The sequence below is a fragment of the Amblyraja radiata genome, chromosome 13 (assembly GCF_010909765.2).
Source record: "Amblyraja radiata isolate CabotCenter1 chromosome 13, sAmbRad1.1.pri, whole genome shotgun sequence".
In the NCBI taxonomy this organism is placed as follows: domain Eukaryota; kingdom Metazoa; phylum Chordata; class Chondrichthyes; order Rajiformes; family Rajidae; genus Amblyraja; species Amblyraja radiata.
Genome location: NC_045968.1, coordinates 36,021,615 through 36,093,703, shown reverse-complemented (window position 1 = coordinate 36,093,703; position 72,089 = coordinate 36,021,615). Strand labels below are relative to the sequence as shown.

The window sequence follows — 72,089 nt, the reverse complement described above, 5'->3', positions numbered from 1 at the left end:
AGGGAGTGCAGCGTAAGTTCACCAGGTCAATATCCGGGGTGACGGGACTTACGTATGATGAAAGAATGGGTCGACTGGGATTGAATTAGCTGGAAATGAGAAGGATGAGAGGGCATCTTATGAAAACATACATTCTGAAAGGAGTTAAGGCTAGATGCAGGAACAATGTTCCCGATGTTGGGGGAGTCCAGAACCAGGGGTCACAGTTTAATAATAACGGGTTAGGCCATTTAGGACTCAGAAGAGGGAAAACATTTTCACGCAGAAAATCTGTAGAATTCTCTGCCACAGAAGGCAGTGGTGGCCTATTCACTGGATATTTTCAAGTGAGTGTTGGATGTGGCTCTTTGGGCTAACAGAATCAAGGGATATGGGGAGATAGCAGGATTGGGGTATTGATTTTGGATGATTAGCCAAAATCATATTGAAAGGTGGTGCTGGCTCAAAGGGCCAAATGGCCTACTCCTGCACCTATTTTCCATGTTTCCACGTCATGGTGAGTCCAGCACGCGTTGACGTCTGGTCCTGAAGACGGGTCCTGAACCAAAACGTCACCCACTCATGTTCTCCAGAGATGCTGCTCAACCCGCTGAGTTACTCCAGCACAAACAATATTAAATCTCAAGTGTTTTATTTAGAGATACAGTGTGGCAACGGGCCCTTTGGCCCACCGAGTCCCCGCCGACCAGTATTCACCTCTACACCCGCACTATCCTACACACTGGGGACTTTTTACCAAAGCCAATTAACCTACAAACCTGCACGTCTTTCGAGTGTGGGAGGAAACGGAGCACCCATAGAAAACCCACGCGGGTCACGAGGAGAACATACAAACTCTGTACAGACAGCACCTGGGTCTCCGGCGCTGTGAGGCAGCAACTCTACCACTGAGCCACACTGCCATGTTGGGGAAAAATACTTAAAAAGCAGCAGAATATTTTTGACATTTGCCAAATGAGAGTTGTCTATAGTCAAAGTGTGTGTAGTTTGTTCCTGGCACGAAAATACTTCTGCATTATCAATTTCACGCTTAACTCTATAAACCTAAAGACTCCATTGTTGGAATGCAATTAAATATTTGACAAATCTGAACACCTTAGCAGACAGATATAAAGCACACAGAGGGATTACTGGAGTACATTTTTCCTTTGTAGTCCCTGAGAAATCAATGGCAGTGGCAGAGGGTTGTTCTGATGTTCTAAGCCATGCCAATCCAGATATGATTGAATGACGGAGAGGACTTGATGTGCCAAATGGAGAAGGAACATCTCATTGGGTTTTAGTCTGCAGAGGGCTGACATACAACTTCCTTAGCATCAAGTGAATTGATCAGCATGGTGGCGCAGCGATAGACTAAGATTTGCTGCCTTACACTGCCTCTCTCCCTCTCCCTCTCTCCCTCTCTCACTCTCTCCCTCTCTCTCCCTCTCTCCCTCTCTCCCTCTCTCCCTCTCTCCCTTCGCCTCTCTCTCTCCATCCCTCTCTCTCCCTCTCTCTCTCTCTCTCTCTCTCCCTCTCTCTCTCTCTCTCTCTCTCTCTCTCTCCCTCTCCCTCCCTTCCTCCCTACCTCCCTGCAGCCCCAGCTCCGCGATGTTGGGAGTCGGCGGCCACAGCGCTCTGGAGCTTACTGCACGGCGACCCGGTAAGGCATTGCCCGCTCCCCGCCTCTCCGACCAGGTAGGGGACTAAGAATTAAAGTTTCCCCTTTCGACCCCCCCCCCCCCCCTCTCCTTCACATAAAAGCCCTCCAAACTAACTGACTAACATTTAAGCAATGATTTACAAATGTTTAAGTGTCTCCCCGGTCTCCAGGGAGGAGGTAGCCGCTACAGTAGTACAGACCTGGGTTGACCGTGGGTCGTTTCGGGTCTAGTTTGCCACCAAATGCGAGCTTTGGTGTGCAGACGACATCCTGGAAAAAATGTCCGGTTTTCGGAGCTTTTCGGTTTCCGGAACGCCGGATAAAAGGTTGTGCACCTGTATTTCAGGCAGAGTGCAGGCAACCAAACTCAGTTGCATAGCATTTCAGGCAGAGTGCAGGCCACCAAACACAGTTTCGTAGTATTTCAGGCAGAGTGCAGGCCACCAAACTCAATTTCATAGCATTTCGGGCGAAGTGCAGGCCACCAAACTCGATTTCATAGCATTTCAGGCAGTGCAGGCCACCAAACTCTATTTCATAGTATTTCAAGCAGAGTGCAGGCCACCAAATTCAATTTCATAGCATTTCAAGCAGAGTGCAGGCCACCAAATTGCCAAACTGCTCACTGCATTGTCATTAAGGGCTAACAAATTATTTATTGCAAGTACATTGCAGATTCACAGTTCAGTTGATTCACAGAATCACAGTTGTGGACTCTCCCTCACTATCTTCCAGAGTGACTGACTCACGTCCAGGCATCTGGAGTTTTACAGTCCTTCCCCTCCCCCGGAATGGGGTGTTACATTCATCATGGTGATTGACAGGCGAGAGGACCAATCAGCTGATCTCAAGATTTTTTAAACACTCATAACTTTTTTATTTTATCGATCGAATCCTCCGGGCTGCCTCAGCGGATGAGGACTGTGATATTCTCTCCATATCCGCTATCTTTAAGAGCCCTATCTAGTTTGTTCTTGAAAGTAACCAGAGAACTGGCCTCCACCGCCCTCTGAGGCAGAGAATTCCACATACTCACAATTCTCTGTGTGAAAAAGTGTTTCCTCATCTCCGTTCTAAATGGCTTACCCCTTATTCTTAAACTGTGGCCCCTGGTTCTCGACTCCCTCAACATCAGGAACACGTTTCCTGCCTCTAGTGTGTCCAAACCCTTAAAAATTTGTGCCATCTGCAAATTTGCTAATGTTACTTGTAATCCCTTCATCCAAATCATTAATAATATATTGTAAATAGCTGTGGTCCCAGCACCGAGCCTCGCAGTACCTCACTAGTCACTACCTGCCATTCTGAAAGGGACCCGTTATTCCCTATTCTTTGTTATATTATATATATATATATATATATATTGCGGATATATATTGCGGATGACACTAAGCTGGGGGGCAGTGTTAGCTGTGAGGAGGATGCTAGGAGACTGCAAGGTGACTTGGATAGGCTGGGTGAGTGGGAAAATGTTTGGCAGATGCAGTATAATGTGGATAAATGTGAGGTTATCCATTTTGGTGGCAAAAACAGGAAAGCAGACGATTATCTAAATGGTGGCCGACTAAGAAAAGGGGAGATGCAGCGAGACCTGGGTGTCATGGTACACCAGTCATTGAAAGTAGGCATGCAGGTGCAGCAGGCAGTGAAGAAAGCGAATGGTATGTTAGCTTTCATAGCAAAAGGATTTGAGTATAGGAGCAGGGAGGTTCTACTGCAGTTGTGCAGGGTCTTGGTGAGACCACACCTGGAGTATTGCGTACAGTTTTGGTCTCCAAATCTGAGGAAGGACATTATTGCCATAGAGGGAGTGCAGAGAAGGTTCACCAGACTGATCCCTGGGATGTCAGGACTGTCTTATGAAGAAAGACTGGATAGACTTGGTTTATACTCTCTAGAATTTAGGAGATTGAGAGGGGATCTTATAGAAACTTATAAAATTCTTAAGGGGTTGGACAGGCTAGATGCAGGAAGATTGCTCCCGATGTTGGGGAAGTCCAGGACAAGGGGTCACAGCTTAAGGATACGGGGGAAATCCTTTAAAACCGAGTTGAGAAGAACTTTTTTCACACAGAGAGTGGTGAATCTCTGGAACTCTCTGCCACAGAGGGTAGTCGAGGCCAGTTCATTGGCTATATTTAAGAGGGAGTTAGATGTGGCCCTTGTGGCTAAGGGGATCAGAGGGTATGGAGAGAAGGCAGGTACGGGATACTGAGTTGGATGATCAGCCATGATCATATTGAATGGCGGTGCAGGCTCGAAGGGCCGAATGGCCTACTCCTGCACCTAATTTCTATGTTTCTATGTTTCTATATATATATACACACACACAGACCTTTGGTAACCAGTTGATGTAGTCATGCACTCTTAACACATGCAATATTTTCCTCATTGTCAGAGTTGTATATTTTAGCTTTTTATTTCCACTGCACTCACAAAAAGTGTGACCCAATTGTGAATAACTCTTGATTGAATTTCAGGAGCCAGAGACGAGACAGCTGAATACTTGGTTGCCGAAGGCAAAACAATGTAAATCAGGAATACTCAAACGAACCAGAGGCAGAGAGAGTTACATGAGGTGGGGTGAGGCCCCGCAATGGTATGAAATTGAAAAGACAAATATGAAGTTGCAGGTTGGCGCTGGGGCTATTCTGATGGTTACAATTACCTAAAATAAGAATTTAAAATCCTGTTGATACTCATTCCTCTCGATGTAACCTTTATTAGAACATTATCTCTTTTTCTCTCTCCACAGATACTGTTTGACATGCTGACTGTCGCCGGCATTTTTTATTTCTTCTTCACATGCAACCCATGGCTGCTTTATACATCACGGCCACAGGATGTCCCTATTTTTGCAGAAAGATCTCTTCACGGAGCTGGGTTCCTTTGGAGGGCAATGTGGAAAAAGAATGCCATCTTCATGGAAAATGCTTTATTGTCAAAAACAAGCCAGTCTGGAATCCCGTGTTTGATGAATACATCACTAACATGGTACAAGCACACATGACAGCCATCAGCACATATTACCCAACTCAGGAAACTCCACATGAGACCAAGAAGAACTTTGCTCCATCCCAACCTTATAACCGATTCTCTTGGTCTGATGTGACTGATTCTCTTGGCCTATTTCAGAAATGACACAATTCCTGGATAGGCTTGATTGATAATAAGGGAATGGAATGTAAGAACATAGGTAATAGGAGTTTCCTGAGTTGTTTGGTTGACCCCTCAGGCGTGCTTTGCAATTCAATAAGACTATGATTGATCCTAATAGCCAGGCCCTATCAGGTGCCATTCAGAAGCCTCATTCCTGTCTGCTTCTAAGGGATCTTGATTTGGGGGCCTCTAAAATTGAAATTGACCAGGGCCTCAGTTCATCCATGAGAGGGTCTGCTAATAACCAATGTCTACTTCATCAGAGAGATGTGCACAAGACCTCAGGGCAGCAGCCGTAATGCAAGCATCCAATTGAGAAGACATAAGGATGTTCATATCAGCCAGGTGATGACAGGTAATGATGGCAGATGGGCTGATCTACCCTGTTGTCGCTGGGTCTCAACTAAATGTTGAAACACCAATGTTATCATTTGAAAACCAAGCCTGGTTTAACAAGAATGATCTGCAAATGCGATAGCTAATAGGTCACACACATAGGGAAGTTCGACCGCTCTTCATGGAAAAATGAGGCGCTGTAAGATATTTACAGACTGAGGTGCAAAAGAAAATCTGCAACCTAAAGAATAGATGGTGGGGGAAAGAGTTTGGAGATTTAAGAATTTACTGATATACTCATACGCAGGACTTCAGGTCAGACTGAAGCGCAGGGGACTTCGGCCCCCTCTCCCTACTATCTTACTGGCCAATGTACAGTCCCTTGAAAACAAAGTGGAGGACAAGTGCAAGGCTGCTTTATCAAAGGGAGCTGAGGGAGTGCTCTGTGTTCTGTTTCACAGAGACATGGCTCACCCCCAGTTCCCCAGACTCAGCGGTCCAGCCTGAAGGGTTCTCCATCCACCGTATGGACCGTACCCTGGCATCTGGGAAAGGGAGAGGAGGGGGCGTCTGCCTCATGGTCAACTCTGCGTGGTGCTCAGACGTGGCAGTCCTGTCCAACTCCTGCTCTCCACACCTCGAACATCTGGCGATGAAGTGCCGTCCCTTCTACCTCCATCATCCTGACCGCGGTCTACATCCCACCCCAGCACTGAAGGAGCTGCAGGCCATGGTCAACAAACACCAGACATCTTACCCCGAGGCATTTACCATCATTGCTGGGGACTTCAATAAGGCAAACCTAAAGAAATCACTCCCTAACTTCCACCAACATGTCTCCTGCTGCACCAGAGGACCAAACACCCACGACCACTGCTACACCACCATCAAGAATGCCTATTGCTCTATCCCTCGCCCTCACTTCGGTAAATCCGACCATACCGCGGTGCTGCTTCTTCCTGCCTACAGGCAGCAATTAAAGAGCGCACCCCCAGAAGTGAGGACAGCTGGTTGGGGGGGGGGAGGGGTTTGAGGAACAACCCCAGGATTGTTTGGAGTCTGTAGACTGGGCAATGTTTAAGGACTCGGCAACGGACTTGAACGAATATGCCACAGTCGTTACAGACTTCATAAAGAAAAGTGTGGAGGACTGCATCCCTACAAAATCCTTCCGAGTGTTTCCCAATCAGAAACCTTGGATGAACTTTGAGATCCGCACTCTTCTGAAGACCAGACACCGGGCATTCATGTCTGATGATACAGTGGTCCACAAGAAGTCCAGATATGACCTTGGTAATGCCATCAAAAATACCAAAAGGGACCTCTGCTCCAAACTGGTGGATGAGACAGATGTGTGGCAGCTGTGGCGGGGCCTGAATGCAATCCAGGAGGCAGCTTGAATGTCGGCGTAGCATCACTCCCTGACGAGCTCAATGCGTTTTACGCACGCTTTGATAGGGAGAACACCGATGTGCCTACCCGAGCCTCCATTCGCTGGGATGGTATTCTATACTGTACTCACTCTATACTCATGACTGCGTAGCTGGTCATAGTGCAAACACTATCATCAAGTTCGTTGACGACACCACTGTTGTGGGACGTATCACTGATGGGGATGAGTCAGAGTATAGAAGAGAGATCGAGCAACTGTCCTTATGGTGCCAGCACAATAACCTGGCCCTCAACACCAGCAAAACCAAGGAACTGATTGTGGACTTTGGAAGGAGTAGGATGGGGACCCACAGCCCCGTTTATATCAATGGGTCGATGGTTAAAAGGGTCAAGAGCTTCAAATTCCATGGCGTGCACATCTCTGAAGATCTTTCCTGGTCCTAGAACACTGATGCAATTATTAAGAAAGCACATCAGCGCCTCTACTTCTTGAGAAGATTATGGAGAGTCGGTTTGTCAAGGAGGACTCTCTCTAACTTCTACAGGTGCACAGTAGAGAGCATGCTGACCGGTTGCTTGGTTCAGCAATTTGAACGCCCTGGAGTGGAAAAGACTACAAAAAATAGTAAACACAGCCCTGTCCATCATCGACTCTGACCTCCCTTCCATCGAGGGGATCTATCGCAGTCGCTGCCTCAAAAAGGCTAACAGTATCATCCTGGCCACACACTCATCTCCCTGCTACCTTCAGCTAGAAGGTACAGGAGCCTGAAGACTGCAACGACCAGGGCTCGGACAAACTCTGAACATTATTAGCACATTATCTCATTATCTGTTATTTGCACTTAATCAGTTTATTTATTCATGCGTGTATATATTTATATAATGGTATATGGACTCACCGATTTGTTTTGTAGTCAATGCCTACTATGTTCTGTTGTGCTGAAGCAAATCAAGAATTTCATTGTCCTATCAGGGACACATGACAATAAACTCTCTTGAATATTGAATCACAATTCTGTTTCTACCTGACCTTCAGTGACCCAGTCATCCAAGGGTCTGGCCCACAGAGCCAAGAGCAGAGGAAGAAACAATCGGTGGGAGGAACTCATCAGGGCAGGCAGCTTCTGTGGCGGGAAATGGACAGTTAACATTTTTGGTCGAGACCCTTCCTTTGCATTGAAAGAATGGATGGTAGCATTATGGAAGGCAAAGTCACTTCTCTCCCCTGCTCTCCATTTTTCTCCCGATGTTGAAGCCCCAGGGGGGCGATGGTAAGTCCCACGACCATTTTAGGCCGCGCCGGGCGATGCACCACCCCGCACCGGGTCGTTCCAACCCCGCGATATGGGCTGGAGAAGTTGCGTTGCGGGAGCTCTGGAAAGCGCTCTCTCACCCGGACCCGCGAGCGCTCGATGTCCCAGTCCACCGGCCCTGCGGCTGCAGCTGGAGCCTCTGAGCTCCGGGGTCGGGCAGCAGCAGCGAGCCACCACTGCTCCCCACGCTCCGAGGTCGGCCAGCCCCATGATGGTAAGTCCGCAGGCTCCGCGACTGGAACCCCCAGGTCATTCCGGCTGGAGGCCGCTCCACGGTGCTAGGCCCCAACGACAATGGAGACCCGACAGGGAAAAGCAAAAATGGAGCTGCGGGATACCGAGGAGACACATGTGAGGGCCTCATCTATGATAGAAGAGGGAAACCCCCGTGCCCTAACGAATGAGGACATCTCGGATGACCTGGTGTGGAACACCTCATCTTGGGCGCAGATGCGGCGTAGACGGAGGAATTGGGAGTAGAGGATTGAATCTTTGCAGGAGGCAGGATGGGATGAATTGTAGTGTAGATAGTTGTGGGAGTCAGTAGGTTAATAATAGACGTTAGTCGATAATCCTATCTCCTGTGATGGAGATGGTGAGATCAAGTCCAAGTACATAATAGAATATAGATGGGCGGAGAAATGGTAGATGGAGTTTAATCTGAACAAGTGGTGTTTCATTTTTGGAGGTTGAATGTCAGGGTTGATGGTATTAATTACAAGGAACAGCTAGACAACCTTGGATTGTTTACTCTGGAATGCAGGAGATTGAGAGGAGATCTGATAAAAGAATATAAAATGATGAAAGGCAGGGTTGAAAGGCAGAACCATAAGGCAGCAAGATATAGGAGCAGAGTTAGGCCGTCTCACACAACTTGTCTACTCTGCCATTCAACCACGAATGTTCCATTTTCCCCTCTCAACCTCATTCTCCTGCCTTCTCCCCATAACCTGTGGCGTCCTTACCTATCAATCTCAATAGGTGCAGGAGCAGGCCATTTGGCCCTTCGAGCCAGCACCGCCATTCAATGTGATCATGGCTGATCATCCCCAATCAGTACCCCATTCCTGCCTTCTCCCCATATTCCCTGACTCCACTATTTTTAGGAGCCCTATCTAGCTCTCTCTTGAAAGCATCCAGAGAACCTGCCTCCACCGCCCTCTGAGGCAGAGAATTCCACAGACTCGCCACTCTCTGTGAGAAAAAGTGTTTCCTCGTCTCCATTCTAAATGGCTTACTCCTTATTCTTAAACTGTGGCCCCTGGTTCTGGACTCCCCCAACATCGGGAACATGTTTCCTGCCTTTAGTGTGTCCAAGCAATGTTACAAATACCCAATGTCTTGGCCTCCTCAGCTGTCTGTGGCAATGAATTCCACAGATTTACCACCATTCTAAAGGTATGTGTGACCTTTTATTGTGAGGCTGTGCCCTCTGGTTCTGGACTCTCCCATTACTGAAAGCATCGTTTTCACGTCCACTCTACCTCGGCCTTTCATTATCTGGTGGGTTTCAATGATATCCGCCCCCTCATCCTAAACTTGAGCTAGTGTCGGCCCAGAACCTTCGAACTCTCCTTATACATTAATCCAATCATCCTCGGGACCATTCTGGTAAACCTGTGGACCTCTCCAATGCCAGCACATCCTTCCTCATTACCCTCGGCTTGATTGTATTCATGTATAGTCTTTTCTTTGACTGGATAGCACACAAACAAAAGTTTTTCATTGTACCTTGCTACATGTGACAGTAATAAACTAAAGTAAACTAAATGTGTGGCCCAAAACTGCTCACAATATTCCAAAGGTGGCCTCACCAGCGCCTTATAAATCCCCAGCATTACATCACTGGTATTATATTTTCGTCCCCTCAACATGAATGTTAGCATTGCATTTGCCTTCCTCACTGCGGACTCAACCTACAGATTAACCTTTTGGGGATCCTGCACCAGCACTCCCACGTCCCTATGCATGACTGACTTCTGAATCCACTCCCCATTTAGAAAGTAGTCTGCACCTTTATTCCTTCTGTTTTCCCAGGATGGAAATGTCAAAGGCTAGAGGACCTAGCTTTAACATGATGTGTAGGAAGGAACTGCAGATGCTGGTTTAAAGAGAAGATAGACACAAAAAGCTGGAGAGAAGGAATGGGTGACGTTTTGGGTCGAGTCTGAAGAAGGGTCTCGGCCGAAACGTCACCCATTCCTTCTCTCCAGCGATGCAGCCTGTCCCGCTGAGTTACTCCAGTTTTTTTGTGTCTATCTTAGCTTCAATAAAAAATGGGCAAAGTTTAAAGGAGATCTGCAAGGCAAGTGTTTTACTCAGAGGGTGATGAGTGCCTGGACATGCTGCCAGGAGTGGTAGTAGAGGCAAATAGGATAGTGGCATTGATGAGGCTTTTAGACAGGCACATGGACGTGCAGGGAATGGAGGGATATGGATCATCTGAAGGCAGAGGAGATTAATTTAGCTTGGCATCATGTTCAGCACAGAAGTTGTGGGACAAAGGGTCCATTCCTGCCCAGTACTTTTCTATGTTTAATGTAGATGGTGCTGAAAAATATGAAAAAAAGGAACGTTATTGAAACTAGACCACATATACATCATAATCAAATTGAATAGCAGAATAGATTCACAAGGTTGAAAAGCCTATACCCTTGTTTCCTTGTCACGGACTCCATCATGTTCTATCACGTATCTGCACACTAATCTAGCTCTGCCTCCAATGGATCTCTTGTCATCTATTCAATTTCACATATTTCTTTTCCATTTTCAGTGTTCTAAATTTCCTGACACATTGTTTTTCTCTTCACCAATGCCACATTTTAAATCCTTGACTTTGTTGTTAGATCCCTCAATATCTTCTTCTATGCTATTTTCCCACCTGCTTTCAACCTACAGGCCCATCTGCAAACATCAGTCTTTGTTTCAACTCATGTTTTTAGTCTATGTCCCCTTCCTCTGCCCAACATCATGGGCCGAGGTGCCAAAAGGGCTCCAGATTTTAACTTTCGTGACCCATGTCTGGTATCTACTTGAAATTTGGCACAGATTTAGATAAAACATAATTGATAAGGAATTCATAACCCGTCAGTGCAAAATGTTGCACACTAATAATTCAAGCTAATTATAAAAAGTAACAGCGCCCCCTTGTGCTCTATAATATTTGGCTGTATATGGGGACATTGAATACGGGACTGCCGCAGAGGTCCTGGGTTTCACCGGCTCCTGAACCTGCCTAATTAATGGGTGAGGGCAGTTCCTGTGCATTCCCCAGTTTATTGAACCTCACCGACAGCCAATGTGTAGAGTTGGGGTCACGGCCATAGTGGGACTGACCAGTGCCAGGCTGGAGGTAGTGGCAGTGCCAGGCTAGAGGAATGCTAAGGCATCTTCCACTGAGAGGAAAATGCCTGACCCTAACCCTAATCCTAACCCTAGCCCGACATTTATATTTATCATTTTTATTTCACCGTTCATAACATCATAACTTTACAAAGATAAATCAGTTGCAAAACAAAATTATCAGCAAGGTTAGCATTACCTTTCTTCCTTCGAAACCTTGTGATTGTTGTGATGTTATTAGGAGGCAGCTATGATCCGAGTGTGCTCGCTGCCTAGCTAGCATGAAACAAAGGCCGTGATTGGTCAATTGGCATCCGACTCAATGTCAAACGTGCTTTGATTGGACAATTACTACTTGGAAAATTGGAGGTTTTTCCTCATCTTTTAAAAATATGTGCAGGTTTTATTCTTGATGAGTTTCAGGTATGATTTCTATAATATTTTTACACAATATGTCATAAATACAGGTAGATACGTGATTTGGGTCACAAAATGAAACGAAAAAGCACCTCAGTCCACTGTCTATTCCTATTAGAGCCTCAGCTACTCCAATCCTTCTGAACTATTTGTTAAACTCTTTGCATTCTTCACTTATGTTTCCAACAACGAAAGTTATTTAAAAAAGTCAACCTATTGACTTTTGGTCACCCCTTCCAATCCTGCTAATAAGCCTTGTATTTGTATCTTTAATGTTACCATTTTTTGGGAACTTATTCCTGTGGATTGGAAGGTAGCTAGTGAGACCACACCTGGAGTATTGTGTGCCGTTTTGGTCCCCTAATTTGAGGAAGGACATTCTTGCTATTGAGGGAGTGTAGCGTAGGTTTACAAGGTTAATTCCCGGGATTGCGGGACTGTCATATGCGAATAGAGCAGCTGGGCTTGTACACTCTGGAGTTTCGAAGGATGAGAGGGAATCTCATTGAAACATATAAGATTGTTAAGGGCTTGGACACATTAGAGGCAGGAAACATGTTCCCGATGTTGTGGGAGCCCAGAACCAGGGGCCACACATGGTAACTTTAAACCTGGCATTAAATTCACCCACAATCGTAACAGATGTCAAAGATTGAAAGGTCAAGTTGTCATTAGGCTTAAGTTGTCATTCTTAAGTCTCTTTACAGAGGATGTTTGTTCTACTGAGTGTTTCTAGAACGTTTTGTTTTTAGTTTCAGCTCTCCAAAGTCGGCTGTTTATGTATTTTGCTCCTGTGACCGATGACACAATGAGTTACGCTGGAACAAGAGAATATTTGACTCGTGGAGTTTTACTCCCAGCAACTGTGAACATTTGTGAGAAAGGGTTAGAAAATTGGCCATAATATTCCCCTAACAAGAATGGAAGTGAGTAGTGATTGGTGATGGAATGATTCCACGTGTAGCTATTGTGACCAACTGATAGTTTCATCTTTGGTTTGTTTCATTGCACCAGTTTTCTTCCACGTCACCTGGTAACATAACAGAGGATATCAAATTCCCAGCCAATATTTCACTCTTGGATTCAGTAACTCCTCCTACTTATTTCCCCAGGTGTGTTTTATATTTATCTATGTGGTTCTTACGTGGATGACCTTGAACACACAAAAGAAGGATTATCGACCATTGACACACAAGCTCAGTTTTGGATGCCTTAAATTCACACACAGTTGGGAAGGATTGCTGCAAGAAAGTTTCAATGGAGGATCTAAGAAGCTGGCAGAGATGTGTAATTTGTAATGTGACCTAACCCATGAGATTTGGGTACAGTAACGGTTTTATCTTTTCACATTGTATTGAACTGTAAATTTAAAGGTGAGAAATCTTTCCCCTGTTTTTAATTCTTAAATTAGTTTTATGTTTAGAGAGAAGGGGAGAGAAGGGGAGAGAAGGAGTGGAGACACTTTTAAGAAGTTTAATAAAGTTTACAGGGCATTTAACGTACCAGTCAGTTTTCCTTGGTCCTGAAAACTCCAATCAGCCAATTAAAATGCCCGGACAGCGAAGGAGATTGCCTATGACTGCCCTCGACTGCCTGTAACTAAATAGCGACCCCACTCCACTGCACTACAAGTTCCTAAGAGCCATGCCGACCAAATTTACTTGCGGAAAAATTTTCAACATGCTGAAAATGTTTCCGCGACCTAGCTGAGTCCGCGAGTATACGGGAACTTCCCTCGAGCATGAAGGAGAGTTTCAGTGACCTCATAGGACCTCCTTGGACCACGTGTCGACCATGCTACGAGTTTGAATGAGGACAAACTCTTCTAAACTCACAGATTACGTCGCCGCAGTGGTGAAGAAGGCATATGGCATGTTATGAGAATAGACACTAGACAATTGGTGCAGGAGTAGCCCCTTTAGTGTCTCATCATAGGGTAAGTACAGATATATTGATATTGACTTATTATTGTCACACATACTGAGATACAGTGAAAAATTTTGCTTTGCATGCTATGCAGGCAAATCATATAATACATGAATACACCAGGCAGTGGTAAAAGAGAAAATTAACAGAGATCCAAATATAGTGACAGCGACAGAGAAAATGCAGATTAAAAAGTGCAAGTTCTGCAGGGAGGTAGATTGGAAGATTGGGAATTCCTCCCCAGCATATTCAATTTTTTATCTTTTAACTTTTATCGACATTGCAAATTGGCAGGTGTATTTTGGGTCAAGGCTGCCACTAGTTATACACCGTATACAACAAGGAAAGACTGGATTTTACATTGGTCTTTTCATGTCCTCAGTAAGTTTGGGAAAAACATAAAAATTGGCAGTGTTATGAATAGTGAGGGCAGTTGTCTAAGGCTACGACAGGATATAGATCAGTTGGAAAATTGAATAGAGGTTTTACAGATGGAGTTTGATCCTGACAAATGTGAAGTGATGCATTTTGATGCATTTTGAGAAGTCATACAGAAAATGCCAACACACTAAGCAATGTTGAGATCCTGGGGTTCAAGTCCATTGTTCCCTGAAAATGGCAACACAGGTGGATAAAGTGGTGAAGAAGGCATATGGCATGTTATAGAGAATAGACACTAGACAATAGGTGCAGTAGTAGGCCATTTGGCCCTTCGAGTCAGCACCACCATTCAATGTGATCGTGGCTGATCAGCCAAAATCAGTACCCCGTTCCTGCCTTCTCCCCAAATCCCCTGACTCCGCTATCTTTAAGAGCCCTATCCAGCTCTCTCTTGAAAGCATCCAGAGAACCGGCCTCCATCGCACTCTGAGGCAGAGAATTCCACAGACTCACAACTCTCTGTGAAATGGTGTTTCCTCGTCTCCATTATAAATGGCTTGCCCCTTATTCTTAAACTGCGGGCCCTGGTTCTGGACTCCCCCAACATCGGGAACATCGAAAAAATTCTGTTTCATATTTACAAAACTCTGGTTAGGTCACATTTAGATTATTGCACACAGTTCAGATTGCCATACTCTTGGAGGGATATGATTGTATTGGAGGGAGTGCAGAGGAGATTCACTGGGATGTTGCTTGGAATGGAGGACTTTAGTTGTAGGGAGAGATTTTGATCGGCTGGACTTGTTTTCCCCAGAGCAATGGATGTTGACCGTTGACTTAATTGAGGTACATACAATTATGAGAGAAATATGGAGGATAGATTTTATTTCATGGCGGGTGTATCATAAGCCAGAGGGCATTGGTTTAAAGTGAGAAGGAGATTTTGAGGGGATCTGTGGAAAGATGTGTATTACACAGAGAGGCTGTTATCTGGAACATGCTGCCAGAGGAGGTGGTGGAATGACATACAATCAACATGTTTTGGGAGGCATTTATAAAGGCACCTAATTAGGCAACGAATGGAAGAATATGGTCCTAATCGTGGCAATGGGATTAGTTGCGTAAAAAATGATTGTCCAAGACATGGTGGGATATAGGTCCATTTCTGCGTTCCATGACTGACCACTCAAAGGCTGTAGTGAAGTACTTTTACGGTTATTGTTATAATGTGGGGGAAAACAACTACCTACATACACAGAACAATTAAACATTGATTGAGGTATAAGTACTTGCAAGTATATATATGCAAGTATATATAAGCAGTGACAGGATCGGTCAGTCAGCATGGATTTATGATGGGTAAATCATGCTTGACGAACCTTCTGGAATTTTTTGAGGGTGTAACAAGTAGAATGGGTAAGGGAGAGCCAGTGGATGTGGTGTATCTGGACTTTCAAAAAGCCTTTCACAAGGTCTCACACAAGAGATTAGTGTGCAAAATTAGAGCACATGGTATTGGGGGTAGGGTATTGATAGGGATAGAGAACAGGTTGACAGACAGGAAGAAAAGAGTAGGAATTAACAGATCCTTTTCAGAATGACAGGCAGTGACTAGTGGGGTGCCGTAAGGCTCAGTGTTGGGATCCCAGTTATTTACAATATATATTAACAATTTAGACAAAGGAATTAAATGTAACATCTCCAAGTTTGTGGATGACACAGAGATGGGTGGCAGTGTGAGCTGCGAGGAGGATGCTATGAGGCTGCAGGGTGACTTGGATAGGTTGGGTGAGTGGGCAGATGCATGGCAGATGCAGTATAATGTGGATAAATGTGAGGTTATCCATTTTGGTGGCAAGAACAAGAAGGCAAATTATTATCTGAATGGTGTGTAGGAAAGAACTGCAGATGCTGGTTTAAATCGAAGGTAGACGCTGGAGTAACTCAGCAGGACAGGCAGCATCAATGGAGAGAAGGAATGGGTGATGTTTCGGGTTGAGACCATTCTTCAGACTGATGTAGGCCAGTCTGAAGAAGGGTCTCGACCCGAAACATCACCCACTTACGTCTCCCCAGAGAATATCTGAATGGCGTCAGATTAGGAAAAATGGAGGTGTAACAAGACCTATGTGTCCTTGTACAATGGGGACCCGGTGTGTGTGTGGGGAGGGGGGGGGGGGGTGAGGGCACTCTAGTTTAGAATCCTCTGCCCAGGGGATAAGCCTACATTTGTTAGTTTGTTTGTTCATTTGTTCCAGTGAAGGCGCCGTGCACATGGCAGCCAGACAACAGTCGCTTGTCTTTTCTTTTTGTTTTCGCTTTTAATTTCAAGTTTCTGGTGTACCTTTTGTGTTGTGACCGTCGGCAGACCAACTTCCCTCCGGGGATGTTGTTTTATAAAGTTTTATCGCATCGTATCGTACATCAGTCACTGAAAGTAAGCATGCAGATACAGCAGGCAGTGAAGAAAGCAAATGGCATGTTGGCCTTCATAGCGACAGGATTTGAGTTTAGGAGCAAGGAGATCCGACTGCAGTTGTACAGAGCCCTGGTGAGACCACACCTGGAGTATTGTGTGTCGTTTCGGTCTCCTAATTTGAGGAAGGACATTCTTGCTATTGAGGGAGTGCAGCGTAGCTTCACCAGGTTAATTCCCGGGATGGCGGGATTGACATATGATGAAAGAAAGGGTCAACTGGGTTTGTATTCACTGGAATTTAGAAGGATGAGAGGCAAACTTATAGAAACATATAAAATTCTTAAGGGATTGGACAGGCTAGATGCAGGAAAAATGGTCCCGATGTTGGAGGAGTCCAGAACCAGGGGTCACGGTTTAAGAATAAGGGTTTTGTCATTTAGGACTGAGTTGAAGAAAAACATTTTCACCCGGAGAGATGTGAATTTGTGGAATTCTCTGCCACAGAAGGCAGAGGAAGCCGATTCACTGGATGTTTTCAAGAGAGAGTTAGATTTAGCTCTTAGGGCTTGTAGAATTAAGCGATATGGGGGAAAAACCTGGAACGGAGTACGGATGATCAGCCATGATCACATTGGATTGGATTGGATTGGATTCAATGTTATTGTCATTGCCCTTTTCAGTGCAATGAAATGGTTTAGCCTGCAGTCATAACAGAATAAATAACAAAACAAACACTCAACACAGTTTAAAGTCCCAAAGTCATTGTCTCTTCCCTCCTTGCTCTCCCTCTGAGCCGAGGCAATTCAGGCCTCGATGTTGCGTCCCCGCCGGGTGATGGTGTGCAAGTCCCGTGGCTGAATCCGAGCTCCGCAAACGGGCCGGTTCAAACTCTGCGGCCCGGGGTGGTTGAAGCTGCCGAAGCTGCCGTCCTCCAGTCCAGCGGACGCAGCTGTTGTTGCGGGAGCTCCGGAAAAACAGGTCACCAACCTGTGAGCTCCCGACGATGTCGTCCACCTGCCCGCGGCCGAGCCTCCAAGGCTCTACAGTCGGGTCGGAAGTTGGGTCGCACCGCAACCACAGCCCCGAAGTCGGCCAGCCTCGCGTTGGTAAGTCCTCGCTCTGCCACCGGAGCCGCGAGGGTGGTCGCAGTTGGAGGCCGCCAGCTCAACGATAGGCCTCTGCGCAGACGGACACGGAGGCGGGGGATACGGCAAGAAAGGTCGCATCCCCCCAGAAGGAAGAGTCAAAAAATATGTTACACCCACCCCCCACACATACACAACTAAATAAATCGAAATAAACTGTAACAATGGGACAAAAGAAAACAAAAAAAGAAAAGACAAACGGACTGCAGGCGAGCCGCAGCTGCAAGGCAGCGCCACCACTTGAATGGTGGTGCTGGCTCGATGGGCCGAATGGCCTACTCCTGCACCTATTTTCTATGTTTCTATGTTTCAATCATGCCCCCTGTCCTCATCACTAAAACTCTACATCCCAGTCAACATCCTGGTGAACCTCCGTGTCCATATTGTACATCATTCGAGTTCACAACAGACTTGCAGAACAGCAACTTTCTCCCATGGTTGGATTTGACTTGCCAACTGACCTAATTGATCATGCCATACAAAGCAGTAAACCCACTATTTCACATTGAAGAATCATTTTGATATCAGGCACAGGAGAGGAAAGAGATAACTCTTTGTTTTGTCAGAAATGCATACCTAATAATGCAAGCAGGTTAAGGTGGCTCCACCCAAAAATAATCTTCTGTTCCTTTCTCACAACTTTTATGCGTCATTGAAGGTTTCATAGCCTGTAGCAAAAGGGAGTTTCACACGGTTGGAATATCATAGAATATATTAATTTCATTTGTTTGAAAGAAAATGCCAAGCAACTTGGTGGGGCTGCTTTGTTGGAACCAGACGTGGCACAAGACTCCTGTGTGCCAAGAAAGAAAAGGTCAAGAAATAAATGTTTACCTGCATTGTTTTCCTACCACACTCTGGGACTTTGAACTCAGAATACTGGCAAAGGCTTCCTTGGTTAGCTGGGAATGTACTGCTGCTGCTTTCCTGTTCCTGGAGGAGTGTTGAAAGAGTCACTTAAAGCAGAGAGAATGTTTAAGAAAGAACTGCAGATGCTGGACAAATCGAAGGTAGACAAAAATGCTGGAGGAATTCAGCAGGTGAGGCAGCGTCTATGGAGAGGCGACGTCTCGGGTCGAGACCCTTCTTCAGACTGATGACGGGGGGGGGGGGGGGCAGAGACAAAGAAAGGAAGAGGCGGAGATAGTAGGCTTGTGGGATAGCTGGGAAGGGGAAGGGAAGGAGGGAGAAAACATGGACTATCTGAAATTAGAGAAGTCAATGTTCATACCACTGGAGTGTAAACTATCTAAGCGAAATATGAGGTGCTGTTCCTCCAATTTGCGCCGGGCCTCTCTCTGGCAATGGAGGAGGCCCAGGACAGAAAGGTCGGATTCGGAATGGGAGGGGGAGTTGAAGTGAACTGAGCCACCGGGAGATCAGGTTGGTTAGTGCGAACCGCTGTTCCAGGTGTCAACTTCTCTACATCGGCGAGACCAAGGGCAGGCTCGCCGTTCGTTTCGCTGAACACCTCCGCTCAGTCTGTCGTAAGCAACCTGATATGAGAGGTTGGTTATGGCGCATATCAACAAGAACCTCAACCCATTTCAGTTTGCCTACCGCCATAACAGGTCAGGGGAGGATGCAATCTCACTGGCTGTCCACTTTGCACTGGACCACTTGGACAATAAAAGCACATACATCAGGCTGCTTTTTATTCATTACTGCTCAATACCATCTGGTTACCAAGCTCACAGAACTGGGTCTCTGCGCATTTCTCTGCAACTGAATCCTTGACTTCCTCATCAACAGACCATAGTTTATTCGAATTGGCAGACACTTCTTCCTCAATAACAGTCAGTATGGGAGCACATCAAGGCCGCGTGCTCAGCCCCCTGCCTCGACTCACTCTATACTCATGACTGTGTAGCCGGACACAGTGCGAACTCCATCCTCAAGTTCTCAGACGACACCACCGTTGTTGGACGAATTACAGATGGTGATGAGTCAGAGTATAGAAGTGAGATCGTTCGATTGACTAAATTGTGCCAGCACGACAACCTTGCCCTCTATGTCAGTAAGACCAAGGAACTGATTGTGGACATTAGAAGAGGAAGGATGAGGACCTATAAACCTGTCAATATCGACGGGATGATGTTGGAGAGAGCCAAAAGCTTGAAAAGCTTGCATGTTTCTGAAGATCTTTCCTGAACCCAGTACACTGATTCAATTATAAAGAAAGCCCAGCAGTGTCTCTATTTCATGAGAAGATTGTGGAGATTCGCTATGTCAGAGAGGATTCTCCTGAACTTCTACAGGTGTACAGTGGTGAACATACTGACTGGTTGGATCATGGTCTGGTTCAGCAACTTGAATGTGCAGGAGCGAAGGAGACAGCAAAAAATTGTGAACACTGCCCAGTCCATCAGCAGACCTGACCTCCCCACTATCGAAGGGATTTACCGGAGTCGCTGCCTCAAAAAGGCAGCCAACATCCTCAGAGGCTCACACCATCCTGGCCACACACTCATTTCACACCTGTCATTGGGAAGAAGGTACAGGAGCCTGAAAACTATAACGTCCAGGTTCAGGAACAGCTTCTTCCCTACAGCCATTAGGCTATTAAACATTACAACCTCAAATAAGCTCTGAACTACATAGACTATTATTGTTATTATTGCACTATTATTGTTCGTTTTTTATGTGTATGTAAGCCTGTGTGTATACACACATACAACTTTTTTTTTCATTTATTATATTGTTTACAGTGTACTATGTTTACATATTCTGTTGTGCTTCTGCAAGTTAGAATTATATTGTTCACATAAGACAATAAAACACTCTTGACACTTGAGATAAAATAATGGCATTTAAGAGATTTTTGGATAGGCATGTGGATATTCAGAGAATGGAGTGATATCAATCAATCAATCAATATTTATTACATGTCATTTGAACCTCAGTGAGGCTCAAATGAAATTCCGTTTCCACAGCCATACAAACAAAGACAATTTCCTACAGACATACACACAATTCAATTTACAAAAACATCCATCACAATGAACCCACATATGGATGTGTGTGATTACATGGGTTTGCTCCAGTTTCATCCCACATCCCAAATTGTCCCTAGTGTGCAAGATAGTGCGGGGGTCATTGCCGGAAGTGGCGGCGCTGGTGAACAGCCGTGGCTCGCCTGCAGTCCGTTTGTTTTTACATTTTTGTGTTGTTTTTTTCATCTTATTTAGTTAAGTTTTTGGTTTTTAGGTTTGTGTTATGTGTGTTGGGGGGGGGGTGGTTGAAACAGGGCTTTCTGTCTCTCCCTTCGGGGGAATGCGACTTTCTTGTCGTATCCCCCTTCTCTGCCTCCGTCTGCACTGAGGCCTAATGGCGGAGCTGGCGACCTCGAGGCTCCGGAGGCAGAGCCTGTCAGGACTCGCCCTGGGTTCGCTCCCGTGAGGGCGCCCGGCTCGGGGCTGGAACGGTGTTCCCGTGAGGGGCTGAGACGCTCCCGTGAGGACGGCCCGGCTCGAGGGTAATGGCGCTCCCGTGAGGGTGGCCTGGCTCGAGGATAACGGCGCTCCCGTGAGGGCGGCCTGGTTCGAGGGTAACGGCATCCCGTGAGGGGCTGAGACGCTCCCGTGAGGGCAGCCTGGCTCGAGGGTAATGGCGCTCCCGTGAGGGCGGCCTGGCGCGGGGCTGAGACGCTCCCGTGAGGGCGGCCTGGCTCGAGGGTGGAACGGCGCTCACGTGAGGGCGACCCGGCTCGGGGTTGGAACGGTGCTCCGGTGGCTGAGACGGCGTTCTGGCGGCGGCGGCCTGAGTCCGGGGTTCGGCCGCAGGCCAGTGGACGACATCATCAACAGCTGCGTCCGCTGGACTGGAGGGCGGCAGCTTCGACCACCCCCGGGCCGCGATGTTTGAACCGGCCCGTTTGCGGAGCTCGGTGAGCCGCGGGACTGACTTACCATCGCCTGGTGGGGTATCGCCTCAGCGCAGAGGGAGAAGAGGAGGGAAGAGACAGCAGCACTAAGATTTTTGCCACCATCACAGTGAGGAGGTGTTTGGTGGACTCACTGTGGTGGATGTTAATTTGTGTTTACTGTCTGTTCTGTTGTTTATTATTGTATGTATGGCTGCAGGTAACTACATTTCGTTCAGACCGAAAGGTCTGAATGACAAATAAAGGATCTAATTCATTCTAATTGGTCGGTGCGGACTCGGTGGGCTGTTTTCATATTCTAACTCTAAACATAACTAAAGGAAACTAGTACATCCCTGCTGACTAAGGAAGCCTTTGGCCCCCAGTAATCCTGATCTCCGGCCAATATTGCTGACACCCAGCACCTTGCCCCAATCTTCACTGTCCACCAAAGTTTCCTTATCAGTGTAGGCCTACTCCTGGGCTTCTCAGATGGTGTTCATCCAAATCTCATCAGCATCTTTTCCAATTCCCCATAAATACCAATGACAATATTGGATTATTCAATACGGCTGTTTAATACAAAAAGGAAGGCAGAAAGTAAATCTGAACAAAAATTCAAAAAATAAGGAATCACTTCAAAAAATAGGGTATTTCTTCATTACATTTTGGATGAGAAATTACAAATAAACACAAAGCAAAAACAAGATATTTTAGACTTTGGATATTTGTTTTGAAAATTGCTCATTGACCTAAAACATTAAGTTTGTCTTTCTCTCTCCACAGTAGCTGCCCGACCCATTTATAACCAGCATTTAAGATCATTGCTTTTCCATTCTCCAATGGGCTCATAGGTAAGTGTGCTGAACAATGCACATATACAGTGTAAGTTACCTGGTTCACAATCAGAGAGACCGAGATCCCTGCCGCGAGCCAGCTCATTGGTGCTCAGACTGTTAACCCCAGTTCTCCTATCATGAACACGATAATAACTAGTTCTCAATACAGAAAAAAACATTCCAAGGTGCTTCACAAGAACATTATCATACAAACCTTGATGCCAATTCATCAGGAAGTAACTCAGTGGATCAAGCAACGTCTCTGGAGAACTGAAGAAGGGTCCCAATCTAAAACATCACATATTCATGTCCTCCAGAGATGCTGCCTGGCCTGCTGAGTTACTAGAGCACTTTGTGTTCTACACAAGATTTCAGCATCTGCAGTTCCATGTGTCTCCACTTTATATCTATATTCTGGTTATTGTTCACTTTATGAAGGAAAATCAATCATCTCTATTTAATTCTTCGAGGCCCCTTATATACACTTCAATTCATTCTTTCTAGGGACTCCTCTCTTTTCTCAAAGTATGATTCATCAGTCCCACCAACATTGTTGTAAGTCTCCTTTGTATCCTCTAGGATGGTACATCTTTCCTGTAGTATATGTGTCAAAGAGTGTTTTATATGATTCTACCATTGGGGAGCTTCAGGTTCTTTGGCGTTAATATTAGAAATTATATGTCATGGACACACCACATTGACACAACAGCCAAGAAGGCACAGCAAAGCCTCTACTTCCTTCAGAGACTGAGAAAACTTGGCATGTCCAGTGACTCTTACAAACCTCTACAGATGTATCATAGAAACCTTACTGTAGAGTTACATCACATCTTGGTTTGGGAACAGCTCGGCTCAAGGCGCAAAAAATTGCAGAGAGTTATAGATGTAGCCCAATCCATCACACAGCCTAGACTTCCCATCATTGACAACAACTACCCTTCACACTGCCTCAGAGAAGCAGCCAACATAATCAAAAACATCCCATCCTGGTCAGTCTTTCTTCTCCCTGCTCCTGTCGGCAGAAGGTACAGAAGCTTGAAAGTGCACAGCACCAGACTCAGGAACAGCTTCATTCCCTCTGTTACCATGTTTCTAAGCAGTCCTATCATGAACTAGGGTACAATCCAATTTACCTCTACCCAATTGAGGATATTGGACTTTATCGATGGAACTGATATACTACAATATGTTATAATGCTGAGAACTATATTGGAGTTATAGAGTCATACAATGTGAAAACAGGCCCTTCAGCTCAACTTGCCCACACCGACCAACATGTCCAATCTACACTAGTCCCATCTGCGTGTGTTTGGCCCATGTGCCTCCAAATCTGTTCTATCCATGTACCTGTCTTGGGTCAAGGAAAGAGCGTTCACGTCGCGGCCCTGTTTCAACCAATCTTTCCACCACCACGCACAAGACGCACAAGAAGCGCAAGACAGACACCATTATGCAGATGCCGAGAAGTGTGTTCAGCTCTGGCTGAACAACTTCTAATCTTGTGTGTGGACTCGATAAGAAGAAGACCTGTCTAATTGAGTTTTTTAAGTGCTGCAATAATCCCTGCCTCAACTACCTCCTCTGGCAGCTTGTTACATACACCCACCACCCTTTGTGTGAAAAAGTTACCCCTCGCATTCTTATTAAATCTTTCCTCCTTCACTTTAAACCTATGTCCTCTGGTTCTTGATTCACCGCTCTGGGCAAGAGACTCTGTGCGTCTACCTCTATTCCTCTAATGATTTTATACACCTCTCTAAGATCACCCCTGATCCTCCTGCATTCTAAGGAATAGAGACCCAGCCTACTTAACCTCTCTCTATAGTTCAGACGCTCGAGTCTTTGCAACACCCTCGTAAATCTTCTCTGTACCCTTTGCAACTTGACAACATCTTTCCTGTAACATGGTGCCCAAAACTGAGCACAATACTCTAAAGGTGGCCTCACCAACATCTTATTTCAGTGCAACATGACCTCCCAACTTCAATACTCAATACTCCAACTGATGGAGGCCAATGTGCCAAAAGCCTTTTTGACCACCTTTCTACATGTGACGCGACCTTCAAGGGACCATGTACATGCACTCCTAGATCACCTCTGCTCTACAGCACTTCCCAGAGCCCTGCCACTCACTGTGTAGGTCCTGCCCATGTTAGTGCTCCCAAAATCCAACACCTCACATTTCTTTGTATTAAATTCCTTCAACCATTCCTCAGACCACCTGGCCTACCCATCAAAATACCTGCTGCAACTTTTGACAACCATCTTCACTATCTGCAATAGTGAAATCAAATTTCACTGTACCTTAATCGGTGCATATGACAATCAACACAAACTTGAACTTGAACCTGATATGCAGGCAGAGGACATTGGTTTTACTTGTAGCATCATGTGTGCCCCAGGTATTGTGGGCCCAAAAGTCTGGTCCTGTGTTGTACTGTTTTATATTTTATCTGCTAGATGTGGTAGGACTGTAGAATTTTGAACTATTCCATTGATTATGTGTTTGCTTAGCTTGATCAATTACAAACTGTTTCTGCTTTTGAGCCTGTGTGTGTTTTGATCTTGTAAGAATTTGCAATTGACACCTTGTCATTGTTTAGGTGTCACCTGGCGCTGCTTCCAGTAGGCCCTTCTGCACTCTTTATTTAACGTGGATTGATCCTCTGGGCAAATGCCTAGGGAATCTAAATCCCGTCGTCTACCGTCTCAAGAAATTGAATTTGATTGAGGTTTTGATGAAGTAACTAAGGTTGACAAAGGCAAGGCAATAGACATAGGCCATGATGGACTTCAGCAAGGCCTTTGATGAGGTTTCTTGGCAGGCTGCTCTGGGAAGTTAATCAAATGCATCCAGAGAATGTTAAGTAACTGGTTATAGAATTGGCCTAATGAAAGGAAACGGGGATTGTGGAAGGTTGTTTTTCGGACATAATAAATCTCGGAAATTAAGGATTGCAGACCTGAAACACTTAAGAAAGAACTGCAGATGGATCTGCAGGTGCATAATGACTCACGCTGCATCTCCAAAGTCTAAATAAATTGGTTACAGCAGAAAATTCTTAAATTAATGTTGGGTAGGGAATTGAATTTAAAATATGGCATCACTCACCAATTAATAAATTTAAAGTTTTTCATCAAAATATCCTCTATTCAAGTGCCTCAGTCCAGTGGCGTAGCGTGGGGGGGGGGGGCAGAGGGGCGGTTGCCCCGGGCGCTAAATTTTTAGGGGCGCAAAAAAATTGTTGGATAAAAAAATTAAAATAATTTGAGAGGCCCGGGGATCCGTTGGAGCGAGGAGTATAAACCACAGCTGTCCCAGCTCCGAGGCCGCCAGCTCTGCCATTAGGCCTCGGCGCAGGCGGAGACGGGGGATACGACAAAAGAAGTCGCATCTCCCCGAAGGAAGAGACCAAAAACGTGTTCCTTCCCCTTCCCTTCCCGCCGCCCCCGCCCTCGCTCCGCCCCCGCCCTCGCTCCGCCCCCGCCCCCGCCCTCGCTCCGCCCCTGCCCCCCCCCTCGCTCCGCCCCCGCCCCCGCCCCCGCCCCCGCCACCGCCCCCCGCCCTCGCTCCGCCCCCGCCCCCGCCCTCGCTCCGCCCCCGCCCCCCTCCCCCGCCCTCGCTCCGCCCCCGCCCCCACCCTCGCTGATTAGACAAAATTGGCGACGATGGAATTAATTGTACATCTGACGTATGATGAGCGTTTGACGGCTCTGGATCTGTACTCGCTGGAGTTTAGAAATATGAGGGAAGACCTCATTACCGAATAGTGAAAGGCATGCACTGAGTGGAAGTGGAGAAGATGTTTCCACCGGAGTCGTAGAGTCATAGAGCGATACAGTGTGGAAATAGCACCTTCGGCCCAACTTGTCCACACCGGCCATCATGTCCCAGCCACACTCGTCCCATCTGCCAGTGTTTGGTCCATATCCCTCCAAACCTGTCCTATCCATGTACCTATCAAACTGTTTCTTAAATGATGGAATAGTCCCTACCTCAACAACTTCCTCTGGGAACCTGTTGCATACACCCACCACTCTTTGTGTGAAGAAGTTATCCCTCAGATTTATATTAAATCCTTTCCCCTTCACCTTAAACTGGTGCCCTCTGGTTCGCGATTCACCTACTCTGGGCAAGAGAATCTACCCGATCTATTCCTCTCGTGATTTTATCCACCTCAATAAGATCACCCCTCACCCTCCTGCGCTCCAAGGTATAGACTCCCAGTCTACTCAACCTCTCCCTATAGCTCTGACCCTCTAGCCCTGGCAAATCTCTGTACACTTTCCAGCTTGACAACATCTTTCCTGTAACATGGTGCCCAGAACTGAACATAATACTCTAAATGCGGCCTCACCAATGTCTTATACAACTGACCTCCCAACTACAGTGGCTTGCAAAAGTATTCATACCCCTTGAACTTTTCCACATTTTGTCATGTTACAACCACAAACGTAAATGTATTTTATTGGGATTTTATGTGATAGACCAACACAAAGTGGCGCATAATTGTGAAGTGGAAGGAAAATTATACCTGGTTTTCAAATTTTTTTACAAATAAATGCGTGGCGTGCAAAAGTATTCAGCCCCCTTTACTCTGATACCCCTAAATAAAATCCAGTGCAACCAATTGCCTTCAAAAGTCACCTAATTAGTAAATAGAGTCCACTTGTGTGTAATCTAATCTCAGTATAAATACAGCTGTTCTGTGAAGGCTTCAGAGGTTTGTTAGAGAACATTAGTAAACAAACAGCATCATGAAGCCCAAGGAACACACCAAACAGGTCAGGGACAAAGTTGTGGAGAAGTTTAAAGCAGGGTTAGGTTATAAAAAAATATCCCAAGCTTTGAACATCTCACGGAGCACTGTTCAATCCATCATCCGAAAATGGAAAGCGTATGGCACAACTGCAAACCTACCAAGACGTAGCCGTCCACCTAAACTGACAGGCCGGGCAAGGAGAGCATTGATCAGAGAAGCAGCCCATGGTAACTCTGGAGGAGCTGCAGAGATCCACAGCTCAGGTGGGAGAATCTGTCCACAGGACAACTATTAGTCGTGCACTCCACAAATCGGGCCTTTATGGAGGAGTGGCAAGAAGAAAGCCATTGTTGAAAAAAAGCCATAAGAAGTCCCGTTTGCAGATTGCCACAAGCCATGTGGAGGACACAGCAAACATGTGGAGGAAGGTGCTCTGGTCAGATGAGACCAAAATTGAAGTTTTTGGCCTAAATGCAAAACGCTATGTGTGGCGGAAAACTAGCACTGCACATCACCCTGAACACACCATCCCCACTGTGAAACATGGTGGTGGCAGCATCATGCAGTGGGGATGCTTTTCTTCAGCAGGGACAGGGAAGCTGGTCAGAGTTGATGGGAAGATGGATGGAGCCAAATACAGGGCAATCTTGGAAGAAAACCTGTTAGAGTCTGCAAAAGACTTGAGACTGGGGCGGAGGTTCACCTTCCAGCAGGACAACGACCCTAAATATACAGCCAGAGCTACAATAGAATGGTTTAGATCAAAGCATATTCATGTGTTAGAATAGCCCAGTCAAAGTCCAGACCTAAATCCAATTGAGAACCTCTGGCAAGACTTGAAAATTGCTGTTCACAGACGCTCTCCATCCAATCTGACTGAGCTTGAGCTATTTTGCAAAGAAGAATAGGCAAAAATTTCAGTCTCTAGATGTGCAAAGCTGGTAGAGACATACCCCAAAAGACTTGCAGCTGTAATTGCAGCGAAAGGTGGTTCTACAAGTATTGACTCGGGGGCTGAATACTTTTGCACGCCACACTTTTCAGTTTTTTATTTGTAAAAAAATTTGAAAACCATGTCTCATTTTCCTTCCACTTCACAATTATGCACCACTTTGTGTTGGTCTATCACATAAAATCCCAATAAAATACATTTACGTTTGTGGTTGTAACGTGACAAAATATGGAAAAGTTCAAGGGGTATGAAAACTTTTGCAAGCCATTGTATACTCAATACTCTGACTGGTGAAGGCTAATGTGCCGACTGCCTTTATGACCACCCTATCTACTTGCGACTCCACCTTCAAGGAACCACGCGCCTGCACTCCTAGATCCCTCTGCTCTACAACACTTCCCATTCACTGAGTAGGTTCGGCCATGGTAAACTTGCCGAAATGCAACGCCTCACATTTCTCTGTATTACATTCCATCAACTATTCATCAGCCCACCTGGCCAATCGTCAAGATCCTGTTGTAAATTTTCACAACCATCTCAATTCTCTGCAAAACCACCCACTTTTGTATCATCTGCAAGTGGGAGAGTCTAGGACCAGAGGGCGCCACCTCAGAATAAAAGGACGAATCTTTTGAAAGGAGATGAGGAGGGAAAAAAATCAGCAGAGGTTAGTGAATCTGTGGAATTCATTGCTTTATATATGGCTGTGGAGGCCAAGTCATTGGGAATATTTAAAACAGAGAATGTCAGATTCTTGATTAGTAAGGGGGAGAAGATTAATAAGGGGCCGGGAGGAGCAGGGGCCAGGCTCGGTGGCTTCCCGCTCCCTGTCAGGATATGGCCGCGGCTCGCTGGGCAATCTGGGCTTGCCCACCCAACCCCTCCCTGTAGCCCAGGCCCTCGAGTCCTGGCCACTTGTGGCTGGCGAGTATTGAAACTTTTCAGCATACATTTGGGATAAATTATCTGTGGCCGAAGTGTCAAATCAAACCGAGTTTTGTTGTCATATGGACAAGTGCGGCGAGATACAGGTACAAGTATAACAGTAGTTACAGGGCTTCCGCAACAGAGAATGCCTCCGTTTATGCTTCTGGACATTACCATCATTGGCGGAATAATTAACTGTGCATTTGGACCAGATTCACGACTTCTATTCATTTACCTTCACTCTGAAATGCACTGGGTGCCAAAGGCGAGTCCGACTCTTCTACGCTGGCATTTGTTTGTTTTTTTGGTAGTGTAGACATATTTGACACGCATTGAGTATACATTTGAATTAGATATTACCAACTCTTAGTGTTAGTGTTAAAGGGCAGTAACCGCTTCACAGCGCCAGAGACTGGGAGCTCGATCCTGATCTCGTGTGCTGGTTTAATGTGTGGAGTTTGCACGTTTTCCCCGTGACCGCGCGGATTTCCTCCCACATCCCAAAGACGTGCGGGTCTGTAGGTTAATTGGTCCTCTGTTGGTTGTCCCTAGTGTGTAGGGAGTTTAAGAGAAAATTGAATAAATTTGAACTAGCGTGGACCGGTGATTGGCGATCGGCGTGGACTCGGTGGGCCGAAGGGACTTGTTTCCATGCTGTATCTCTGAATTATAATTAAGTGCATTTAACATTGTACTTAATGCAAAATAAAATGAATAATTGTTCAGCATTTTTATTGACATTCTTCGATAAAAACGCGCGACACAACGATTGCAAGTTTGAACAGATACGTTATCTTCTTCCATCAAAACACAAAGTGCTGGAGGAACCCGAGTCAGGCCCGAAACGTTGCCTATTTCCTTCGCTCCATAGATGCTGCTGCACCCGCTGAGTTTCTCCATCTTTTTTGTGTACCTTCGATTTTCCAGCATCTGCAGTTCCTTCTTAAACCCTTCTTCTGACTGATGGAGCAGAGGCGAGGAAGCTGGAAAAGAGCTCCCATCCTACTACAAACAGGCTGAAGAAAGGTTCAGACCATAAACATCGTCCACCCATTCCCTCCACAGATGTTGCCTGGCCCATTGAGTTCCTCCGGCACTTTATGCTTTACTCAACATCCCAGCATTTGCTGCCTTGTTTTGGCTCCACCTTCATCCATTATACGGTCGCATCAAAGCAACAGAACTATCGATGACATTCAGATTTCCAGCTCGGACATTTCAGTGGAAACTCGATTAATTTTACACAAGTGGCTTGTACATTTTATCTCAAGACTTTGGAACGACACGATGGCACAACGGTACAGTTGCCAGCGCCAGAGACCCGGGTTCGAGCCTGACTACGGGTGCTGTCTGTACGGAGAATGTACGTTCTCCCCGTGACCGTGTGGGTTTTCTCCGGGTGCAAACCATTTGCTAACACCCTCGCGAAAAGGAAATTGCCTCCAAAATGGGCTTCTCAAGGTGCTCCGGTTTCCTTCCACATTTCAAAGACGTACAGGTTTGTCGGTTAATTACATACTGTAAATTGTAAAATTGTCCCTAGTGTATAGGATAGTGTTAGTGTTCGGGGTTACCGCTGGTCAGCATGGATTCGGTGGGCCGGAGGGCCTGTTTCTGTGCTGTATCTAAGTCTATTCGAAAGGGGCTCCCGCGCCCGTTAGGGAACTGTGTAGTCATTAAAGAAGACCCTTCTAACTCGTGTACACGTGGAAGACGTCCACCACACCCGGCTCTGAGTTCATGATTGTCCACTGTGCTCCTGCTGGATTTTGAGGATTCTTTGACCATATAGGTAAACCTATATCTAAACCTAGGTCAAGCGGCAGGTAGGCTGGCCAAGCCCTCTTAGGTTGCCTTGTCTTTCGTAAAGTAGAAGTAGCATTTTCTGAGATTTCATCTTTGCAAAGTGAGTAATATTGAGGCCATGTCTTCAAGTAAAGGCTGTCACATGGTGATTGCCTAGCCTGCGATAATTGTCATACAAAATCTCTTTATATGGATATCAACAGATTTGAAGTACAAATGATAGGCAAGTCAGTGGCCATTTCTCTGAAGCGTTGCATATTGTTGGTTTGAACATCTTCCCCCCATTTGGGTCCCGCCATTTTCCAGGTCAATTAACCTTCTTGGAGAACACAAGGAACTGCAGACCCTGGAACCTTGCGCAAAACACATTGAGCAGGAGGAACTCAGCGGGCCAGGCAGCATCCGTGGAGGGAAATGGAGAGGCGACGTTTCATGTCGGGACCCTTCTTTAGTTTGGATCTGAAGAAAGGTCCTGTGGGGAAATTCGTTTGTCCATTCCCTCCGCATATGTTGCCTGACATATTTATATTTATGTTTGTATTTAATCTATGAACCACTGTTGTTTGTTATACTATTCTTATACTAATGTAAAGCACTTTGGCCAATGAGAGTTGTTTTTTAAATGTGCTATATAAATAAAAGTGACTTGACTTGACTTGCTAGGTACACCAGCACTTTGCATTTTGCTCTTTCACTTTCTTTCGAGGACCGTGTTTAGTTTAATTTAGCACGGAAACAGGCCCATCGGCCCACCCAGTCCACGCGGACCGACGATCGCCCTGTACAGTAGCACTATCCTGCACATTAGGGGCAATTTACAATGTTATCAAAGCCAATCAACCTACAAACCTGTATGTCTTTGGAGTATGGGAGGAAGCCGGAGCTCCCAGAGAAAACCCAAGCAGGTCAGAGGGAGAATGTGCAGATCCGTACACCTAACGCCACTGCACCACCATGCCACCCTAACGCCACTGCACCACCATGTCACCCTAACACCACTGCACCACCATGCCACCCTAACACCACTGCACCACCATGCCACCCTGGTTATACTGTCAACAGGGCAAGACCATGATTTGGATTGTGACACACTAAGTTTTTGTAATGATTTTATTCAAGCCAACAATATGTAAACGCAAGAGAAAGGCAAATCTTAAGTGTGAGGGGAGAGATTTAAGAGCGGCCTCAAGGGGTAATCTTTTCACTCAGAAGATAGACCATATCTGGAATGAGTTGCTAGCAGAACTCATTGAGTATTGAAACTTTTCAGCATACATTTGGGATAAATTATCTGTGGCCGAAGTGTCAAATCAAACCGAGTTTTGTTGTCATATGGACAAGTGCGGCGAGATACAGGTACAAGTATAACAGTAGTTACAGGGCTTCCGCAACAGAGAATGCCTCCGTTTATGCTTCTGGACATTACCATCATTGGCGGAATATTTAACTGTGCATTTGGACCAGATTCACGACTTCTATTTATTTACCTTCACTCTGAAATGCACTGGGTGCCAAAGGCGAGTCCGACTCTTCTACGCTGGCATTCGTTTGTTTTTTTGGTAGTGTAGACATATTTGACACGCATTGAGTATACCTTTGAATTAGATATTACCAACTCTTAGTGTTAGTGTTAAAGGGCAGTAACCGCTTCACAGCGCCAGAGACTGGGAGCTCGATCCTGATCTCGTGTGCTGGTTTAATGTGTGGAGTTTGCACGTTTTCCCCGTGACCGCGCGGATTTCCTCCCACATCCCAAAGACGTGCGGGTCTGTAGGTTAATTGGTCCTCTGTTGGTTGTCCCTAGTGTGTAGGGAGTTTAAGAGAAAATTGAATAAATTTGAACTAGCGTGGACCGGTGATTGGCGATCGGCGTGGACTCGGTGGGCCGAAGGGACTTGTTTCCATGCTGTATCTCTGAATTAGAATTAAGTGCATTTAACATTGTACTTAAACGCAAAATAAAATGAATAATTGTTCAGCATTTTTATTGACATTCTTCGATAAAAACGCGCGACACAACGATTGCAAGTTTGAACAGATACGTTATCTTCTTCCATCAAAACACAAAGTGCTGGAGGAACCCGAGTCAGGCCCGAAACGTTGCCCATTTCCTTCGCTCCATAGATGCTGCTGCACCCGCTGAGTTTCTCCAGCTTTTTTGTGTACCTTCGATTTTCCAGCATCTGCAGTTCCTTCTTAAACCCTTCTTCTGACTGATGGAGCAGAGGCGAGGAAGCTGGAAAAGAGCTCCCATCCTACAGGCTGAAGAAAGGTTCCGACCCTAAACATCGTCCACCCATTCCCTCCACAGATGTTGCCTGGCCCATTGAGTTCCTCCGGCACTTTATGCTTTACTCAACATCCCAGCATTTGCTGTCTTGTTTTGGCTCCACCTTCATCCATTATACGGTTGCATCAAAGCAACAGAACTATCGATGACTCATTCAGATTTACAGCTCGGATATTTCAGTGGAAACTCGATTAATTTTACACAAGTGGCTTGTGCATTTTATCTCAAGACTTTGGAACGACACGATGGCACAACGTACAGTTGCCAGCGCCAGAGACCCATGTTCGAGCCTGACTACGGGTGCTGTCTGTATGGAGAATGTACGTTCTCCCCGTGACCGCGTGGGTTTTCTCCGGGTGCAAACCATTTGCTAACACCCTCGCGAAAAGGAAATTGCCTCCAAAATGGGCTTCTCAAGGTGCTCCGGTTTCCTTCCACATTTCAAAGACGTACAGGTTTGTCGGTTAATTACATACTGTAAATTGTAAAATTGTCCCTAGTGTATAGGATAGTGTTAGTGTTCGGGGTTACCGCTGGTCAGCATGGACTCGGTGGGCCGGAGGGCCTGTTTCTGTGCTGTATCTAAGTCTATTCGAAAGGGGCTCCCGCGCCCGTTAGGGAACTGTGTAGTCATTAATGAAGACCCTTCTAACTCGTGTACACGTGGAAGACGTCCACCACACCCGGCTCTGAGTTCATGATTGTCCACTGTGCTCCTGCTGGATTTTGAGGATTCTTTGACCATATAGGTAAACCTATATCTAAACCTAGGTCAAGCGGCAGGTAGGCTGGCCAAGCCCTCTTAGGTTGCCTTGTCTTTCGTAAAGTAGAAGTAGCATTTTCTGAGATTTCATCTTTGCAAAGTGAGTAATATTGAGGCCATGTCTTCAAGTAAAGGCTGTCACATGGTGATTGCCTAGCCTGCGATAATTGTCATACAAAATCTCTTTATATGGATATCAACAGATTTGAAGTACAAATGATAGGCAAGTCAGTGGCCATTTCTCTGAAGCGTTGCATATTGTTGGTTTGAACATCTTCCCCCCATTTGGGTCCCGCCATTTTCCAGGTCAATTAACCTTCTTGGAGAACACAAGGAACTGCAGACCCTGGAACCTTGCGCAAAACACATTGAGCAGGAGGAACTCAGCGGGCCAGGCAGCATCCGTGGAGGGAAATGGAGAGGCGACGTTTCATGTCGGGACCCTTCTTTAGTTTGGATCTGAAGAAAGGTCCTGTGGGGAAATTCGTTTGTCCATTCCCTCCGCATATGTTGCCTGACATATTTATATTTATGTTTGTATTTAATCTATGAACCACTGTTGTTTGTTATACTATTCTTATACTAATGTAAAGCACTTTGGCCAATGAGAGTTGTTTTTTAAATGTGCTATATAAATAAAAGTGACTTGACTTGACTTGCTAGGTACACCAGCACTTTGCATTTTGCTCTTTCACTTTCTTTCGAGGACCGTGTTTAGTTTAATTTAGCACGGAAACAGGCCCATCGGCCCACCCAGTCCACGTGGACCGACGATCGCCCTGTAATGTAGCACTATCCTGCACATTAGGGGCAATTTACAATGTTATCAAAGCCAATCAACCTACAAACCTGTATGTCTTTGGAGTATGGGAGGAAGCCTGAGCTCCCAGAGAAAACCCAAGCAGGTCAGAGAACGTGCAGATCCGTACACCTAACGCCACTGCACCACCATGCCACCCTAACGCCACTGCACCACCATTCCACCCTAACACCACTGCACCACCATGCCACACTATCGCCACTGCACCTCCATGCCACCCTAACACCACTGCACCACCATGCCACCCTGGTTATACTGTCAACAGGGCAAGACCATGATTTGGATTGTGACACACTAAGTTTTTGTAATGATTTTATTCAAGCCAACAATATGTAAACGCAAGAGAAAGGCAAATCTTAAGTGTGAGGGGAGAGATTTAAGAGCGGCCTCAAGGGGTAATCTTTTCACTCAGAAGATAGACCATATCTGGAATGAGTTGCTAGCAGAAGCAATGGCCAAGAAAGCACACCAACGCTCCTACTTCCTTAAAAAGCTTCGGAAGTTCGGCATGTTTCCAACAACCCTCACCAACTTCTAAAGATGCGCCGTAGAAAGCATTTTATTCACATGTATCACAGCATTGTTTAACAACAGCTCCATCCAAGACCGCAAGAAATTGCAAAGAATTATGGACACAGCCCTTCACACAAACCAATCTTCCTTCCATTGATTCCATCTACAGTTCAAGCTGCCTCGGCAAGGGTATCAGCACAATCAAGGACCAAGCACCCCAGACACTCCCTCTTTTCCTCTCTCCCATCTGGCAAGAGGTACAGACGTGTGAAAACGCACATCTCCAGATTCAAGGGCTGTTTCTTCCCAACTGTTATCAGACAACTAAACCATCCTGTCACCAACTAGAGGGCGCTCCTGATCCATCCAAATCATTGGAGATCCTAATGCCCCTGTCCCACTTAGGAAACCTGAACGGAAACCTCTGGAGACTTTGTGCCCCATCCAAGGTTTCCGTGCGGTTCCCGGAGGTTGTAGGTGGTTGCTGGAGGTTGCAGGTAGTGGAAGCAGGTAGGGAGACTGACAAAAACCTTCGTGAACCGCACGGAAACCTTGGGTGGGGCTCAAAGTCTCCAGAGATTTCCGTTCAGGATTCCTAAGTGGGACAGGGGCATTAGACTATCTTTAATCGGGCTTCACGGGACATTATCTTGCACAAAATGGTATTCCCTTTATCCTTTAGCTGTACAATGTGGATGGCTTGATTGTAATCATCTATAATCTTTACGCTGACTAGATGGCTCGCAACAATAAATCATTTCACTGTACCTCGGTATATGTGACAATAAACTAAACTAAACTAAACGAAAGCAAGAAAAGTGGAAACAACAAGAATTCAGGCCACATTATTATCTTGGAACACTGTGAGGGTGCTACACTGGCTGGGATGGAGTTTTTCAGAATGAGCGGCTAACTCCCCTGGCAATATCCCATGGCAAATAAATCTGTGGAATTTAACATTGCACCCTTGCTTGCTGCTTTGAATAAGAATGTTGTTGTACTGTTTCGGTACACATGACAATAACATTCTTGATTACAGTACCTGTCCATTCTTATATACTTAAAAATGGTGCACAGATTGCCGTTATTTCCTACATCGCAATAGAGATTAAACTTCAAAAGTGTTTGCTGGCTAAAGCTTCAAGCTGATGTCATGAGAAGTACAGTGCTAATACATGGCTTTCCTTCCCTCGCCATCTTTGTTCTTCTTTTATTAAACTGCAGAGACTTCCGATGATTTGATAGCTCTCATGGAAGTGTAGGTTGTATCTTTGACATTCAGGGTTTCATAAGTGTTACTCCGATCGCGAGAGTTCTCCGGCAGCTGAAACAAAATCACAGCCGTGACTTATGACACTCAGTGATATATCAATGGATAAAGGTCAGAGTGATTCACGTATAATTGCACGTAGAACAACTGGTAATTGCAATATCAGCAGAGAACAAAGACACAAGAAACTGCAGATGCTGGAATGTTACAATAGGGTCAAAGGGAGACTCCTCTGGAAGTAGATATAAAGTGCTGGAGTAACTCAGCGGGTCAGGCAGCATCTCTGGAGAAAGAGGATGGGTGACGTTTCGGGTCAGAACCCTTCTTCAGACTGGGGGAGATGGGGGGAAATTAGATGGGGAGGGGGGAAACTAGAGGTAGGAAAAGATCAAGAACTAAGCTGGGCCAGCAACAGATGACCAAGGAAGGGTGAAGCCCATAATGGCTCATTGTTGCCTGGGAAAGAGGTGATAGTGAAGGGATACAAGGATGCGACATGCCAAAGGTGGGGGAGGTGGGGAATAGAGGTAATGCAGGGGTTATTTGAAATTAGAGAAATCAACATCTATACCACTGGGTTGTAATAGCAATGTTACAAAATTTTGAGATTTTAAAAATCAAGTCTGTAATTTATCCCATCAGATAAAGCATAAAAATAAGTTTAATTTGACACCTAATTCACTTTCATATCTCAAGTATTTAAAAAGTTATGGCCATTTTCATACTCGGAAATGAGCATCTTGTTCCCTATTGATTTTCTATGGACATAACAAAAAAGCTGTGATCGTGAACAGTCAAAAGCCCATAACTTTCTTAAAAATTAAGAGAACTGAATGAAATTTTCAGTTATCATAGAGTGAAGCATTCTGAAACAAATATAAAATAATCTTACTTGGATGTCCTGAAATTAAAGCATATAATTAGTTAGTTACCTAATTGTAGCTAATTTCAGACTTCAATTACTAGATCTAAACATCTATCCATTTCTTAATAAATGATTAACATTTTTAAATAGCCTAAATGTCCAAATAATATTCACAAATAATTCACAATAAAACATGATTTTTAAATCTCATTTACATTAATTTATAGGCCAAATGGAAGGAATTTAGTGCTCAATTGCTGTAAATAAATGCCCATTTAAATCAGCTTTCCAGTGGGTCCCTGTGGAACGCGCTGGTTTAGAACGTTCACATTGCGGTAGATTTGTGCCCCAAATGCCCAGAAAAATACTGCGGGATATAATGGGCCCAAAATGAGCTACTCGCAATATTAAACTTTGTATAAAGGGATCTTTAGAAGCCCTTTTTAATGTAAAAATAAGCTACATACCTTCTGTGGTTTGCTTTATGAGACCCTGCGGTTGCTGGCGGTCGCGGGTTTAGAGATTGATTTTTAAACTACTATAACTATTATACGAGGCCTTTAAAACTAATAATAACTTTTGCGACGGGGTCTTCCAGCGATTTTTCGTTAATAATTAACTAGGCTGAACATCTTCGATTTGAACAGCCTAGAGAAAATCGCGTTTTAAACCCACCCCCTCTAAACGGCGCCAAAATCGCGCACACCCGCAGCGACAGATTTTCAACGACGCTTCAGGTAGGCTTTGCAACATACCTAGTTGTAAGCTTTCCAAGCAAAATATGAGGTGCAGTTCTTCCACTTTGGGTGTGGATTCACCCAGACAATGGATGAGGCCCAGGACAAAAAAGGCCAGTATGGGAATGGGAAGGGGAGTTAAAATGTTTGGTAACCAGGTTCCTATAGGCCAAGGCGGACTTATCCGAGAGTATTGTGTGCAGAATTACAGAAGGAATTATGCCATAACCATCACTATTTACCACTTCTGGTTCTGAAATGCACTTCCCCATTTTCCACCATTTGCACCCATTCATCTCAGTAGGTACAAAAGGACGAAGCCGATCAATAAACAAAATACTTTTCCATTTGCTGCCACTCACCTCTTCAGTATTTTTATGACAGTCCCATACTTTGTTCCATCCAATGACCGCAACAGTGATTGATATTGACAGCTCCAACAGTGCAAACAGGATTAAAATGACCCTCATACTGAAGTGAGCTTCCTGGGAAGGAACAACAAGGCATTGTCAACACAATGATTAGCACAAGACTACATCTACACCTCTCGCTGCCTCGGCAAAGCCACCAGCATAATCAAGGACCAGTTTCATCCCAGTCACTCCCACTTCTCCCCTCTCCCATCAGGCATGATGTACAGAAGTGTGAAAACGTACAGCTCCAGTTTCTTCCCAGCTGTTATCAGGCAACTATCAACCACTAGAGAGCAGTCCTGACCTCCAATCTACCTCATTGCAGACCCTCGGACTAACTTTACTCAGACTTTATTTTGCAGTAAACATTGTTCCCTTATCCTGTATCTGTACACTGTGAACTGCTTGATTGTAATCATGCATAGATTTTCCGCTGATTGGTTAGCATGCAACAAAAGGCTTTGCACTGTACCTTGGTACACGTACCAATAAACTAAACTAAACTAAACAGTCAAACAGCAGAAGTGATTGCCGTCACGATGTCAAGGCAACAACCTCTCCCCAATGTAAGCCAAGCAAAGGTGCGGGTCATTGACTACAGGAAGTGGGGTGGAGTACTCCAGTCTATATCAATGGTGCCGAAGAGGAGATGGTTGAGAGCTTCACAGTGCCTGAGTCCTGGTTCGATCCTGACCTGAGGTGCTGTCTATGTGTCGAGATTAAACATTCTCCTCTGATCACATGGAATTCCTCTGGGTGCTCCGATTTCCTCCCACGTGAGTTTTGTAGACAAAGAGGCCTTTGTAATTTGACCGGACGTGTCAGGAGTGGATGAGAAAGTAGGTAACATAGAACTAGTGTGAACGGGCGACCGATGGTTGGCGTGGACTCGGTTGGCTGCAAGGCCTATTTCCAAGCTGTATCATTCAATCAATCAATCAATCAATCAATGGTTAGAATAATAGGTTAGCTTAATAGGTTGTCATTGGGGTTGACAAATTGGAAATGTAAGGGTGGATTTAAAGGAAAAAAGTGTGCAGGAAAAGTTACAGAAGTCTCCAGAAGTAATAAGTCGTAAAGTTTAAGGATGAATAGGAGAGTAAGGTCGGGTAAAATCAGGACCGGTGTGAGAGGAGGGCAGGTGAATATTGAATTAAAGATGTATTTGAATGCGCATATTATAAGAAATAAAGTGGATGAGCTCGTAGCACAGTTTGAAATTGATAGGTATGATGTTTTGGGAATTACAGGGACGTTGTTGCAAGAGGATTGGAGCTGGGAGCAGAATATTCAAGATTATCTGTCCTATCGGAAAGAAAGAGGTGGGCAGAGGGTGTGGGGTAAGTCTGATGGTAAGGAATGAAATTCAGTCTTTAGCGAGGAGTGGCAAAGGATCAGAAGAAGTAGAGTCATTGTGGGTAGAGCTGAGAAATTGTAAGGGTAAAAAGATCCTAATGGGAGTTATTTAGAGGCCCCAAACACTAACCAGGATTTAGGGTACAAGTTACATTAGGAGATACAATCGGCATGTAAGAAAGCCAATGCTACGGTGGTCATGGGAGATTTCAATATGCAGGTAGACTGGGAAAATCAGGAAAGGGAATATGTAGAGTGCCTCCGAGATGGTTTCTTAGGGAAACTTGTTGTGAAGCCTACCAGGGAAAAGACAATTCTGGATTTAGTATTGTGTAATGAACAGGTAGATGGGAGGTAGATTGATGTCAGTAGACATCAGTGGACACTCACAGTTTAGTAGACATGTGTTCAGTGTTATTCAGAGCTCAGACTGAGAGACATGACCCTCTCGGTCCCCCATCTTGCAGAGACTGACTGAGGCACTCAATACTTCCGGGTTTTATAGTCCCTCCGGAAGGGGCGTGGCCTTCAGGAGAGAGAATCTCAACATTTTTTAAACACTAATAACTCATTTATTTTTCATCGATGGGAAAAATCCTCTTGTTCTGCGTAGCGGAGGGGGACTTTGAATAATTTGGCCAAAAATCACAGCCATAAGTGGCAGCGTTTTTTCTAAAATCAATGTACAGAACAACAGGAAGTGGTCAAGATCAGACTTTTAGTAATATAGATATGATATATGATAGAGTCGAGACTAAGTGCGGACCCGTTGGGCCTGTCCCCTCGGCAATATTACACCACTGACCCATGGCCCACAACTGTGCAGGCGCGGCTGACAGTTTCTTGTTGTGACGCCAGAGATCCCCATTGTGACGCGAGTCACGGGAAACCCTCCCCCAACTGCGCAGGCGTGGCCGGAAAGTGGTAGTGCGACTGTGACGTTTTTAAAGTAAAAAATGGCAATAGCCAGCAAAATATAAGATCAATGTGAACACATCTCACTCTCCCTCTTCAGTCCCCTATTCCCCTTCTCCATTATCCTCCCTCCACCAACCCTCCTCTGCTTCCTCCCCTCATCCCCTCCCTCCCTCTTCCCCCTCTCCTCCTCCATTGCCTCGCCATCCCTCTTCCTACCCCTATTCTCCTCCTTCCCCTCATCCCCCAGCACTTCCTCCCCATCCTCTTCACCCTCCCTCTTCTTCCCCTCCCCTCCTCCCCTCCCCTACTTATTCCCTCACCTCTCCTTTCCCCTACCCTCAATCACTCCCTCCCTCCCTCCATAACCCCACTCACCTCCCTACCCCCTCCTCTCCCTCTATCCTCCTGCTCCCCCACTCCTCACCCCCCCCATCTCACCCCACTCCCCTCTCACCTCCCCCACTGCCCTCCTCTCGCTCAATCCCCATTCCCTACCTCCCCCACTACCCGCTGCTCTCCCTCTTCCCCCCCCCTCTTCCCCCACTCTCCCTCTTCTCCTCCCCCGCTTTCCCCTCCCTCTCCCACCCTACCACCCTCCTCACCTCTATCCCCTGCCTCCCATTCCTCACCTCCCCCCATCCCACCCCCCCCCCCACAATGAAAATCGCGATGTTTCCTTTTAAATTAAATTCTCAATGAAAATCTTTAAAATAACCTAAACACAATGTTAGCTGTTAATTAAATGGAAGAATTTGATTAAAACTGTTTTTAAAGTAAAGTCAATGTCAATGAAAATCGCGATTTTCTATGTTGATGAAATTCGAGATCCCATTGTGACGTCATTGTGATGTAATTGTGACCTCGAATGCAGCTGATGGGCAGGGCAGGGCAAGTGGAAAAATGGTTTTATAAAGTGTTTTTTTGTAAAGTTGAAAATGTCAATAACTTGTAAACTATACCATCAATCTGAATGAAACTTGGCTATTGCACACCCCGGGACAATGGTGAGTAAGGTGGGGGTATCGTGTACCATTTTGGCTGTGTTTCAGGAATTCACTCACACGCAAACAAACAAACAAATAAACAAACAAGATGAGAGTTTTAGTAATAGATACTAGACCAAGTGGAGACCCCTTGGGCCTGCTCCCCCAACGCAATATTCCACCAAACTGCACATGCACGGCTGCCGCATTCAAAGTTGTGCCGTTGTGGGCTGAAATTAAGTTAATAAAGGAAATAGATAACCTGTAGAGGCGTAAAGTAGAAGGAAACTTACCCGTGGAGCCATTGGGTCCCCGTTGTGAGGCCAGGCAAGTACACGCAGGAAAAAAACATGGTGATTTTAAAAAAATGAAATTTGGGGTCCCATTGTGATGTTGTTGTGATGTCGAACGCGGCTGACAGGTAGGACTAGTGGAAAAGTGGTTTTGTAAAGTTTAAAATGTCAATCTGTTTAAATGTTCATCAATCTGAGAAAAATTTGCTTCATTTACATAGCAGGACAATAGTGAGTAAGTTGGGACAACAATTGTAGTGCTATCGTGTACCGTTTTGTTGTAGTTTTGGGGACACACGCACACACATGCACACACACGTATACACACAAACAAACACGATGTGAGAACCAAGTGGGACCCGTCGGGTCCCTGTCACATGGGAGCTTTGGTCCCCCAACGCAACCCTTTCCCCCAAGGCAATATTCCACCATTCATTCAAAGCCCCCAAGGGAGGCCTGGTCCCCCAACGCAATCCGTTCCCCAAGGCAATATTCCACCACTCACCCGTTTCCCAAACGTAACCCCTGCACCCAATGCAATATTCCACCACTTACCCATAGCCCCCTACTGCACAGGGGCGGCTCATTTCCCCTTATCCCCTAGCACTCCCTCTTCCTCCTCTTCATCCTTCCTCTTTTTAAAATAAAAAAAAAGCAAGCACTTTTGCTGCCAGGACTTAAATTTTTTTTCCAATTCCACATCTCCTGCCTCCCCCAGCAGTCCCTCCCCCCCTCTGTTCAGTGTCCCTCTGTAAGGACTCAGTGTTCTATGATTGCAAAATTGTTGAAAATGAGATCCCATTGTGGTGTCATAGCTGTAACTGCCAATTGGGGGGGGGGGGGGGGGGGGGGGGGGGGGGGGGGGACACACGGTGCGGGCGCTCATCTCCCCCCCCCCCCCCCCCCCCCCCACCACAATGAAAATTCTGGAATGTTCCCCTATTCCACATCCCCTCTCCCATATTCCACTTGTTGAAAACACACCACAGGACAATTGTGAGTAAGGTGATGAAAGAATTGCAGCGCTATCGTGTACCGTTTTGGCATAATTTCAGAATCTCACTTACATGCTCACAGACAGACATCCAAACAAGATGAGAGTTTTAGTAATACATTAGACCAAGTGGGACCTGTTGGGTCCCTGTAACATGGTCCCCCAATGCAACCCATTCCCCCAACACAATATTCCACCACTCACCCAAAGCCCCCACGGAAGGCCTGGTCCCCCAACGCAACTCGTTCCACAACTCAATATTTCACCACTCACCCATTCCCCCAAGGCAATATTCCACCACGCACCCATAGCCCCCATGGGAGCCCTGGTATCCCATCGCAACCCGTTCCCCAAGGCAATATTCCACCATTCACCCGTTTCCCAATGCAACCCATTCCTCCAACGCAATATCCCACCACTCACCCATAGCCCCCAACTGCACAGGGGCTGCTCATTTCACCTTATTCACCCTCCCTCATTTTTAAACTAAAAAAATGCTATTGCACTTGCTAGCTGGCAGAACTTAGTGTACTGTGACTAAATAAAATGCAATTGCACTTGCTAGCTGGCAGAACTCAGTGTACTGTGACTGAATAAAATGCAATTGCACTTGCTAGGGCTAGCAGGACTCTGTGTACTTGGATAGCAACATTGTTGTGAGCAGGGATACAATCCCATTGTGAGGTCATAGCTGGTAACTGGCAGTGGGGATTGGAAAATATATTTCTCAAAGTGGGATTTTGTAAACTTAAAAATGTGATATCTTGTAAAATATAACGCAGACTACACCCCCCCCCCCCCCCCCCCCCCCACACACACACACACACACACACACACTAGCCCCCACACACACAGGCTGCTAAGGAAGATGAGAGCCCATGGAATGAAATGGAGATACGAGAATGGATAATAGGTTGGCTGGATGGCAGAAGGCAAAGAGTGGCAATAAAGAGGGCTTTTTCTGGTTGGCCGCCAGTGAATAGTGGAGTTCCACAGTGGTCGGTTCTGAGGCCACTACTCTTCACGTTGTATATTAATGATTTGGACGAAGGATTGAAGGCTTTGTGGCCAGGTTTGTGGATGATACGAAAATATGTGGAGGGGCAGATAGAGCAGAGAATGCAGGGACTCTGCAGAAGGACTTGGACAGTTTGGGATAGTGGGCAGAAAAGTGGCAGATGGAATACAGTGTAGCAAAGTGTGAAGTCATGCATTTTGGTAGTAGGAATAAATGCGTAGACTATTTTCTAAATGGGGAGTGAATCCAGAAATTGGAGGTATGAAGGGACTTGGGAGTGCTGGAGCAGGTTTCCTAAAAGTTAATCTGCAAGTTGGATCGGTAGTAAAGAAAGCAAACGCAATGCTAGCATTTATTTCAAGAGGGCTAGAATACAAAAACAGTGATGTAATGCTGAGGCTCTATAAGGCACTGGTCAGGCCTTATTGTGAGCAATTTTGGGCACCATATCTGAGGAAGGATGCGCTGGTCCTGGAGAGGGTCCAGAGGAGGCTTACAAGACCCCAGGAATGAATGGGTTAACATATGATGAGCATTTGACGACACTGGGCCTGTACCTGCTGGCGTTTAGAAGAATGAGGGGGTACCTCATTGAAGCGTAAACAATAGTTAAATGCTTGCATAGAGTGGATGTGGAGAGGATATTTCCACTAGTGGGAGAGTGTAGGACTAGAGGTCACAGCCTCAAAATTAGAGGACATTCCTTTAGGAAGGAGATGAGGAGGAATTTCTTTAGTCAGAGGGTGGTGAATCTGTGGAATTCATTGTCACAGAAAGCTGCTCCTATGACCTTATGACCTTATTGGGGTAACTGATAATTGCAAAGGACAGCTTACAGCTGTCATTTAAATAGATGCAATAAGAGAGTCATATCATCATATTAGCATAAGTATAAATATAGTCATAGAGACATGATGTCATAAAGCCATACAGCAGGGAAATTAGCCCTTCTGCCCAACATCCATTTAAACTGTCCCATTTGCCTGCATTTGGCCCATATCCCACTGAACCTTTCCTATCCATGTACCTGTCCAATGGCCTTTTAAATGTTGTTATAGTACCTGGCACAACTACCTCCGCTGTCAACATGTTCCACACACTCATCACCCACTCTGTGGAAAGGTTTTCCCTCAGGTTCCTATTAACTCTTGTCCCTCTCACCTCAATCCTATGTCCGCTGGTTTTTGAATCACCTACTGTGGGATAACACTCTGTGCATTCACCCTGTCCATTGCCCTCATGATGTTGTACACCTCCATAAGATCAATCTTCAGCCTCTTGTGCTCCAAGGAATAAAGGCCTAGCTTGCACAACCACTCAGCAATGCTCAGACCCCCGAGACCTGACAAAACCCTCATAAAACTTCTCTGTACTCTTTCCAGCCTCATGGCGTCCTTCCTACATCAAGGTGACGAAGGTGAATACAGTAGTGTAAATGTGGCCTTCCCAACATCTTGTCCAACTGCAACATACTTACCAGTAGTTGAGGTTTGCCTGTGTAGCTTTGGTGAATCCGAGGAACCCAGGTCCGTAGATCCACGGTTAATAACACAAAAGTACAGAAGCTAGTGGCTGCACTCAACAAGTTAAACACAGCACTGCACCTGAGCTATTAACAAAGTTAAATGAGAGATTATAACCATATAACCATATAACAATTACAGCACGGAAACAGGCCATCTCGGCCCTACAAGTCCGTGCAGAACAACTTTTTTCCCTTAGTCCCACCTGCCTGCACTCATACCATAACCCTCCATTCCCTTCTCATCCATATGCCTATCCAATTTATTTTAAAATGATACCAACGAACCTGCCTCCACCACTTCCACTGGAAGCTCATTCCACACCGCTACCACTCTCTGAGTAAAGAAGTTCCCCCTCATGTTACCCCTAAACTTCTGTCCCTTAATTCTGAAGTCATGTCCTCTTGTTTGAAATTATGTTTACAATAAAAATGCAGAGAGATTCGTTTTAGAACTTTTGCACTGTTCTAATAAGAAATCGATGACAGCCTTCATTGGAATGACTGGTGATTTTTGTTAGGGAATAATCAATTCAATGCTACTATAGGGTCACTTGTACCTGGGTAGAGTGAAATTCCTTTTTGCATACAGCTCAGTAAAATTCTTGCTGTACAAAGGCACAATCATATTTAAGTACAGGTATTGAGAATAGTAGAATACTAATTAGCAGAAACAAAAAACTGCAAATGCTCGTTTATACCAAAGATAGACACAAAGTACTGGAGTAACTCAGTGGGTCAGGCAGTATCTTTGGAGATAAAGGATAGGTGATATTTTGGGTTCAGACTGAAGGTAAGGAGGGGGGTGGGGTGGGAAAGAACTTGGGGAAAGAAAAGACTGGGGCAAATCAGGGTCGGAAACAGATTACCTCAGGCAGTATGGTATGGTAGTCCCATTGTTGATTCGGGAAGATATGATCTCAATGTATACCTCTTGAGGTTAGGGGCATTTAAGTGGTTTTAGGTAGGCATACAAAATGTAGAAATGTTGGCTTACCAAGGAGAGACACAAAATGCAGGAGTAATTCAGCAGGTCAGGCAGCATGCCTGGCAAACACTTTGTTTCGGGTCTGAAGAAGGTGTCCCGATGCTGTCTGGCCCACTGCATTACTTCAGCACTTTGTCTTTTTTTAGATAGGCATATGGATATGCAGGGAATGGAAGGATATGGATCACATTCGGGCAGAGGAGATTAGTTTAGCCTGGCATCATGTTCGGCATGGACATTGTGGGCTGGAGGGCTGTGCTGCACTGTTCTGTGTAGGCAGCAACCCATGTCATCACCTTGTTGTGTTACCAATGACAACTTTATGTTATTCGAGTTCAGACACTTTGGCCTCAGAGAAACAGAGTCAACAATTCAGGTAAAGGTCTCCCAACATTTTCTGGTTTTATTTTATATTTCTAGCATCATCATTTTTTGTTTGATTTTCACTCTTTCCACTTAATCAGGGAGTTCAAATATGTACCTTGAGATTCGAGCGTACAATGGGGTCTTGGGGCCCTGCAGGAGTTTGATGAAACCAGTGCCAATATTGGTTTTAAACCTAACCACAATTGTACCCTCCTTTGATATAAATATGTTCAATGTTTGGGGGAAAGCGTAAATATAGAACTAGAACCAAACTTGTTTGTGTCCCATTAGAACATAGATACATAGATACATAGAAAATAGGTGCAGGAGTAGGTCATTCGGCCATTCGAGCCTGCACCGCCATTCAATATGATCATGGCTGATCATACAACTCAGTATCCCATCCCTGCCTTCTCTCCATATCCCCTGATCCCTTTAGCCACAAGGGCCACATCTAACTCCCTCTTAAATATAGCCAATGAACTGGCCTCAACTACATTCTGTGGCAGAGTAGCATTGAATAGCATGGCACATGGATATACAGGGGATGGAGGGATATGGAGTACATGCAGGCAGAGGAGATGAGTAGATTTGAAGAAGAGTCCTGACCCAAAATGTCACTTACCCACTAGAGATGCTGCCAGACCCACTCAATTACTCCAGCACTTTGTTTCCTTTTTGTATATCAGCATCTGCAATTCCTGCTTTCTCCTAGCTAACCACCACTTTATCGGGTGGACAGGTGACAAAGGTTCCCATTCCATAAATGCCCAGGTTCCATTGTAGGACAACAGATAGTATTGCTGCCTTACACCTTCAATTCTTCAGAGACCCAGGATCAATCCTGACCTTGGCTGTTATCAGTTTGAAGGAAGACGATGTATTGGCGAGACCAAGCGCACACATTGTGTCAATCTTTAACCTGGCGTCATGGTCCTGCAGCCTACAATGTCCATGCCAAACATGATGCAAAGTGACACTAATCTTCTCTGTCTTCACGTGGTCTATATCCCACTAATCTCTGCACATCCATGTGTCTGCCCAAAAGCCTCTTAACACCACTATTGTATCTGCCTCCACCACCACCCCTGACAGCATGTTCCAGGTACTCACTACCTTCTGTGTAAAAATAAAATTGCAATGCACATCTCCTTTAAACGTCGCCCCTTTCACATTCTGAAAGTTAGTTTAACATTCTCTTCCCGTGGTGTTTGTGAAGTTCCTCCAACCCAGCTCCCCACCACCACGGGCTTCTTCAACCCAATCCATGTACGGGGAGACTTACAGTGATGGAGTTCAGTTTTCTTTCAGCATAGATTGAAATGGCTCCTGAGACCATGAACTGCAAAGGAATACAATACAACAAATTAATATTTGGATTAGAATTTCCATTTATAAGCATGCTGGAAAAGTTTCAGAGAAGATTTACAAGGATGTTGCCAGGACTCGAGGGCCTGAGCTATGGGCCAATGTTGAGCAGGCTAGGACTTTATTCCTTGGAGCGCAGGAGGATGAGTGGTGATCTTATAGAGGTGTACAACATCATGAGAGGAATAGATTCACAGAGTTTTTGCCCAGAGTATGGGGAATCGTGAACAAGAGGACATAGGTTTTAAGGTGAGGGGGGGAAGATTTAAATGGAACTTGAGGGGTAACTTTTTTCACAATGGTAGGTGAGTAAATGGAACAAGCTACCAGAGGAGATAGTTGAGGCAGGTACTATCATAACGTACAAGAGACATTTGGACAGGTACATAGATAGGATACGTTTGGAGGGGTATTGGCCAGGTGCGAGCAGGTGGGAAAAGAGATGATGTTTGTTGGTCAGAATGGGCAAGTTGGGCCAAAGGTCCTGGTTCCATATTTCAGTTCAGTTTAGTTTATTGTTACTTGTACCGAGGTACGGTGAAAAGCTTTTTCTTGCGTGCTAGTCTGTCAGCAGAAAGACAATACATGATTGCAATTGAACCATTACAGTGCATAGATACAGGATAAGGTAGGTTTGTGTTTGTTTCAATCATTTCTTGGCCATTATCAATTATGTAAATTCAACAGCATTTGCACAGTAAAACAACATACAGGTACCATCATTGGTGAGAGGGGCAGATTTTAACGGAGATGTTCGGGACAAGTTTTACACAGAGGGTGATGGGTGCCTGGTAAACACTGCCTCGGTGGAGTTGGAGGCAGATACAATAGTGGTGTTTCGGAGGCTTTTAGATTAGTACATAGATATGTAGGGAATACTGGGACCTGCCCGCATTTGTTCCATATCCTTCTAAACCACTCCTATCCATGCACCTGTCCATATATTTTATATATTATAGTCCCACTTTTTGGAAATGTTTTTTCCATCGTTTGCAAACCAACTGCCCTTAAAAGTGATGAGAGTCACTGCCTCTACCACCGATTAATCCCATTTGCCATTTAATCTACGATCCTTTTATGGAATTTGCCTTAGATTGCCGATGACCCTTTCCTGCATCCAAAGATTCTCCAGTTTTGCAAAAAAAGTCAACAAGCTTTTTTGTTTGCATAGATGCTGCCTGGACTGCTGATAGTTTCTAGTATTAAATGTCCTAGCTAAAAGGAAATTGCCTCCACTATTTCTGTCACAGTGAGGTGGTTGGAGATGAGAAGAAATTTAATTTCCTGAAGGTTATTATTAAACAGAAACTTGGCGGCTAGATGTTACCATTTAAAATACGATGCTGTATCTTTCCCCGTGCATTTTTTACTGCTGTCTCCCACTGTTGTTTCAAAAATGAAGGATGTCCTATCGCTATGGAGGATGCTCAGTGCCTCACAGCACCAGAAACCCGGGTTCAGTCCTGACTATGGGTGCCATCTGTACAGAGTTTGTACGTTCTCCCCTTGACCGCGTGGGTTTTCTCCAGGTGCTCCAGTTTCCTCCCACACTTCCAAAGGTGTACAAATTTGTAGGTTAATTGGCTTCCGTAAAATTATAAATTGTCCCTAATATGTAGGATAGTGTGCGTGTGCCATACATCGGAACAAAGTTTTGTAGGTTAATTGGCTTCAGTAAGAAAAAAAGTAAATTTAGTTTAGTTTATGTCAAATGTTGTGAATACTAGGAAGAGAACTTTCTGGAAAAGTTCAAATGGGCCCAAAACATTTTTTGATGGATGCTCTAAACCTTGTCCACCTACATTCATCCCTGGCCCAGTTTGATACAAACTCTCCATTCTCTGTCTTAGAACGAACATCCGGAGGAGGTTTAGTTTTTTAGCTTAGTTTAGAGTTAGAACGCGAAAACAGGCCATTCTGCCCACCAGGGTCCACTGCCGACCAGCGATCCCCATATACTAGCATTATCCTACGGACTAGGGACAATTTACAACTTTTACTGAAGCCAAGTTAACCGACAAACCTGTACTTCTTTGGAGTGTGGGAGGAAACCGGAGCATTCGAGGAAAACCCATGCGGTCACGGTGAGAACGTACAAACCCAGGTCTCTGGCGTTGTAAGGCAGCAACTCTACTGCTGTGCCACCATGCCTAGTGTCCTTAGTGTGTAGGATAGTGCTCATGTATGGGCCGATCGCTGGTTGCCGTGGACTCTGCAGGCTGAAGGGCATGTACTCGCTAGAATTTAGGAGATTGAGGGGGGATCTTATAGAAACTTACAAAATTCTTAAGGGGTTGGACAGGCTAGATGCAGGAAGATTGTTCCCGATGTTGGGGGAGTCCAGGACAAGGGGTCACAGCTTAAGGATAGAGGAGAAATCCTTTAGGACCGAGATGAGAAAAACATTTTTCACACAGAGAGTGGTGAATCTCTGGAACTCTCTGCCACAGAAGGTAGTTGAGGCCAGTTCATTGGCTATATTTAAGAGGGAGTTAGATGTGGCCCTTGTGGCTAAAGGGATCAGGGGGTATGGAGAGAAGGCAGGTACGGGATACTGAGTTGGATGATCAGCCATGATCATATTGAATGGCGGTGCTTGCTCGAAGGGCCGAATGGCCTACTCCTGCACCTATTTCTATGTTTCTATGTTTCTATGTTTCTGCGCTGTATCTCTAAAGTAAAGTACTTAAGTACTCCAAATGCAGCCTAACCAAAGTCTTGTGTAGGAGGTGTGTACCAAAGATAGACACACAAAGCTGGAGTAACTCAACGGATCAGGCAACATCTCTGGAGAAAAGGAAGAGGTGACGTTTCGGGTGAGAGTCTGGGGAGAGGGTGTCATGTTGCTGGTACTCACCAATCCTCCACCCCACCAAGGTATAGCTATGGTAGCTGCAATCGACATGCGGCTCTGAAATAATGGAACACCAAATGAGACGAAAAATATTCCCAGCATTAACTGAGCCACCTGGAACGAGCAGACAAAGAATGACAACAAGTAAGTAAAAACAAATAGAGAAATGAGGAATCTCCAAAAAAAGTAATTTACAAAATTTACAAAAGTAGATTTTATTTTTATTTATTAGCTAAACATGGATATTTATTACAGTTATATTGCACAGAAACAGGCCCTTAGTCCACGTCGACCAAGATGGCCCACTTAAGTCATAGAGTCATACAGCATGGAAACCGCTCCTTCTGCCCAACTCATCCATACCGACAAAGATACCCCATCCAATCTAGCCCCATTCGACCATTCATGGCCCATATCCCTCTAAACCTTTCCTAACCATGTATCCGTCCAAGTGTCTTTTAAATGTTGTTGTAGTACATGCCTCCTCTGGCAGCTCGTTTCACATGCACACCACCTCTGAGTGAAAATATTGCCCCTCAGGTTCCTATTAAATCTTGCCCCTCTCACCTTAAACCTATGTCCTCTGGTTCTTGATTATTCTACTCTGTGTAAAATATTCTGTGCACTCACTCCTCCTCATTATTGTATGCACCTCTATAAGATCTCCACTCAGCCTCCTGCGTTCCAAGGAATAAAGTCCCAGCCTGCTCAACTTCTCCCTCTAGCCTGGGCTCTTGAGTCCTGGCAACACCCTTGTTAATCTTCTCTTTCCAGTTTAATAAACAAAACTGACACACAATACTCCAAGTACAGTCTCACCAAGGGGGATGTGAGGCAACCAATCTCCAAACACATCTGCAAACGTCATTTGGATAGTGGTTGCTTGTGTTCTATGAGACAATCCTAATTCAGGTGGGCCCTGAAATAGCCACAAGGAGAACTTTGCAAGACCATAGTGCCAGCCTTCTTCAGACTGTGAGTCCCTTTTCCCTGACTCTTAGTCCGTTTCACTCTCCCCTGACTCTCAGACTGAATATGGGTCACGACCTGAAACGTCACCTATTCCTTTTCTCCTGAGATGCTGCCTGACCCGCTGAGTTACTCCAGCTTTTTGTGTCTATCATCCGTTTAAACCTGTATTTACAGTTCCAACCTCCACGGTTTTAAAACAAAACGTTGCCTCTTGCTAGGAACCTTGTTTAAACTTGATGAACTAAATTTAATTTAATGTGCCCAGATACGGTGGTGGAAATTGTACCGAAGTCCAGTTAACCCACTTTCTCATCCATTCCCTGCACACTAGAGGCAATTTATAGAGGGCCAATTAACCTACAAACCCACACATCTTTTGGATGTGTGAGAAATCCGGAGCACCCGGAAAAAACCCTTGCGGTCACTGGGAGAATCCGAGGTGGGAATGGACCTGAGTGTCTGGCACCGTGAGGCAACAACTCTACCAGCTGCTCCGCAGTTCCACCCAGTGAAGTATAAAATCATCTACCCATGAGATTCTTCAACAAATAAATAATATCACACGTACTATTTGACCCATCTTGTCTCGGATACATCTATTAAAAGAACTTGGTGGTGCAGCAGTAGAGTTGCTGCCTTACTTCACCAGAGACCCAGGTTCAATCCTGACCACTGGTGCTGTCTGTACAGAGTTTGTACGTTCTCCTTGTGACTGTGTGGGTTTTCTCTGGGTGTTCCGATTTCCTCTCACACTTCGATGAAGTACAGGTTGGTAGGTTAATTGGCTTCGGTAAAAATTGTGAATTGTCCCTAGTGTGTAGGATACTGTTAGTGTATGGGGTTCGCTGGTCAGCGCGGACTCGGTGGGCCAATGATCCGGTTTCCGCGCTATATTACTAAACTAAACTAAACTAAACTAAACTAAACTCGCCAAGCTGTTCCACACACGCATTTTGCCTCATTCACAATACCAATGACAGCATTTGTTCAGTCTTACACAGAGTTCCACAGGGGTTGGTGAGTGGGCCGCTACTCTTCACGTTGTATATTAATGGTTTTGATGAGGGGTTTGAAGGATTTGTGGCCAAGTTTGCAAATGATACGAAAATAGGTGGAGGGGCAGGTAGTTTAGAGAAAGCATGGACTCTTCAGAAGGACTTGGACAGGTTGGGAGAGTGGGCAGTGAAGTGGCAGTTGGAATATAGAGTAGCAAAGTGTGGAGTCGTGCATTTTGGTAGTTGGAATAAATGCGTAATCTATTTTCTAAATGTGGAGAGAATCCAGAAATCAGAGGTGCAAAGGGACTTAGGAGAGCTGGTGCAGGATTCCCAAAAAGTTAATTTGCAAGTTGAATCGGTAATAAAGAAGGCAAACGCAATGCTTGCATTTATTTCAAGAGGATGAGAATATAAAAACAGAGATGTAATGTGAGGCTCTATAAGGCGCTGCTCAGGCTGCATTTGGAGTATGGTGAATGGCGTGGTAGATGTTATGGGCCAAATGGCCTATTTCTGCTCCTATCACTTATGACCTTATGATTTTATGACCTTACACCCAGAGATTTTCGTTGTCCTCTTGGAAAGTTCTGCTTGACTGTGTTCTTGAATTTGTTATCGGGCTGGTCCACCTTCCTCGCTTGTGGTAAGTCTCCTCCACTCTTGCCGAAGTTAGGCAGTTGACAGGATTTACCAAATAGACTAGCCATCACTGCCCCGAAGTTTGCCAATCCTGTCAGAAATCACCACAGGCTCAATTAATAGAAACATAGAAACATAGAAAATAGGTGCAGGAGTAGGCCATTCGGCCCTTCGAGCCTGCACCGCCATTCAATATGATCATGGCTGATCATATATATCTTGTCCTCATATAATGACGTGGCAACACTATTACCTCTTTGGTATCGTATTGATTTGGTTTATTTAGGATCGAACCTGGCCTCTGGTGATGTGACGTAGCAGCTCTACCAGGTGGGGCAGTGGGGCAGCGATAGAGTTGCTGACTTTCAGCACCAGAGACCCGGGTTCAATCCTGACTATGGGTTTCTGTCTGTGCAGAGTTTGCACGTTCTCCCTGTGAATGCAAGGGTTTTCTCCGGATGCTCCGGTTTCCTTCCACACTCCAAAGATGTACAGGTTTGTTTATAGGTTAATTGGCTTCTGTAAATTGTAAATTGTCCCTGGTGTGTAGGATAGTGCCAGTGTACGGTGTAATCGGTGGACGGGAGGGCCTGTTTCTACACTGTATGTCTCAGGTCAAAGCCTTAACGTCATGAACCTGTACGTCATTGGATCTGTTCATTAGTCTTAGGAGCATAGTTAGGCGATTCGCCCCATCGAGTCTACCTCGCCATTCAATCATGGCTGATCTACTGTATCTTTCCCTCTAAACCCCATTCTCCTGTCTTCTCCATATAACCTTTGACACCCTTATGCCCCTGTCCCACTTAGGAAACCTGAACGGAAACCTCTGGAGACTTTGCGCCCCACCGAAGGTTTCCGTGCGGTTCCCGGAGGTTTTTGTCAGTCTCCCTACTTGCTTCCACTTCCTGCAACCTCCGGCAACCACCTGCAACCTCCGGGAACCGCTCGGAAACCTTGGGTGGGGCGCAAAGTCTCCAGAGGTTTCCGTTCAGGTTTCCTAAGTGGGACAGGGGCATTAGCCTCCACCACCATTTGTGGCAATGAATTTCGCAGATTCATCACTCTCTGGCTGAAGAAATTCCTCCTCAACTTCTTTCTATGAGTACGTCCTTTTATTCTGGGGCTGTGCCCTCTGATCCTCGACCCTCCCACTAGTGGAAACATCCTCTCCACATCCACTCTATGCAGGCGTTTCACGATGCAGTAAAATTCAATCAGGCCCCTCCTCATTTAATGAGATCCCCCAAGGATTCCTCCCAAGTATAAATTCTATCTAAATAAAATCTGGTTAAAATGAGGCAGGAACGCAACGTGATGCAGTAAAACGTACCTGGATTATCGATGCTTGAATTGCGAACGCTCTCGCCCAGCTGTTTTTCTTTGGAACTGAGCAGTATTATCGGCAGGAACTAAATGACACACATGTGAATGTGTAACACAGAGTCATTAACATCCACCGAGGCTTCAGTCGAGCTCTATCTATTTAGCATTGTGTAGGTTGGCTTTAATCAGTAGCAACATCAACCTATAATTGTCCATACGTAACCGCAACAGATGAACGCTTACCTCAGTGGTGCGACCTGTTATCAGACTAAAATTAACCTCGGTTTTTGCCTGCCGACAACAGAAGCTTTAGCCTGTGGTTTACAAATTACGCAGGCAGAGAAATGCAGTGTCCATGAAGTTCATGATCACCACTCATAACCTGGCCCAATATTTTAATTGGCTTTGAGTGTGTAAATTGCAGGATGGAATTAATGTATGGGAGATATTCAGTGGTTGGCAGGTTGGTTGGTTAGTTGGTGTGCCAAGGGGCCTGTTTCTATGCTGCATCTCACAGATGGGGTCGTACTACGTGGAAACAGGCCCTCAGCCCAACTTGCCCCTGCCGACCGACATGCTCCATCTAAACTATTCCCACCTGCCAGTGTATGGCCCATATCCCATTAAACATATCATAACCATGTACCTGTCTAATTATTACTTAATAGTACCGGCTCAACTACCTCCTCCGGCAGCTTGTTCTATACACCCACCACCCTTTGTGTAAAAAAGCTTACTCCTCAGGTTCCCATTAAATCTTTCCCGCCCCCTGACTTTAAACCTATGTCCTCTGGTTCTCGATTCCCTGCTCTAGGCGTTTAGCCAAACTTTTCCGCTCATGAACGATCACTAAACTAAACTAAACTAAACTACTGTGAAACAGGCAGGATACAAATCAATTTCCCTGAAGATTGCACAAATAATTCCATCCAGGAAGTTGACAACAGGGCGGCACAGTGGTGCGGCGGGTAGAGCTGCTGCCTCCCAGTGGACAGAAATCCGGCTTTGATCCTGACCTTGCTGCCTATGCGGAGTTTGCACGTTCTCCCTGTGACCATCTGAGTTTGCTCCGGGTGCTCCAGTTACCTCCCACATCTCAAAGACATGCGGGTTTGTTGGTTAATTGACCCTCTGTAAATTGTCCCCAGTGTGTAAGGAGTGGATGAAAAAGCGGGATAACATAGAACTAGTGTGAATGTGTGATCGATGGTCGGCGTGGGATCGGTGGGCCGAAGGGCTTGTTTCCATGTTGCATCTCTGAACTGAGATAAGATGGCAAGACAAGGAACTGCGGATGCTGGAATTATGCCTTGAACACAAAGTGCTGCATTGACTCAGCGGTTCAGGCAGCATCTCTGGAGAACATGGATAGGTGACGTTTTGGGTTGGGACCCTTCTTCAAACCTTGCGAAATATATAGATTTATGAGGTTGGATTGGGCATAGATTAAATAAGAATGGGTAAAAAGGTCAGAAACCTTTTTTACAGGGTGGAAATGTCAAATTATGAAGGAGGAAATCTCAGCAAAGAAAGCAATTAAATTGTAGGCAAAATGTTTGAGAAAGAACTGTAGATGCTGGAAAAATCAAGGGTAGACAAAAAAGCAGGAGAAATCCAGTGGGTGAGGCAGCATCTATGGAGCGAAGGAATAGGTAACGTTTCGGGTCGAGACCCTTCTTCAGACTCCATAGATGCTGCCTCAACCGCTGAATTAAATTGTAGAAGTGAGTTTTGCACCCTTCTCTGGATGTGGATGTTATTAACAAGGTTAATGGTTACTGCATTTCCCCAACTGCTTTTGAATTGAGCAGCAGTTAAGGGTGACCACATGACCCACAAGTGATGTTTTTAGCTGCAATGACCATTTAAGCTGGGTCACACAATAGCTATAGCGCTGCAGAATGTTGTAACTTGCCTCTGCTTCAAGTTATCGTAAACCACAACCTGAAAATCCACTGCAAGTTTATTTTTAATTAAAAGCGCTAACGGCTCTGTTTAAATGTCACCGCTGGGTTGCTGGAGTCTCACATGCGACTATTTACAGCCTCTCCCAGCCCCTCCAAACTCAACTAACCAAGCAAATGCAAAGAGATCTTTGCACTTTTGTAACTCAAATGTACAGTGCTTTACGTCAACGATTATTTTTTAATCAAGTGGACTAGTGGGAAGGCCAATATATTAGAAACATCACTCACTGCAGACAAGAGGCAGACAAGTGTTATGGGTCAGAAGTAGTGGATAGTCTAGAACAAAGGTTGCTCCCCTTCCCCCTAGTCGCAACAGAGACAGGTTGAGAAGGAGTTTCTTCCCAGAGGCCATTCGGACTGTAAACGCCAATCTCACCAGGGACTAACTTTACTGAACCATTCTACTGCTTTTTTTTTTAAATTTTTCCCTTTTTCCTTCCGCCCACAATATGTAATATGGAAAAGAATATGTGATTCTGTTGCATTCTGTTTGTAGTTTGTTTGGTTGTTTGTTTGTTTGTTTGTCTTATTGCATAAAGTCCGCGAGCATTGCCACTTTTCATTTCACTGCACATCTCGTATGTGTATGTGACGAATAAACTTGACTTGACTTGACAGAGTCCCCCTAGTTCTTACCTTCCACACCATCAGCCATCGCATACAACACATAATTCTCCGAAATTTCCGCCACCTCCAACGGGATCCCACCACTAGCCACATTTTCCCATCTCCACCCTTTCCCGCCTTCCGCAGAGACCGTTCCCTCCGCAACTCCCTGGTTAACTCATCCCTTCCCACTCAAACCACCCCCTCCCCGGGTACCTTCCCCTGCAACCGCATAAGATGCAACACCTGTCGCTTTACCTGCTCCCTCGACTCTGTCCAGGGACCCCGACAGTCCTTTCAGGTTAGGCAGAAGGTTCACTTGCACCTCCTCCAACCTCATCTACTGTATCCATTGTTCAAGATGTGGATTCTTAAACATCGGTGAGATCAAACGCAGACTGGGCGATCGTTTCGCGGAAAACCTTCACTCAGTCCGCGTGAACCAACCTGATCTCCCGGTTGCTGGACACTTTAATTCTCCTTCCTATTCCTACACAGACCTTTCTGTCCTCGGTCTCCTCCATTGTCAGAGTGAGGCTAAATGTAAATTGGAGGAACAGCATCTCATATTTCACTCGGGCAGGCTACAATCCAGTGGTATGAATATTGATTTCTCTCACTTCAGGTAGCCTTGGCCTTCCCTCTCTCTCTCTATCCCTCCCCTACCCAAGTCACACCAGCTTGTCATTTTCACCCTACAAACAGCTTACAATGACCTGTTTCGTTTATCATTGTTATTTTTTTGCATATCTTTCATTCATTGTTCTTTATCTCTCCACATCACCGTATATATGGTGTTCAAAAGGGAACTGCAGATGCTGGAATATCGAAGGTACACAAAATTGCTGGGGAAACTCAGCGGGTGCAGCAGCATCTATGGAGCGAAGGAAAAATGGGTTTCCTTCGCTCCATAGATGCTGCTGCACCCGCTGAGTTTCCCCAGCAATTTTGTGTACCATCACCGTATATATCTTTTGTTTCCTTTATCCCTAACCAGTCTGAAGAAGGGTCTCGACCTAAAACATCACCAATTCATTCTCTCCAGAGATGCTGCCTGTCCCACTGAGTTACTCCAGCTTTTTGTGTCTATCTTCAGAACTAACAAAGAAAAGGGTGGCACAGTGGCGCAGGTAGAGACCCGGGTTTGATCCTGACTACAGGTGCTATCTGTAAAAGTTCTTCCGATGTATGGTGCACTAACACTATCCTACACACTAGGGACAATTACAATTTTACAGAAGCCAATTAACCTACAAATTTGTACGCCTTTGGAGTGTGGGAGGAAACCATGGCACATGGAGAAAACACAGAGTCACAGGGAGACGTGCAAACTCTGTACAGACAGACTTATATACTTCCCAAGTCCTTTTTTCTTCCCTGAGAGTAGAGGACAAATTCATCCTGAGCTGCTGGGTTCCATGTATCCTGTACTGATATTTACAACTCCTGTATTCTTTGGTCTATGGAGAACCAAGGGACTGCAGATACGCGAATCTTGAGCAGGAGTAACTCAGCGGGTCAGGTAACATCTGTGGAGAACATGGATAGGCAAAGTTTTGGTTCGGGACCCTTCTTCCTTCAGATTGTAATGAGGAGGGGCGAGAAAGAAAGCTGGAAGAGAGATAGGGGCAGGACAGCTGGTTACAGGTGAGGAGTTATATGCAGATGGGTGGACAAAGGCTTGAAAAGAACAGGAGCCAAAGGGATGGGGGGGACAGGATCATGGGAGAAATGACTGCACACCTGAGAGAGAACTTCTTTAAAGAAGTCTGGATCAGAACATGTTCCTAGAGCAGGAGATCAGCAGGAATCACTTCTTTAAAGAAGTTCTCTCTCCAAAGGGAGTTCAGTGAGACCCTCTCTCACTGCTCCCCCTCTGTGATTCCTGCTGATCTCCTGCTCTAGGAACATGTTCTGATCCAGACGTCTGATAAAGAATCCCGACCCGAAACATCGCCTGTACCCTTCCCCCACAGATGCTGCCAGCCCGAAGGGGGCGGGTGACCTTAGAGGACGGTGAAGGTCGGTTCTCTGGATGCTTTCAAGAGAGAGTTAGATAGGGCTCTTAAAAATAACGGTCAGGGAATATAGGGAGAAGGCAGGAACGGGGATGATCAGCCATGATCACATCTCACCTTCACGAGATAACCACTTATGAGGTGTTTGCGCAGTAATCCACCAGAACCAGAACCAGAATGGCGGTGCTGACTCGAAGGACCGAATGGCTAGTCTGAAGAAGGGTTTCGGCCCGAAACGTCGCCTATTTCCTTCGCTCCATAGATTCTGCTGCACCCGCTGAGTTTCCCCAGCAATTTTGTGTACCTTCGATATTCCAGCATCTGCAGTTCCCTTTTGAACACTTACTCCTGCACCTATTGTCTTTTGACTATTGAAGTTTAATTTTCATTGAGGTTTGCAATTCTCTTTCAGTCCACTAGATGGAGGTTATTCAACATCTCCATGCGGAAAATGTAACTTAACACAACACTCGAAATATCACCTATCCATGTTCTCCAGAGATGCTACCTGACCTACTGTGTTACTTCAGCACTTTGTGTTCTGCCCAAGATTACAGCATCCAAGATTACAGTTCCTTGTGATACCGGCTTATCTCCTTAGTTTAGAGATACAGCATGGAAACAGACTCTTCGGCCCACCGAGTCCACACCAATCATCTTTCACACTAGTTGTATGTTATTTCACTTTTTTCACCACAAACACACGGTGGGTGCAGAACGCACCATCTATAAAATGCACTGCAGTTACTTACCCAGGCTTCCTCAACCCCACGGCCTCTGTAACCAAGAACAAGGGCAGCAAGCACACATCGGTAAATTGGAAAGGGAGCAGAGAAGATTTACGAGGGTGTTGTCGGTACTCGAGACCCAGAGCTATAGGGAGAGGTTGGGCAGGCTAGGACTTTATTCCTTGGGGTACACAAGGATGAGGGTTGGTCTGATAGGGGTGTTTAAGATCATAAGGGGAATAGATTGGGTAAATGCACACTGTTTTACCCCATGTGGGGGAATGAAGAACCAGAGGAAATAGGTTTAAGGTGAGAGGGGAAAGATTTAATGTGAACCTGAGGGGCAACTTTTACTGTGGGCATATGGGCCAAGCGACCAGAGTGGGTAGTTATAGCAGGTACTTTAACAACATGTAAAATACGCTTGGACAGGAGTTTGGAATGGTTTAGAGGGATCTGAGCCAAACATTAGCAGGTGGGAGTAGCATAGATGGGGCACTTAGTCAGCACGGATGAGTTGGGCCGAAGGGGCTGTTTCTATGCTGAAGGACTCTATGACTCTGTGACTATGACACACGACAACATCGCCATCTGCAGGCTGCTTTCTGCATCGCACCACAGCTCGACTGAAACAAGGGTTTCGTCTGAAGAAGGGTTTCGGCCCGAAACGTCGCCTATTTCCTTCGCTCCATAGATGCTGCTGCACCCGCTGAGTTCCTCCAGCAATTTTGTGTACCTTCGACTGAAACATTTGCTGGTTTACACGCTGACCATTGCAGTATTGTTGGATCTAAATCCTGGATCCACCTCCCCCTCAGTACAGTTAGCAGTGGCAAAGGAAGAGGCTCAAACACAGTCGCATTGTAACCTTCTCAAGAACAATCAAGGATGGGCAACAAAGGCAGGTCTTGATATCAGCACACAGCTCCCCAAAATGAATGTGTATTGGAATATTTATTTAACTATTTTTAAATCCCCACCTGCGAAAATATGATTTGAAATCAAGTCTGTATTATTAAGAAGCAAGGAACTGCCAATGCAGTATTACAGAACAAAAAAACAAGTGCTGGAGTAACTCAGTGGGTCAGGCAGCATCTCTGGAGAACAAAGATAGGTGACGTTTCGGGTCGAGACTCTTCTTCAGAGATTAGCCAGTTTGAAAAAGGGTCAAGACCCAAAACTATCCATGTTCTCCAGAGATGCTGTTGTCGTCGCCCCCGATCAACTGGACTCTGACAACTTGCATTCATTTTCCAGACACACTTGACAGTATTTACTTGTGCAAAAGAAGAGCAGCACAGTCCCAGTTACCCGTACCCAGTCCCCTTACTACTCTGCAATTCCAATCACAGCTGTCAACTTTTTATACAGATTTTAACCCTTGAAATTGTGCGCACTTTCTAATTCCTTATCATCAATAACAATATGTTCTCAAAACATTAATATACCAATACAATAACACTCATACAAGTAAACCTACATGCTACTTAATCCTTTATTTAATTTTCAATATCAAGAACCTTGTAGTGTGCATTAAGGAATACCCATCCAATAACATTGGGGAACGTCAATGAATGCCTATCAGGAATATTGACGTGTGTTAATGAATGCCTAAAGGTTGTTGTGCTGTACATCTATCCTAACCTTTGTCATAGTGCAGCTTCCACACTGCCTGACCTGCTGAGTTACTCCAGCACTTTGTGTTCTTATTTCTCTGTATTATTAATTCAGTCCTCTGAGTTATTAATCGAGAATCTCTGCTGCTGCCTCTGCAGAAGTGTGTGACTCATACAAATCTTGCACCTTTGCGAAAGGTCAGTCTGACATATGGGCAGTGGGATTTACAGCTGACTGCGCCTGAACATTTTGTGCTTTAATTATCATGAAATCAGAGATTAGTAAATTAATCCGCTTCGAGTCACGCAGTGCACAAGGGGGAGACATTGAACAAGGGATGAAAGGGCAAGGTGCCAATGCAGTCACAATGATTGTAATGGCACTTGCTCGAGGGGCAAACAACTACAGCGTTTTGTCCAACTCTTCAGAGTTTCCTGTTTGTCTGCCCAATGCACCTGTTACCTGAGAATTAGTACTGATTAAATTATTGTTTTTAGGAATGTTTTGGCACTCAGATTGGGCCCCAGCTGTTCCAATACCTCTTCATTCATTTTCTTAAACCCTGCTGTATAATTAGTAAGGTTTCTAATCTCACTCCCATTTTGTGACTTTAGAGTTTAGAGATACAGCGCGGAAACAGGCCCTTTGACCGACCAAGTCCATGCTGACCAGCGATCACCCTGTACACGAACACTGTCCTACATACTAGGGACAATTTACAATTTACAAATTACATAAGCCAATTAACCTACAAACCTGCACGTCTTTGGAGTGTGGGAAGAAACTGGAGCACTCGGATGAAAACCCATTCGGTCACTGGGAGAACGTGCAAACTCCGTACAGACAGCACCCATAGTCAGGACACCCTGGGTCTCTGGTGCCGTAAGGCAGCAACTCTACCGCTGCGTCACTGTGCCACAGTCCTTTTGACAGCACACGGTTATAAAATATTATGCTGAAAAATGCATGATTATTGAGGGTTAACATTGTCACACAGTGGACTGACCAGAAGGAGGTAGCTGAGGCAGATACTATCACAACATTTAAAATACAGGTACATAATAGCCTTTCATCGACTAGAGTGCAGCACTGACCTCCCATCTAACTCACTGGAGACCTTTGAACTTCTTTAATCGGACTTTATTTGACTTCAATGTCATATCTTTTCATTAAATGTTGTACCCTTTATCTTTTATCATTGCTCTGTTGTCGGCTTGATTGTATTCATATGGTCTTTTATTTTACTGGATAGCACGCAAACAAAAGTTTTTCACAGTATCTCGGTACACCTGACGTTAATAATAAACTAATCTAAATGGATTAGAAAAGGTTTAGAGGGATATGGGCCAAATATGGGAATGGAACTAGCTTAGACAGGGCGTCTTGGTGGGCATGGGCGAGTTGGCCTGAAGGACACGTTGCGTACTGTGTAACTCTTTGACATGGTGAGAATACTTTTTCACAGCACATATCTTTGTAATGCATTACTTTTGTATTCCTTATTTTGTTAAGTGCAAGGAACAATACCAGGGACATATCGGTGTAATTCCAGTTTAGTCCCTTATCATCACGTACATAAAGGTTTGTTTGTGTGCTATCCAGTCCAGGAAAAGACTACTCATGAATGCAATCAAGCCATCCACAGTGTACAGAAGGAGCATTGGTTAGTGCAAGAAATTCTGCTGTTGATGTAAAGATTAAAAAGTGGAACGATTGTAAGGGAGGATAGCAGATCCACTTCTGGGACCAGCACGCAGAGAGTTGCCACACTCTGGTGTCATCAATGACAGGAGTTTTTGCATTGAAACCCAGATCTGGAACTGTCTCTCACCTAGAATGCTACTGGGGCAGGAGAGTGGGGATCTTGAAGATTTCAAAGATGTGACGAAGCTATTTCTCTGAGGCAAGTATTATAAATGAGAAAAGAAGGGATTAACTACTGACCATCAAGGAGCTACACATATAGGTGAGAACATGGTCTACTGAGTAGTTGTGTGGCTGATATTTTTCCTAACAGCTAGCGGGCAAGGGCGGCAGAGTTTAATGGAGATGTGCGTGGCAGGTTTGTTTGCACAAACAGTGCTGGGGGCTGGGAACGTGCTGCCAGGGTTGGTGGTGGAGGCAGTTACAATAGGGGTGTTTAAGAGGTTTTAGATAGGCATGTGGATATGCAGGGAATGGAGGGATAGGGATCTCTTGCAATGCAGAGTTTAGTGTAACTTGGCATCATGTTTGACACGGACATTGTGGGCCAAAGGGCCTGTATTGTACTGTTCTATTCTTCAACTAACATGGCTGAAATGTGATATTTAATAATTAGCATAATGTTATTAGTTGGATTTTGTAGTCACATATTCCCTATCATTTCTCTATGTTATATCAGTGCAGATGCCAACGAACGGTGGCTATAAATCTTGTGGGATTAAAACACAAAGTGCTGGAGGAATTCAGCAGGTCAGGCACCATCAGTGGAGAGAATAGACAGACGTTTCAGGTCGGGACCCTTCTTCAGACCAATACGGTGAGGTGCTCTGAAGCTTTGACATGTACTATGTTAATGCAAGGTGCAGCAGTAACTCAGCGGGTCAGGCAGCATCTCTGGAGAAAAAGGATAGTTGATGTTTCAGTTCTGGACCCTTCCTCAGACTGAAAGTGTGGGGAGGGGGAGAACTGGAGGCGAGAAAAGACCAGGACAAATCAGGGTCGGCAACAGATGATCTCAGGCAGGGTGGTTACCTGGTAGATCCCTGGTGGTTCCCTGGTGGTTACCTGAAGGTATGATCTCAAGTGGGAAACAATGTGGAGGGCTGTGGAACTAGTAAAATAACTAGGGTGGAGGACGGGGGAAAGGGGAGAGGGGAGAGGGGGAAGGGGACTGTTAGTAAGTTACTTAAAATTAGAGAATTCAACGTTCATACCACTGGGTACCCAAGAAAAACATGAGGTGCTTTTAGACTTTCGACTTTGGAGATACAGTGGCCTTCCGACTCACCGAATCTGTGCCGACCAGCGATCCATACACTAGCATTATCCTACACTCTAGGGACAATTTACAATTTTACCAAAGCCAATTAACCTACCAACCTACTTGTCTTTGGAAAGTGGGAGGAAACTGGAGCACCCAGAGAAAACCCACACGGTCATGGGGAGAAAGTGCAAACTTCATACAGAAAGCACCCGAGGTCAGGATTGAACCCATGTGTCTGGTTGTGAGGCAGCAACTCTACCGTTGTGCGACTGTACCACTGTATATTGTTCAACAATGAGGGAGGACCAGGACAGAAAGGTCAGTAGGGGAATGGGATGAGGAATTAAAATGGTTAGCATCTGGGAGATCCAGTAGACCTTGGCGGATCAGGAAGAAATAATCCAGGTATCTCCCCATGACATTCAATGGTCTCCATTACTAAATCACCCACTGCCAATATCCTGGAGGTTACCATTGACCAGAAACTGAACTGGAGTAGAGATGTACATAATGTGGCTACAGGAGCAGGTCACAGGCTAGTAATCCCAAGGTGAGTAACACACGTCTAACTCTGAGGGGTGGCACAGTGACGCAGTGGTAGAGTTGCTGCCTTACAGCATCTGAAACCTGGGTTCAATCCTGACCACAGGTGCTGTCTCTACAGAGTCTGTGCATCCCCTCTGTGACCGCATGGGTCACAGGTAGAACATTAGAACAGATCAGGAGAACATTGAAACAGATCAAGACACAAAGTGCTGGAGTAACTCAGCGGGTCAGGCAGCATCTCTGGAGAACATGGATAGGTGACTTTCCGGGTGAGGGCCCTCCTTTATACTGACAACCACTTCAATCTGAAAAAGAAGCTTTGATATATCAATACCCTCATTTTGGGTCAGGACCTTCCTTCAGTCTGAAGGGGTTGCCAGTCTGACGAAGGGTCCCGATCTAGAACATCACCAAGCCATGTTCTCCAGAGATGTTGCCTGACCCGCTGAGTTACCCCAGCATTTGTTTGTAAATCAGAATCTGCGGTTCCTTGTTTCCACTGGAACATATCTGTATAGTTCTCCTCAGGAAGTCCCTCAGTCCCACCAGGTCTGGGGGTTTCTGATGCAACCAGTTTGGGGCCCCCAGAATCTGCCTCGGTGCAGGTGGTCAGTGGCTTAGGAGGTGGTCTGGCCTTCCCACTGCTTACGTTGGACTTCGGTGTGCTCCCAGACATAGAACATCGAACTGTACAGCACAGGAACAGGCTCTTTAGCCCACAATGTCTGTGCCCAACATGATGCCAAGACCAACCCTCATCTGTCTGCACATAATCCATATCCCTCTATTCCCTGCATATTCTTGTGCCTATTGCAGATGTGTCATAGGTAGATGGGGTGGTCTTTAACAGTCAGGTATTGAATATAGAAGTTTAGTTGTTATGTTACGGTTGTACAAGATGTTGGTGAGGCCACTTTTGAAGTATTATGTTCGGTTTTGGTCACCCCATTACATTAATGATATGGATCAGCCTAAAAGTGTGCAGAGAGAATTTATGAGAATATTGCCAGGATTTGAGGGCCTGAGGTCTAGGGAGAAGTTGGGCAAGCTAAGACTTTTGTCCTTGGAGTGCAGGAAGATCAATGGTTATCAGAGGTGTATAAATTCACGAGGGGAATAGATTGGGTAAATGCATAGTCTTTTACCCATGGAAGGTGAATCAAGAACCAGGGGTCATTGGTTTAAGGTGGGAGGGGACAGATTTAATGGGGACCTGAGGGGCAACTTTTTCACACAGCTGGTGGTAGGTATATGGAACGAGCCAGAGGAGGTAGTTGAGGCAGGTACTATCACAGTATTTGGACAGATAAATGAATAGGATAGGTTGAGAGAGATATGGGCCAAACGCAGGCAGGTGGGACTAGTGCAGATGGAGCATGATGTGCATGGGCAGTTGGGCCAAAGGGTCTGTTCCCTGCTGTATGACTGTAGGACTCTATTCAGAAGTCTGTTAAATGAACCAAAGGTACTCAGTGGTATCCTGTATTTTCCTCCCCTATTTTCAGCACATGCCAGAGATGACAAAGAGTCCGTGAGTGAGGTGCAGGAGACTTTGAGAACATCCTTGACATGCTTTCTGCAGGTAGTTTCCTGCCATGACCGAGCTCGGAGTAGAGTTCTGGTTTTAGGGGTCAGGTGTTGGACCATGAAGCCCACCATGGAAGCTATGGTGCAGCAGGTAGAGCCACTGCCTCACAGTGCCAGAGACGCAGGTTTGATCCTCACCTCAGGTGCTGCCCGTGTGTGGAGTTTGCACGTTTCCCCTGTGACCGTGTGGGTTTCCACCCAGTGCTCCGGTTTCCTCCCACATCCCAAAGACATGCGAGTTTGCAGGTTAATTTGCCCTCTGTAAATTGCCCCTAATGTGTAGGGAGTGGATGAGATAGCGGGGTAATATAACCATATAACAATTACAGCACGGAAACAGGCTATCCCGGACCTTCTAGTCTGTGCCGAACACTTACTCTCACCTAGTCCCATCTACCTGCACTCAGACCATAACCCTCCATTCCTTTCCCATCCATATACCTATCCAATTTAATTTTAAATGATAAAATCGAACCTACCTTCACCATTTCCACTGGAAGCTCATTCCACACAGCTACCACTCTCTGAGTAAAGAATTTCCCCCTCATGTTACCCCTAAACTTTTGCCCCTTAATTATCCAATCATGTCCTCTTGTTTGAATCTTCCCTACTCTCAATGGAAAACGCTTATCCATGTCAACTCTGTCTATCCCTCTCATCATTTTAAAGACCTCTATCAAGTCCCCTCTTAACCTTCTGCGCTCCAAAGAATAAAGACCTATCTTGTTCAACCTTTCTCTGTAACTTAGGTGCTGAAACCCAGACAACATTCTAGCAAATCTCCTCTGTACTCTCTCTATTTTGTTGACATCTTTCCTATAATTTGGCGACCAGAATTGTACACCATATTCCAGAATTGGCCTCACCAATGCCTTGTATAATTTTAACATTACATCCCAACTTCGATACTCAATGCTCTGATTTATAAAGGCCAGCACACCAAAAGCTTTCTTTACCACCCTATCTACATGAGATTCCACCTTCAGGGAACTATGCACAGTTATTCCTAGATCCCTCTGTTCTACTGCATTCCTCAATTCGCTACCATTTACCATGTACGTCCTATTTTGATTTGTCCTGCCAAGATGTAGCACCTCACACTTATCAGCATTAAACTCCATCTGCCATCTTTCAGTCCACTCTTCCAAATGGCCTAAATCTCTCTGTAGACTTTGAAAATCTACTTCATTATCCACAACACCACCTATCTTAGTATCATCTGCATACTTACTAATCCAATTTACCACACCATCATCCAGATCATTGATGTATATGACAAACAACAGTGGACCCAACACAGATCCCTGAGGCACCATACAAGTCACCGGCCTCCAACCTGACAAACAGTTATCCACCATTACTTTCTGGTATCACCCATTCAGCCACTGTTGAATCCATCTTGCTTCTCCAATAACCTCAACAATTGAACCTTCTTAACCAACCTCCATGTGGAACCTTGTCAAAGGCCTTACTGAAGTCCATATAGACAACATCCACTGCTTTACCCTCATCAATTTCCTTAGTAAACTCTTCTAAAAATTCAAGAAAATTAGTCAAACATGACCTTCCAGGCACAAATCCATGTTGACTGTTCCTAATCAGACCCTGTTTATCCAGATGATTATATATATTATCTCTAAGTATCCTTTCCACTAATTTCCCCACCACTGATGTCAAACTAACAGGTCTATAATTGCTAAGGTTTACTCTTAGAACCCTTTTTAAACAATGGAACAACATGCGCAGTACGCCAATCCTCCGGCACCATTCCCGTTTCTAATGACATTTGAAATATTTCTGTCATAGCCCCTGCTATTTCTACACTAACTTCCCTCAATGTCCTAGGGAATATCCTGTCAGGACCTGGAGATTTATCCACTTTTATATTTTTCAAAAGTGTTATATTTTTCAAATATAGATCTAGTGTGTATGGGTGATCGATGGTCGGCAAGGACTCAGTGGGCGGTTCCTCTCCCAGTTTGTCCATGCACTCACTACATATCCCTCTGCAGACTCCTAAAGTCTCTGACTGTAAATGCTGAAGAACTCAAATAAATTGGTCAAAAATGATTTTATTTTTTGCGAAGCTGTGTTGAGTTTCCGCGATTATCTTGAAATTTTGAAAATACATTTACTTTTACTGTAAGCTGGTAGAATTCTGCCCATTGTCTCCCACTTAAGGAAATATAATACTGGTATTGGTATTGGTTTATTATTGGTACGTGTACCAAGGTACAATGAAAATCTTATTTTTGCGTTCTACCCAGTTAAATCTTATTGTACATGAATACAATCAAGCCATTCACAAGTACAACAGGTAGTGGAAAGAGAAAAATACCAGAGTGCAGAATATAGTGTTAAATTATTATTATTATTACAAAGAAAGTGCACAAAAAAGTGCAAGTTCTGCAATGAGATAGGTTGGAAGATTGGGACTACATCCTAGCTTATGAATGGGCTGTTCAGTAGTCTGATAACAGCGGGGGAAAAGCCATTCCTGAATTTGTTTGTGGGTGTTTTCAAACTCCTGTATCTTCTGCCCGACATGAGAGAGGAGAGGAGGGATTGACCAGGTTGAAAATGGTCCTTGATTATGTTGGCCGCTTTCCCCAAGGCAGCGTGAAGTGTAGATGGAGTTGATGGGAGAGGAGGTCAGGCTGATTTGTATGATGACGTGGGCTATATCTACATCCACAACCCTCTGCAATATCTTTTGAAGTCCAAGAAGCATTTGTCAGTGGTGTTTATGCCCAAACTTACATGTTGCAGAGAAGGAGAATAGTGAAAGGCCTGGATAGTGAATGTGAAAAGAATGTTTCCACTGGTGGGAAAGCCTAGAACCTGAGGGAATAGGTTCAGAATGGACATAACTTCAGGAAGGAAAATGTCTTTAGACAAAGTGTGCTGAATCTGTGGAATTCATTTGCCAAAGACAGCTGTGGAGGCCAACTCATTGTGTATTTTTAAGGTGGAGATTGACAGATTCTTGATTAGTATGGGTTTGGGGCGAAGGCAGGAGAATGGGGTTGAGAGGGAAAGATATATCAGCCACGATTGAATGGTAGAATAGATTTGATGGGTTGAATGGCCTAATTCGGCTCCTATATCTGATGAAGGACAATGAGAACTTCCACTTAAACCTTGAAAAAAGCATTGCCTCTTATTGCAGTCTCACTTACTCTTGTGGCAATAAAGAATTAATGGTGTTTCGGCAATGGTTGTGCTAATGGAAGGAAGAGTCAGACAGTGGTATGGAAGTAGAGGCAAAATTTCAGCATGTTGAAAAATTTTCCGCTAGTAAAATTTGGTCGACATGGTTCTTTTTGACTCGTAGTGCAGTGGAGTGGGGTCGCTATTTAGTTACAGGCAGTTGAGGGCAGCCGTAGGCAATCTCCTTCGCTGACCGGGCATTTTGATTGGCTCATTGGTTTGTATTCTCCTCATCTCAGACCAAGATCGTTTGCCCTGTAACTTGAGGCAGAGACCCCTGGTTCTTCATACCTCAGTCAGAGAAAGCATCTGTCTCACATCCAAGGAATATCCTGGGGAAACATCACCTGTTCATTCCCGCAACAGATGCTTTCTGACTCGCCGAGTTCCTCCAGCATTTTGCTTTTTGCTTGAGATTCCAGCATCTCCAGCCTCTTGTGTCTTCATTCCAATACATCTGTTATATCTGACCTCGATTGTGTACACAAACCACTACAATGAGATCGCTGTTGCATTTTCTTTTGCGCAAAAATATGACCTCTTGTTCTCCCTTGACTACAATCCTCACAGACACATAGAGTCATAGAGTCGTACAGCATGCAAGCAGGTCCTAGAAATCGTGGACGCATTGGTGATCATTTTCCAATGTTCTATAGATACTGGATCAGTTCCTGTGGATTGGAGGGTAGCTAATGTTATACCACTTTTTAAGAAAGGAGGGTGCGAAAAAGCAGGGAATTATAGAACCAGTTATCCTGACATCGGTGGTGGGGAAGCTGCTGGAGTCAATTATTAAAAATGTAATAGCAGCGCATTTGGATAGCAGTAACAGGATCAGTCCAAGTCAACATGGATTTATGAAGGGGAAATCTGGCTCGACTAATCTTCTGGAATATTTTGAGGATGTAACAAGTAAAATGGATAAGGGAGAGCCAGTGGATGTAGTGTATCTGGACTTTCAGAAAGCCTTTGATAAGGTCCCACACAGGAGATTAGTGGGCAAAATTAGAGCACATGGTATTGGGGGTAAGGTATTGATTGACATGGATAGGAAATTGGTTGGCAGACAGGAAACAAATGGTAGGAATTAACGGGTCTCTTTCAGAATGGCAGGTAGTGACGAGTGGGGTACCGCAAGGCTCGGTGCTGGAACCGCAGCTATTTACACTATATATTAATGATTTAGATGAAGGAATTAAAAGTAACATTAGCAAATTTGCTTGTATTCACTGGAAAATTGAAGGATGAGAGGCGATCTTATAGAAACATAAAATTATTGAGGGATTGGACATGCTAGATGCAGGAGACATGTACTCGATGTTGGGGGAGTCCAGAACCAGGGGCCACAGTGTAAGAATAAGGGGTAGGTCATTTAGAACTGAGATGAGGAAAAAAGAATTCACCCAGAGAGTTGTGAATTTGTGGAATTCTCTGCCTCAGGAGGCAGTGGAGGCCGATTCACTAGATGCATTCAAAAGAGAGTTGGATAAAGCTCTTAGGGCTAATGGAATCAAGGAATATGGGGAGGAGGCAAGAACGGGATACTGATTGTGGTGGTGATACTGATTGAATGGCGGTGTTGGCTCGAACGGCTGAATGGCCTACTCCTACACATTTTTTCCCTGTATCTATGTATCTACAATATGTCCTTTAGCCCAACTCACCCACGCAGACCATCATGTCCCATCTACACTAGTCCCATCTGCCTGCTTTTGACCCATATCCCACGCAACCTATTCTATCCATGTACCTGTCAAAATCATTCCTCTAACACTTTGCTTTTTGCTAAGGATTCCAGCATCTGCAGTTTCTTGTGTTGCCACCTCATATCCAGTATGTCAGTTTTATGAGTTTCAATGAGATCCTCTCTCATTCTTTGAAACATTAATGAATACAAAGCAGTTGATCTGGTTTCTCCTCATATTAAAGATCTGCCATCACAGGGTCTGACC

The 72,089-nt window shown here is 45.2% G+C and overlaps 1 protein-coding gene and 1 long non-coding RNA gene across 2 annotated transcripts; both read right to left on the bottom strand.

Annotated features, from left to right (window-relative positions):
• Positions 1–36,223: 36,223 nt before the first annotated feature.
• On the bottom strand, positions 36,224–53,632 carry LOC116979486 (membrane-spanning 4-domains subfamily A member 15-like). Its single transcript, XM_033030999.1, has 6 exons — positions 53,480–53,632; positions 50,959–51,069; positions 48,019–48,075; positions 45,335–45,466; positions 38,245–38,367; positions 36,224–36,334 (listed from the first exon to the last, which is right to left on the bottom strand). The coding sequence occupies exons 1-6, from the start codon at positions 53,630–53,632 to the stop codon at positions 36,224–36,226; spliced, it is 687 nt and encodes a 228-aa protein (XP_032886890.1).
• A 1,795-nt stretch (positions 53,633–55,427) lies between these two features.
• On the bottom strand, positions 55,428–71,855 carry LOC116979868. The gene is made up of 3 exons (XR_004413794.1): positions 71,829–71,855; positions 68,132–68,135; positions 55,428–55,473 (listed from the first exon to the last, which is right to left on the bottom strand). It is a non-coding gene; the product is annotated as an uncharacterized LOC116979868 (long non-coding RNA).
• Positions 71,856–72,089: the final 234 nt, after the last annotated feature.

Coding starts and splice junctions, on each gene's coding strand:
- LOC116979486 (XM_033030999.1), bottom strand. CDS start 53,632: ATGGCTAGTCTATTTGGTAAATCCTGTCAACTGCCTAACTTCGGCAAG. Junction 51,070..53,479: donor GACAACGAAAATCTCTGGGT/GTAAGGTCATAA, acceptor TGCTCGTTCCAG/GTGGCTCAGTTAATGCTGGG. Junction 45,467..48,018: donor GAAAACTGAACTCCATCACT/GTAAGTCTCCCC, acceptor CTTTGTTAATAG/CTCAGGTGCAGTGCTGTGTT.